Consider the following 60,948-nt stretch of genomic DNA (forward strand, 5'->3'; position numbering starts at 1 on the left):
GATATTCATTCCGGAAAGTCGGTATAATTGTTCGTGGAGTTAATCGGTTTTTTTAGGACCTACGAGCTCGATAACCTATTCAATAACGTGGTTATATTTTATTCTTCTTCATTTTTTTAAATTTATTAATTTGAAAATGGTCCTGGTATATTTAAAATGATAAGAATCGTTTAAGCGAAAAATCATTACATGAAAAAAAATTGAAATAAGAAATGAATACAAACATGTTACCCAACAGATTATTGAGAATCGAGATCATAGATCCTTACGAAGAAACGAATAATTCCCCTACTTACTCCACCGACTTTCTAGAACGAATATCAGAAAACGTCATAATAATAACATTATAAATGATACAAATTGGACGACTACGATAATTGAATGTTCAACAATTTCTCTCAAACTAGATAGTCTACCATAAATAACTGGGATGGTAATTCAAATATTTATTCATGTCATATTATCCGCATTGATCTAAGTTTCACAACAACTATTCAAAGATAGAGGGTCACCTAGTGAATCTCAATCATAATCCACAAAAGACTTCATATATTAGTCACATTGATAATGGAAAAGTAAGTAAGTAATCGATTTCACCTTCTTATGTTATGAGACAATGACTTACCATATTTCCAAAAAAATCCCACGAGATGCCCATATAGAATCAAGAGTCTCCCAACTACACAACGGTCAATTATATAGATCCATTACAATCCACTAATTTATCTTTCAAATTTTAGTCTCACTAAAACAATATATATCACAGCCAATAGTTCTCACTTCTCAATGGTGACTTAATGACGCATCTCTTCACACCAGCATTGATTTCATAAATGTTTTAAACAATAATTTTCAATCATTGATAAAATCTAATCAGAATAACAATTTATCGGCTTTTAGACATATGTTCCCTCTTACATATATATAACTATGTGTTAGATTATTTAATTTCTTTAGTTAACAATGTTGGTAGATGTTCGATGAAGAAGAGTTTGGGTGGAAAGTATACGGAATGGGTGGGATCCCGTTCACACTGGACCACTTTAGTCTATAATTCAAGGATACTTCTCAAGGGGGAGTTGTTTTCATTCAACGTCATATTATGTGTCGAGAATTCCTTTAAGACACCCTCATTGACATTATAATCTAGCTCAGAATTCACGAACTTTCCACATTGGACACATCGTGAATGAAAACTAGTGATTCATTATTTTAATTTCAAGATGAAGGATTTAATAGGGGTGGTTTGGATTATGTCTTACAATGTGACCAACATCCCTTTTCTACCTGATCAATCGCTTCTTGTTCGAACAACAAATCTGAAATAGGATGGGGTTGATGCCCTCAACTTTTGATACTCTGCCACCTTCTCGCACTCTCCTTTTTCGACATTCGGGGTGGCATCGCAATCCGAGGGTTATAAAGACTGATACTCGATCTCAATCTCATAAAAATATGTTGGTTCATTTAATCCCTCTTTAATCTGCATGACATCCCTCATACCCTATCAAATTTCTTTGAATTTGTCATCTCAATAAGTAGCCTTTTAACATCCGCAAGGCTAGCCATATGGATCCGATCAACGTAAAATGGGATTATCACCAACTCTCTCGTTTTCCTAAGCAAAGATGATGAATCCAACACATGTGGATTTGATGTGTGTGTTCCTGATGAAGGAGATACGATAATAGGACGTTTTTTGGCCATACCATCACCTTATACACATGTGTTACGTTATCAACACATATGAATTCATGGTAACAAATATATGAATTAGAGTGATGCACCCTCATTCTAACTCAATCGGTCTATTACAATAATTGGGTGTTCTCATCGAGCTCAATAAATCCTCTAAGATCATTACCGGTCCGATTAAAAAGAGCACGATTCCACATATTAGTTGGCATTCCAAATAGTTGAATCAATGTACATTCTCTATCTACGTGGGGTGTTATGATGTGTTCGGGCGCAACAACTTGTGGCTTCTCACTATTAACTGACCATTATCAAGTCGTCGGATTCTTTCATCGATTAATGGTCTAATACACTTATCGATTGTCATGATAAATATTATTTTAAATTCGTTACACAGAGTAACATATCTTCCTCGAGAATTATAGAATACCAAAAGACATCCTAATTAGGTTTGGGCTTAAGACGTCATCGATTTCAAACCAACGTCTGAAGAGCCCAACATAATAATTGACGCCATCAATTTCAAACCAACGTCTAAAGAGCCAAGCATAATAATTGGATCATGTATATATCAATCGCTCTTCTTTTTCCGTTATTTGTTTCATAGATATCTAGAATTCTAGGGAACTTCTACAACATTTGAAATTCAAAATATTTTGGTCTGATATGAACCTTCTTCATCCCGTCTACCCAAACAATCTATCTCCCGACACCTATCCCTTCTGCAAAGGTCTGAGCTTAAGTCGCACGAGCAGGGGCGAAGCCAGGATGAAAAATTACTTGGGGCTGACTCCAACTTGCATCTCAAATTTAACTTTCTATGCTCCATTTTTTTTCAATAAAATTTTCACGATTAATAGAAGATGGAGACTCGTCATGCCCTCTCAATGCATACGTTTGCAAAGTGAGTCATCGAGTGCTTTCAATAGCTGTTGTAAGCCGTAATCTGTTATTTTGTTTTTTATCTGAAGACTGTGCATTCAGTAATTTGTCAATATGACAAGGATATTCATTAAATTATCAAGATATTCAACTGCCCTATTATGTGGTGAAATATTACATCTTATATGCATAACAAAAGAGCATTTATCCCAATCATTAACTCGCTTTCAATATTTGAATCCATCTACTGTAAATGTAGGTTTTTTGGGTTGCTTATGTTCAAACAAGAAACATGGGAAACAAAAAGTAGCATCTTTCAAAAGAGAGTATTCTAACCAAGTAAATTTCTTAAACCAATGACTTTGGAACCGTCGATTTTGATTTCCAAATTTGGTCGGTGGGTACTAATCCTTAATAGGTTGATATGACCCCATCTTGATATAAGCTCGTTTAATTTCATCCATTTGATTAAAATGATATTTCCATATCGAAATACGTAAATCAAGTTTAAGAGAACTTACATCAACATCAATTCTAGAAGATTTGTTAGGTTCTTGAGCAGGGATATCAAATTCTTTATTTAAATACCAAACCAAATCAATGTAACTATTTTAACTTGTTTATTAATATTAATTTATATTTTCTTATAAATTTTTGAAATAGTTTAAAATTAAGAAATATAAAACACTATTATTATTTTAATTAAAATTGAGGCCAAGGTTTGATCACCTAACCTCAAGATCAAAGTTTAATTACATAACCAACTAGGCTATTATGAGTCATATGTCAAACATATATATAAAATATTTTATTTTAAGTTTTTAATTTAGGTGGGGCTGGAGCCCAACCTAGCCCATGCGTGGCTCCGCCCCTACGCACGAGGTTCTAGTTGCACCACTTCGGGTCAAGTTTATTTCCTAAGTTGTGTGCCAACCGGAGACATCTCCCTCTTTGGATGTGGAAATGAAGTCTAGTCGAGAACTGATTCCTTTTTGGAGCCCTCCATCTACCACCAATAATATTCATGGTACAATACATATCCTTCCCGAACCCGGACACATAAGGAGCCCTTAGGGGAAGTTGAGAAAGTCGACTTAAGATCGATGATCGGTGTGACCCTTTGACTCTCCCATCTCTCTCACGATGTTTTGCGTTGATTTACCCCAAAACTCACATGAGGTTATCTGTCCATTAATCGGACAACGACCCGCCTATTCACCAAAACCAGTCTTCCTCGGAAATAGTAGCCGCAGTAAAGATAGATCTCCAATAATTATTTATGTATAATTTTTTAATTTTAAAGTAAATCCTTCTTTAAAATCTATTTCTACTTAGAATATATATCAAAGGAGAGTTTTTTTACAGTGAAAAGTTATGGTTAGATTATATCTTAAATAATTTTTATCATTATAAATATATATGAACTATTTTTTAAATATATATATAACATTTTAATAATTTTAAAAAATTATATATATATTAATTTAGTTATATATAATTAAATTATTAAGATATTTGAATAATAAAAAATAATAATAATTTAGAATTTGCATTTTTTAATTAAAATATCAAATAATTTAATTTAAAAAAAGAAACAAAAAATGGCTTGACATTGACATGTAGAAAAATAAAGGAAGATAATTTTTTTTCTCCCTATTATTACTTTTATTACAAAAATAAATAATATTTTAGTATTTTAATTAAAAAAATTTAACAAATTTTAAAATTTCTATTACTATTTATTTTTATAAAAATGATAAACTCAACGAAATGTTAGCGAAAGCAAAACCACGAATCTTACGTGGCCTTGCTACGTAGGTAGGAGAGAGAGACAAAAAATAAAATAAATTGAAACGTTTCATTTCTCCCCAAAACCAAAATCCTCATTCTCTCTCTTTCTCTTTCGTTTCATTTCCTCTAAACCCACCGACGATTCTCTTCTTTCATTTTTATCGACTTTTCTTTCGATCGATCGAAATGGTAAGTCTTCTTCCGTTTATCTATCGTTCGTTATCTTTTGTTTATCTTTTGTTTCATACTTCTTCTCGTCTTCAGGCTGGTGCAGGTGCAGGTTCATCATCCAGTAAAACAACACCAACTCCAAGGTAAAAACACCATGTATTCATCTTTTTATAATCGAATATGTTTAACATTAATGGTTTAGTGCATGAGATTAGGGTTAAGATGATTAGGGTTTAAATGATTGGTTTAGGGTTTAGGATTTAGTGATTAGGGTTTAACTGCATTTTGGGTTTAACTGCAGAAACAATTTCGATTAGGGTTGTAAAAAAGAGCTATTTCTAGTCCCGAAACCAACATTTCTGGTCCCAAAACCAGCATTTTTGATCCCAAAACCATCATTTCTGGTTCCAAAACCATTGTTTTTTGTCCCAAAACCAGCATTTCTAGTCCCAAAACCAGAATTTTTGGTCCCAAAACTAGAAATTTTGGTCCCGAAACTAGAATTTCTGGTCTTGAAACAGAATATCTGGTTCTGAAACCATAATTTATGGTCCCAAACCAGCATTTCTAGTCCCGAAACCACCTTTTTTGGTCCTGAAACTAGCATTTCTAGTCCCGAAACTAGCATTTCTAGTCCCGAAGCCAGTATTTCTAGTTCCGAAACCAGCATTTCTAGTTTCGAAACCATTTTTTCTAGTCCCGAAACTAGCACTTCTGGTCCCAAAACCAGCATTTCTAGTCCCAAAACCAACATTTCTGGTCCCAAATCCAGCTTTTCTGGTCCTGAAACCAGCATTTCTCGTTCCGAATCCAGCTTTTCTGGTCCCAAAATCAGCATTTCTAGTCCCAAAACCAGCATTTCTAGTCCTGAATCCAGTATTTCTGGTCCCGAATTCAGCTTTTCTGGTTCCAAAACCAGCATTTCTAGTTTTAAAACCACCTTTTCTGGTCCCGAAACCACCATTTTTTGTCCTGAAACCAACATTTCGGGGTCATTTCTGGTCCTAAAATTACCATTTTAGAGTAATTTCGGGCCCCAAAATGGTTATTTCGGACCCCAAAATGGTTATTTCAGACTCTGAAATTGGTTCTATACGATCTTTTATAGCTATTTTATTTCTTTTTTAAGCCAATAATCTTATTGTAATGTTAATTTAATTTGTAGGTCATGTATGAAAATCCAGAACTTCTTATTGATCAAGTTAATGAAGAAATGAGATTATTTGAGATCTCTCGAAATGTATAATATGTTATATTTTAAATGTGCTATAAAGGACAAATTATAACATTGTAAATAAAGTTTTTAATTATATAAATTTCTAGTATAACAACATTGTTTTCAATTATTTTTGATTTTCTAGTCTTCATTATAATGTTTCAGATTAAAAAATGTTCAAAAAAGTGTTTTTACATAGAATAAATCAAACAAATATATTTTTTAAAACAATTCTAAATAATCTTACATCAAACAAGTCTTTATAAAAAAAAACTGATGAGTTTTCAATTAATGTGTATTGAAGCTAAACTAACGTGTTTTTTAGGGAAGTATGCGTTGACGCTTCTTCATATCACCCTTCTTTTCCATAAAGATCATTTTTTTTTACTCTCCATTAATGGACTCCTTATGATCTCTATAACCAATGATGATATTTTTGTCCATATGATTCATTATTCATTCATTTGTATTAGAGATTTTGTATAGAAAAAGAGCAATGAGAAAACAATCAAGTTTACTGAAATTCTTTGAGCAAAAATTATATATATATGCCTGTTCTTTACAATAAACCAACAACAAAACTCAAATATAATTTATTCTCCAGACCTCTCCAATAAATCATTGTTATTCTTCATTGTTTACGCCGGAGAAATGACAGTTAACTGCAAAGAAATGAAACAGCCACAAAAGTTCTTATAGAAACCATTTCAGGGCCTGAAATCACCCCCACAAAATTTGGGACCAGAAATCACCCCGAAATACTGGTTTCGGGATTAAAAATAGTGGTTTCGGGAACAGAAGTGCTAGTTTTGGGACCAGAAATAGTAGTTTCAGGATTAAATATAGTAGTTTCAGGACCAGAAATGCTAGTTTCGGGACCAGAAATAGTAGTTTTGGGATTAAAAATAGTAGTTTCAGGACCAGAAATGCTGGTTTCGAGACCAGAAATGGTGGTTTCAGGAACAAAAAAATGTGGTTTCGGGACCAGAAACGCTAGTTTCGGAACAAGAAATGCTGGTTTCGGGACCAAAAATGGTGGTTTCAGGAAAAAAAATGTGGTTTCGGAACTAGAAATGCTAGTTTTGGGACCAAAAATGTTGATTTCGGGACCAAAAATGTTGGTTTCGGGACCAGAAATGCTGGTTTCGGGACAAGAAATGCTGGTTTCGGGACCAGAAATGCTGGTTTCTGGATTAGAAAATGTGGTTTTGGAATTAGAAATGCTGGTTTCGGGACCAGAAATGCTGGTTTCAGGACCAGAAATAGTGGTTTTGGGACTCTTTTTTACAACCTTAATTCAAATCGATTCAGCCGCTAAACAAAAAATGTAGCTAAAATAGAATATTAATATCCAAATTTTTTATAACCTTAATCTAAATCGATTCAGCAGTTAAACCATAAACGTTAAACATAAATATTGATATGACAATCATTTCGAATAGAAGATAAACGGAGGAAAGAAAAAAGACTTACCATTTCGATCGATCTGAAGAGAAGAAGTCGATGAAACGTTTTAGTAAGATCGTCAGTGGGTTGGGTTTTGGGAAAATGAAACGAAAGATAAAGAGAGAGATTGTCGTGGGAGGTTTTGGTTTTTGGGAAAAATGAAACGTTTCATAAACGAAAGAAGTCTTACCATTTCAATTGATCGGAAGAGAAGTCGATGAAAATGAAAGAAGAGAATCGCCGGTGGATTTAGGGAAAATAAAACAAAATAGAAAGAGAGAGAATGAAATAAAAGAGAGAGAAAGAAGAGGGTTTTGATTTGGAGGAAAAATGAAAAATTTCAACTTAATTATTTTTTTTACTCTCTCTTACCCACGTGGCCCACATGAGATTCGTGGCCCACATGAGATTCGTGGCATAGCTTTCGTTGAGAATATCATCTCTCTTATTTTTATAAACATTTTTAAAATAAAATTACTTTTTTGTATATTATTTTTTATTATCTAATTTTTATCTAGTATTTAATTTATTTATTATAAATATTTATAAATTTTAATTTGTTAACACCTTAGGTCTTCCATTCAAAGGTTAGAGTGTGAATTTTTTTTCTATGTTGATTTTTTTCACTGGCACCTTTTGGGGGTAAGGTTTTAAAATTTTTAAAAGCTTATATTTCACTTAATTTTTAATATTTTGATTATTTTTCGTTATTTAAAAAAAATATAATTATAAATTTATAAAAATAAAATAAAATTATGTTATTTTAAATAATAATTTATTATAAATATTTATAAAATTTAATCTGTTAACATTCTTAGGTCTTCCATTCAAAAGCTAGAGTGTGATTTTTTTTCTATTTTATGTTGATTTTTTTCACTGGTACCGTGTGAGGTAAGGTTTTGAAATTTCTAAAAACTTATATTTCACTTGAGTTTTAATATTTTTGATTATTTTGCGTTATTTAAAAAAAACATATAATTATAAATTTATAAAAATAAAATAAAATTATGTTATTTTAAATAATAATTATAAATAAAGTGAATGATATATAAGTTTAAATGTCTTTTTGTAAGTATGAAACATATTCCAATGAAAAAGTAGTGTTCTTGATAGAGCTTGCCTTAGAAATCGTTGAACCGGAGAAGCAGTGAAGGGAGGAGACGGAGAGTATCCGATTGGAGGTTGAGCCGTAGGAGGACCATTAGGACCTGAATTCTTACCGAACCCTGAGAACGACATCGATCTGGTTCAAATTGAATTCAAGCACCAAAAATTATTTGAAAATTTCTACTTCTCCCCTTAAAGCCCCCTTATGCTTTTCTACTTCCAAAAGTTCCATCGGAAACCTGGAAATTAATCAAATCTTATGATTTCTTCTTTACGACGTTGTATGCCCCCCAAAAGTATTTGAAAATATTTTGTTTAAGATAAGTAATATATATTTATTATTTTTAGAATTGAGTGTTTCCATCTTTTTATTTTATTAATTATTTTTCTGTTTCTCTTAAAGAATAATAAATAAAAAAATATTATGTTATTTGATTATGTAAGAAATTGACAACATTTAAATGTATATTTAAAAGATTTTTTTATTTTTTAATAATATTTTATAATTTATTAATTTAACATTATAAATTATGAAATTGAATTTTTTTATATATATATATATATTTTTTTTTTACTTTATAATAAATATGAAAATAAGTTAGTGGGAAAGTGAGAGAGAAACAATTAATATTTTTATATTTTTTTTCACTTTTTTTATATAATATATATATATAATTAATAAAAAAAAGTGAAAAAATAATATATAATTATATAAAAAATAATATATAATTAATAAAATTATATATATATATATATATATTATATAATATTTTTTCACTTTTTTTATTAATTATAACACAATTAATCACTCGGTTATAATTTTATTTTTTTCATCGTATAATAAATATGAAAATAATTTAGTGGGAAAAGTGAAAGAAAAATAATTAATAATTTTTATATTTATTTATTTTTTACTTTTTATAATATATATATATATATATTATATAAAACAGTAAAAAAATAATATATGATAATATATATTAAATAATATATAATAATATATATTATATATTATTTTTTTTCATTTTTTTTTATTAAGTATAACACAATTAATCACTTTTGGTTATAATTTTTTTTTTCATCTTTTAATAAATATGAAAATAAGTTAGTGGAGAAAGTGAAAGAAAAACGATTAATCATTTTTATATTTATTTTTTTCACATTTTTTATATAATATATATATCATTTATAAAATTATAAAAAAAAAACTTATATATAAATATAAAGAAAGGGAGAAAATGTTAGATATAAAATCATTTTATCAATAATATATATATATATATATATATATATATATATATAATTTAAAAATCATATTAATATATATATTTTATATTTTGAAATTATTTTTAAAATAACAAATTTATATATATTAATATATATATATATATATATATAATTTTAAAATAAATTTAAGTTTGTTATATATATAACATTTTAAATTTTTTTTTTTAATAAAGTTCTCTATGGTAATTTACAATTAAGCTTAATAGTGTTTTGACATCGATAATCGGAAGATTAGTCTAGTTAGTTCACCAAAATGTCTAATTATTCAGCGAAGTGTAATATTTGGAGGGTAATTTATTTTATGTATAAAACTTTTCGTGAGCAGTCCAGATTCATTATGGGGATGGATCTCCAATCATTTTACGATGATATTTAGTGTAGTGTCAAAAGTCTAGTTATGATGTATAATGAGTTTGCTTCCATTGTTATATGTATAAATGATACGTTAATAACTTAATCATCGGTGGTTTCACTAACCAGATTAAATATAGAAGGAGATTAAATGTTATAGAGAGTTCTTCCCATAATAGAGTTACTTTTGGTATGATACAAATAAGTGTTCCCGTCTAAAAAGATGTTATGCTTTTGCAAAACATGGATAATTTTCATGTGAGGCATTGTTACAATTTGTTCGCTAAAATAATTCTATATTATTTCCTTGGAAGAAACTTCGGGAGTAAATTTTTTTATCAAGATCTCGTTCTTTAGATTGAGCTCTATTAAATGTGGAATTCTTACGAAAGATATGTGCATTAAAAAGTTGTATTATTGTCGGTGTCGTATCTGTCACGAGAATGTTGAACATTATCATAGTCATTTGATGCGTATCATTAATAATTATATTATTAAAACGTTTTCTAATATTCATTCCGGAAAGTTGGTAGAATCGTTCGTGGAGTTAATCGTTTTTTAGGACTTACGAGCTCGATAATCTATTGAGTAACGTGGTTATATTTTATTCTTCTTCATTTTTTTAAATTTATTAATTTGAAAATGGTCCAGGTATATTTAAAATGATAAGAATCGTTTAAGCGAAAAATCATTACATGAAAAAAAATTGAAAATAAGAAATGAATACAAACATGTTACCCAACAGATTATCGAGAATCGAGATCATAGTTTCTTAAGAAGAAACGAATAACTCCCCGACTTACTCCACCGACTTTCCATAACGAATATCAGAAAACGTCATAATAATAACATTATAAATTATACAAATTGGACGACTATGATTATTGAATGTTCGACGATTTCTCTCAAACTAGATAGTCTATCATAAAATAATTGGGATGGTAATTCAAATATTTATTCATGTCATATTAGCCGCATTGTTCTAAGTTTCACAACAACTACTCAAAGATAGAGCGTCACCTAGTGAATCTCAATCATAATCCACAAAAGACTTCATATATTAGTCACATTGATAATGCAAAAGTAAATGAGTAATCGATTTCACCTTCTTATGTTATAAGACAATGACTTGCCATATTTCCACAAAAATCCCACGAGATGCCCTTAGAGAATCAAAAGTCTCCCAACTACACAACGGTCAATTATATAGATCCATTACAATCCACTAATTTATTTTTCAAATTTTAGTCTCACTAAAACAATATATATCACGACCAATAGTTCTCAATGGTGACTTAATGATGTATCTCTTCACACAAGCATTAATTCCATAAATGTTTTAAACAATAATTTTTTCAATCATTGATAAAATCTAATTAGAATAACCATTTATCGGTTTTTAGACATATGTTCCCTCTTACATATATATAACTATGTGTTAGATCATTTAATTTATTTAGTTAACAATGTTAGTAGATGTTTGATGAAGAAGAGTTTGGGTGGAAAGTATACGAAATGGGTGGGATCTCGTGCACACTGGGCCACTTTAGTCTATAATTCAAGGATATTTCTCAAGGCGAGTTGTTTTCATTCAACGTCATATTAGGTGTCGAGAAGTCCAGTCATTCTCATTGACATCATAATTTAGCTTAGAATTCACGAATTTTCCACATTGAACACATTGTGAATGAAAACTAGTGATTCATTATTTTAATTTCAGAATGAAGGATTTAATAAGGGTGGTACCAACATCCCTTTTCTACTTGATCAATCGCTTCTTGTTCGGACAACAAATTTGAAATATGATGGGGTTGATGACCTCAACTTTTGATACTCTGCCACCTGCTCGCACTCTCCTTTTTAGACATTCGGGGTGGCATCGCAATCCGAGGGTTATAAAGACGGATACTCGATCTTAATCTCATGAAAATATGTTGGTTCATTTAATACCTCTTTAGTTTGCAGGACATCCCTCATACCCTATCAAATTTCTTTGAATTTGTCATCTCAATAACTAGCCTTTTAACATCCGCAAGGCTAGCCATATGGATCCGATCAACGTAAAATAGGATTATCACTGACTCTCTTGTTTTCCTAAGCAAAGTTGATGACTCCAACACATGTGAATTCGATGTGTGTGTTCCTGATGAAGGAGATACGATAATAGGACGTTTTGGCAATACCAACACCTTATACACATGTGTTCCGTTATCAACACATATGAATTCATGGGAGTGATGCACCCTCATTCTAACTCAATTGATCTATTATAATAATTGGGTGTTCTCATCGAGCTCAATAAATCCTCCAAGATCATTACCGGTCCGATTAAAAAGAGCATGATTCCACATATTAGTTGTCATTCCAAATAGTTGAATCAATGTACATTCCCTATCTACGTGGGGTGTTATGATGTGTTCGGGCCAACAACCTTTGGTTTCTCAATATTAACTGACCATTAACGAGTTGTCGGATTCCTTCATCGATTAATGGTCTAATACACTTATCGATTGTTATGATAACTATTATTTTAAATTCGTTACATAGAGCAACATATCTTCCTCGAGAATTATAGAATACCAAAAGACATCCTAATTAGGTCTAGGCTTAAGACACCATCGATTTCAAACCAACGTCTGAAGAGCCCATCATAATAATTGGATCATGTATATATCAATTGCTCTTCTTTTTCCGTTATTTAGTTCTTAGATATCTAGAATTTTAGGACACTTCTACGGCATTTGAAATTCAAAATATTTTGGTCCGATATGAACCTTCTTCATCCCGTCTACCCAAACAATTGGTCTTCCGACACCTACCATTTCTGCAAAGGTCTGAGCTTAGGTCGCACAAGGTTCTAGTTGCACCACTTTGGGTCAAGTTTGTTCCTAATTTGTGTGCCAACTGGAGACATTTCCCTCTTTGGATGTGGAAACGAAGTTTAGTCGAGAATTGATCCCTTTTTGGAGCCCTCCATCTACCACCAATAACATTCATGGTACAACGCATATCATTCATGAACCCGAACACATAAGGAGCCCTTAGGGGATGTTGAGAAAGTCGACTTAAGATCGATGACCGGTGTGACCCTTCGACTCTCTCATCTCTCTCACGATATTTTGCGTTGCTTTACCCCAAAGCTCACATGAGGTTATCCGTCCACTAATCGGACCACGACCCGTCTATTCACCAAAACCAGTCTTTCTCGGAAATAGTAAGCTTAGTAAAGATAGACCTCCAATAATTATTTTTTTTGTTTAATTTTATAATTTTAAAAGCAAATCCTTCTTTAAAATCTAGTTCTACTCAAAATATATAAGAACTATATAGAAGGAGGGTTTTTTACATTGAAAAGTTATGATTAGATTATATCTTAAATAATTTTTATGTATGAACTATTTTTAATATATATATATATATAACATTTTAATAATTTTAAAAAATTATATATATTAATTTAGTTATATATAATTAAATTATTAAGATATTTGAATAATAAAAAAATTATAATAATTTAAATTTTGTATTTTTTAATTAAAATATCAAATAATTAAATTTTAAAAAAGAAACAAAAAAATGGCTTGACATGTAGAAAAATAAAGGGAGATAAATCTTTTTTTTCTTCCTATTATTATTTTTATTATAAAATATAAATAATATTTTAGTATTTTAATTAAAAATTTTGAAAATAATTTTTAAATTTCTATTCCGATTTATTTTTATATACATTTTTAAAATGAACTTATTTTTTTTGTATATTAATTTTTATTATCTAATTTTTATCTAGTATTTAATTTATTTATTATAAATATTTATAAAATTTAATTTGTTAACACCTTAGGTCTTCCATTGAAAGGTGAGAATTTGAATTTTTTTTTCTGTTTATGTTGATTTTTTTTCCACACTCCACCTTGTGGGGTAAGGTTTTGAAATTTTTAAAAATTTATATTTCACTTAATTTTTAATATTTTGATTATTTTGTGTTATTTTAAAAAAATATATATAATTATAAATTTATAAAAAGAAAATAAAATTATTTTATTTTATTTTAAATAATAATTATAAATAAAGTGAATGGTATACAAGTTTAAAGTTGTCTTTTTATAAATAATTTATAATTATATTTTTTTAAATAACACAAAATATAAAAAAAAGCAAAAATAGAAAGAAAAAAAAGATATGTTTATATATATAAATTTATATTTTATTATTATAATTTTATATAAATAATTAATTTAATATATATATATATATATGATTATTAAATAAAATTATAGAGAACAAAATAAAAAAATAAAAAATAAAAAAAGGAGAGAGAATAAATAAAAATGAAAATAAAATGTGATGAAATAGAAAATAAAATGTCGAGATTAGAAGAATAATAAGGTAGTGATAAAATTTCATTTATTTAGTTAATTTATTGATGTAATTTATTAGTTAAAATTAGTATAGAATTTAAATATTAATGGACTTATTTTTATTTAAATCATTTCATGCTAATAGTATAAGTTTTTTTTTTAATTTATAAATTAAAAAACTCTCTTTATTTAAGTTTTAGTTATTTAAAAAATAATTATTGGCAATGATTTTGAGTAGGTGTATATTTTATTTTATTTTATTTTTGTAAAAAGACTTGATCAAATTAAATTGAGGTTAAAGATTTTGATAAACTAATAAAAAGAATGGGATGATTATTTTGTGAAAAATAATCTAAATAACTTATGCCTTTAATTTAAATAACTTATGTTCTTCAAATATTAATGTTGCTAATGTGTAAATATTAATGCTGGCTAATGAATATAATTTTTTAACATTAAATTGTCTTTCAATTTTTAATATAGTATATTTCATAACAAAGTCAACCAGTGGCATAAATACTATAACAAAGAGGAATAGTGGTCACAAAAAATAAGCATAATTTATTGGTATAAAAGATAGGCACCATTATTTATCTTCAAATATCCAACAATTGAATGCAGATATTTTTCATATCTCAATCTACAGTACTAGGATATTTCTTTTGAAAGGTTAATATATATGATTAAAAATGAGTTGTTTGAGTACAAAATACATAAGAAGAAATAAAGAGATTTATAAATTTTGAAATAAGAATAAAAAGAAACAATGAGAAAACTATTGAACTTAAAAATCTTTAAAAGGGGAGTTGATATTTCTGAAGGAGATAAGCATAAAAAATAATAAAATAAAAAATCAACACGAAAGATAAAATAAAATTCAAATAGAAAGATATTTCAAAAGTTATTGAAGTCCAAACAAAAATAACCAAAACACAAATAAATTCAAAGTGATTATTACATATATATATATATATATAAGGAGGTGTAATAACTTTAAGCTAAAAATTATCGGCAAAGTAATAAAACAATACTCTCTAAAGTTTATAATTGAATAAACAAGTGATTGGAATTTTATATTGAATTCATTATTGACATTTCTTGTCAAAATAATTGCTAGTTTCATAACTAAAAAATTATTGTAGTTGTTAGCATTCGATAATTGTGATTTTCTTGCATAATTTAATGTTTATCTCCTTAAAATATATATATAATCAATAATAATTTTTTTTTCTCCATTATATAATGAAAAGTAGTCTAAAATGAAATAATTATATTAAAAGGTCCATTTCCAAATCATTATTGGACAGAAGGTCCTCGGAAGAAAGGAAGGTGAGCAAGCCAGATACAATTTGTATTACTTTTATTTATTTATTTATTTATTATTATGTACGGTAGAAAATTAGTATTATTTTAATTTTTTTTTTTAATTTAACTTAAAATGTTTTAAATAAAAATTATTGAACTTTTAATTTTTTAGACACCGTTCTTATACTTGAACTATGTTAAAGTGGAGTTTTTTTTATTAATGATAATGATGTTAATAATGTCAATTGTTAATTTTGAATAGACTTATAAAAACTGAATAATTATCTCAAAATAGGGGCAGTAAATTATGGAGACCACATGTATTTAATTATTTATGAATTTCTTTTAGCTAAAAGGGTGGCTGAATGATCAACATCAATTAAGTCATGACAAGATGTTGACACACAAAGCTGGAAGACAAAAATAGGAAATGGACAATATGACTATGGACATCCCCTTAAAACATCTTCTATCATATCAGATGAGGTTATAATTGCTTATTAATAATTAAAGAAGATGAATTAGACATATAAAGAGTCCTCTCTAGAAGGCATAGAGGGCACCAACAAATCCAGCTAAGATCCTACGTGAGGTCAAAAATATCTACCACAAAGTTGAAGGGTAGTTCTGACATTGAAGAAAGTCATGAAATTTGAGTTAAAGATTAAATGTGTATGTTTGGCCTTATTACAAAAATAGATTATTATAGTTCTCTCAAATAAAATATTGTTCACGATGAAGTTATTGACATTTATTTATTCTCTAACGAGAGGTTCTTACGACAGCTGATCTTACTTTCGAGAACTCTTATCCTTAGATGAAATCAAAGACATGTGTTACGTGAATACTAAAAATGAAGTGAACAAAGTTAATGGCAACAGAAAAGAAAAAAAAAATACAAAATAGTTGTGCTTTTATTAAAATGTTTTTATTTTAATTTTTATAATGAAAAAAAAAAATCAAACTCATCAAATAGCATATATATTTGTCTCAATTGACATAATCATACACTTTCTTTATATTTAGCTTCACAAGTCTACTTCAAATAAAATAAAGCCATACAAAATTATTTGATTCTAAAAACTAACAAACAAAAGAACTAGAGTAATGGCTAAACCCTACCACTAATTGTAACACTTTGAAACCCAATATCGTTATGTTATCTGCGAGAGAAAAAATAGATTAGGCATACTTCAAGCAAATTACTAACTATGCCGCCACAACCTAAGCTCAAAAAGTAGAAGAAAAACTTTGAATTAATCGGGGTACCATGAACGTGTCTATAATCTATTAATCTCACTTTTATAAGAACACATTTTTATTCACATTATGCACATTATGAGTCTCACCAGGTTGAGACTCTATAAATGACCAATGTGTCACTTTGTTGACATTTTGTTTTAAAACTATAAATAACCCGTGAATAAAACAGACTACAAATATCACGAGTAAACCTCGTTCACCACACTCGACGGGAAGCCATCCACTGAAGCACCACTACCGTCTAAGTTTAAAAAATATACATAAAAATATGTATACAAATTGTCAAAGTGTGGTTGCTCCTTTGGGTCACTTAAAATTTCGGACATATTCTTTTTAAACCTTACCATTTTGGTTCCTTATCGTTAAAGCTATATAGAATCGATTTTTTAGACTATAGATAATTGCAATGAAAAAGGGTATTATAGGTAAGTGAGAGAATTCAAAAGTATAGTTAGGTAGAGAATTGGATACAACTTAGCGCCATAATCGCAATTTGGTCCACTCATTTTCTACACTCCAAAATGACGGGAAAAAGATGTGGAAGAAGAAATCTCAGATAACTGGAGACGACGAAACCACCACTTACTGTCTCAGATACCTCAAGAACAAACTGCCAATTTAGTTTCCATATCTCTCTCTCTCTCTCTCTCTCTCTCGACTTCCAAAGTTGCAGGTAATTAAGATCGATCGATCGATCCATTGATCACTTCTAGTTCGCTTTCTTCTGCATGATCGTTCATGTCAATCCTTCGTGCTTCCTTTTTTCTATAAACACTTATAGTTCACTTTCTTGCAAGTATAGTACTCACGTTCTGTAATCTGTAATCTGTTCCTGTTCGAATAACCAACACACAGTTGAGCAACCTACCTAAAATTCTTTATTATTCCAGAGTTTGGAGTTCGCCGTCTGTTTGTTGAATTGCTTGATCTAGGTTTTGTGTCTCTTTGTATATATGTGCTAACATCTATTTTATGATTTATGTGGAAAAGACTGTCTAGTTTCTTATTAATTGTTACTTAGTCTGATTTCACTTATGTGCAGAAGTGAAAACATGTCTGCAAGTGTAAAGGGAGTGCTGGTAAAGTCTACCGATGACATATATGTTAAACGGCTCTTGAAGAATAATGTGGATCACAATCAGATTGAATACTCTAGGTTGAGTCATCATCATCATCATCGTTCACTCTCTGTCAGCCGGTGGTCTGGTCATGTCAGGCTTGCTCGATGCCACGACTTACAGAGCAGTGCAAATGGGGTTCTAAACCTGAAGCCTAAGAAAAACTTACCACGCCCTGATCTGATTCGATCCAAAGCTATTCTCACTCCAGTATCAGATACCCCACCTGCTACAAAGAAGGTACGTATAAGACCTTATAGGTCATATATTCAATATGAAAAAAAATAAAAGGTAATGCCTAGACTAGGGTATTAATATTTCTCCTTTCTGGCAGCGAGTTTTTACATTTGGGAAAGGAATGAGCGAGGGCAACAAAGGCATGAAGTCCCTGGTAAGCCATTCAATTTGCATATTTACAATTCAACTCATTTTTGTTTTCGAAGAAAAGGGTTTATGTAGCCTGCTTTGTCAAACTTGCTTATGCGTGTCTTGGGTGATTAAAAGGTTTTGACAAGATAATTGAGATTTTGATCAAGTTACTTTTTTTGTTCATTTAAATTCAAGTTGGGAGGGAAAGGAGCAAACTTGGCAGAGATGGCTAGCATTGGTTTATCTGTTCCACCTGGGCTCACCATATCGACAGAAGCATGTCAAGAGTATCAGCAGATTGGGAAAAAAGTACCAAAAGAATTATGGCAGGAAGTGATAGAGGGTTTGGAGAATGTTGAAAAAGACATGGGAGCCTACCTTGGTGATCCTTCAAGACCACTTCTCCTTTCTGTTCGTTCAGGAGCCGCTGTAAGTGGTTCTTTTATTCATCCAAATATATGCCTAGAGTCCTTGTGAGCCAATTACAATATGCAATAGTATCACCATGAAGCTGAAAGATGTTAATCTAGTTGGTAGATAACGAAATAGTATAAGTTATATATTTTTTTGAAAAGGTTGAATCAATAATATAAAAAGTTGTTTAGGGAAATAACGACAGAGCCGAGAAACAGTGTGCAAGTGAACAAAAATGTCACCAACACCGCAAAAGTATAAGTTAAGAGAGTAAATAACTAATCAAATGTTTTTGTTTTAGAATTGTGACTGATTATTAGTTGACAATCAATTTGTCATATTCATGAATTGAATTTTCTGTTTCCTTGATCTATCCAGATATCTATGCCGGGAATGATGGACACTGTTCTCAATCTTGGGATGAATGATGATGTGGTTGCTAGTTTGGCAGCAAAAGGTGGAGAGCGGTTCGCTTATGATTCATATAGACGCTTTCTTGACATGTTTGGAGGCGTAGTATGTTTTCTTCCTAAAGTTTCAATCAATTCCTACTTTATCTATTTTCCTTTGTTTCCTGAATACACTGGACCTGAAACACTCCTAATTTGTTTATATCACATATAACTTCTACATCATGTATTTGTTAGTTCTAATCTTTCCCATATACCCCTGAAGGTAATGGGAATTCCACACTCATCCTTTGAGGAGAAGTTAGAGCAATTAAAGCATGCAAAAAGTGTTTTGCTTGACACAGAGCTCACAGCTTCTGATCTTAAGGAGCTGGTGGAACAATACAAGAATGTCTATACTGAAGCAAATGAGAAATTTCCTTCAGGTAATGTGCTTCTTTTTTCGAATCTTATATCCGTTCATCTCATTCCTTTTATTTTCTATTCATAGTTCACTTTACTGAACCTATGGCCATTATCTTTGTACTCATTAGTTTTTTTTTGCTTATCTGGCTATACATACCTTATCTCCAGATCCAAAAGATCAATTACAGCTTGCGGTTAAAGCTGTCTTTGATTCATGGGACAGCCCACGAGCAAATAAATACAGGAGTATAAACCAGATAACTGGTTTAAAAGGCACAGCAGTCAACATTCAATGCATGGTATTTGGAAACATGGGTAACACTTCAGGAACTGGGGTCCTTTTCACCAGAAACCCAAGCACTGGTGAGAAGAAGCTCTATGGAGAGTTTCTCCTCAATGCTCAGGTCTTATCAGAGGAACATTTCCATTCGTTTTTATTATTAACCTTCATTTGAAAAAAATGAAGCATGACCATTTCGTTTCAATAGGGAGAAGATGTCGTTGCAGGGATCAGAACACCAGAAGACTTGGACACCATGAAATGTTGCATGCCTGAAGCATACAAAGAACTTGTGGAGAACTGTGAAATTTTAGAGAGACATTACAAGGACATGATGGTAACATAAAAACTCATAATGAAGGAATTGGAAATAGAAATGTCACACCTGATTTTCTGTTTAACTTATAAAAATTCTTTCAGGATATTGAATTCACAGTTCAAGAAAATAGGCTGTGGATGTTGCAATGTCGATCAGGCAAGCGAACAGGTAAAGGTGCTGTAAAGATTGCAGTAGACATGGTTTCTGAAGGCCTTGTTGACAAGAGGACAGCCATTAAGATGGTGGAGCCACAGCACCTCGATCAACTCCTCCATCCACAGGTATATATGTCAATTTTCGAAACTAGGGTTTAAGCTTAATATGCTTTATTTTATCTAATGGTACTCCACTGTTGTTGAAGTAGTTTCAAGATGAATCTGCTTACAAAGACAAGGTGGTTGCAACGGGTTTGCCTGCTTCTCCTGGAGCAGCTGTAGGCCAAGTTGTTTTCTGTGCTGATGCTGCTGAAGAATGGCATGCACAAGGAAAAAGTGTCATCTTGGTAAAGATTTTTTAAATTTTTTTTGCATTTAGTTTCCATCGTAACAATCCATATAATATTTATCCCGTCCCCAGATGCAGTTTCAAAATTTAATTTCTGTTTCAACTAAGTGAATTACCAATGCAATATTTTTTAAAATTCTATTTCCATTCTTTGTTGGTATTCTTTAGGACAGTAAAGGTTCTTGATATACCTTTATTAACCTATAAAATAGAGGTCAATTTTTTTTTTTGCTACACTAGTTATGTTATTTCTTCATACACATGTTTATAAAGGTGAGGACAGAAACTAGTCCAGAGGATGTTGGGGGAATGCATGCTGCAACAGGAATCTTGACAGCTAGAGGTGGCATGACATCACACGCGGCTGTTGTAGCCCGTGGGTGGGGAAAGTGTTGTGTTTCTGGGTGTGGAGATATCCGTGTGAATGATTTAGAGAAGGTAGAGGCCTTTTTTGGCAGAAAACAATAAAAAAAAATTAAAGAAAAGATTCATAAACCTTTACCATAGTGCAGGTGGTGGTGATTGGAGACAAGGTAATTGAGGAGGGCGGGTGGATTTCACTTAACGGGTCAACTGGTGAAGTCATCTTGGGTAAACAACCACTATCTCCTCCAGCTTTAAGTGGTGATTTAGAGGCCTTCATGTCTTGGGCAGATGAATTCAGGAAAATCAAGGTGCTTTTTTCTTTATGGTTCTTATTGTTGTAAATTGTAATTGTGCATTTGATATGAAAGGGTGATCTTTTATAGGTTATGGCCAATGCTGACACACCTGATGATGCTCTAACTGCAAGGAAAAATGGTGCTGAAGGAATTGGATTATGCAGGACAGAGCATATGGTAAAAATCTCTAATTAGAATGATATGTCCCTGAACTGGATATTTTTGTGACCACATTCTCTCAAATTTGCCTCAGTTCTTTGCTTCTGACAAGAGGATAAAGGCAGTTAGAAGAATGATAATGGCAGTCAGTCTTGAGCAGAGGAAGGAAGCACTTGACCAATTGCTACCTTATCAGAGATCAGACTTTGAGGGCATTTTTCGTGCAATGGATGGTACATTTGGCTCTCTAATTCATCAGTGGTCTTGTTTATGTTTCTGCTTTGTGAGACATGTAAGTGGTTGTTTAGGTCTCCCTGTGACTATTCGACTGCTGGATCCTCCACTTCATGAATTTCTACCAGAAGGCGATCTAGAACAGATTGTTGGGGAATTAACCACAGAAACTGGCATGACAGAAGATGAAGTATATTCAAGGATTGAAAATTTATCAGAAGTAAATCCCATGCTTGGTTTCCGTGGTTGCAGGTTTGACTGTCATCTAGTTTTATCAGCAGAAAATCAATTTTCCTTAACTTGGCCTTTATGTAGAATTTACATGATAATGGTCCATGAATAACTCAAAAATAAAAAAGTAAAAAAAGGGGTTTTCTAACTAGATACTGTTTCTCTCAACAGGCTAGGAATATCGTACCCAGAGTTGACTGAGATGCAGGTGCGGGCAATCTTTCAAGCTGCCATTTCCATGAGCAATAGTGGAATTAAAGTCCTTCCAGAGATAATGGTTCCCCTTGTTGGCACCCCTCAGGCATGTATTTATGATTTCTATTCATTCCTGATTTACGAGCCTATTTGAAATCTGTTATCTTGTCACCATCACGATTCTATTGAAAAATCGTCAAAGTTAAAATTGAATTTATTTGTAGCTTTATTTGGTATAAAGAATATTTTATGGATCATAATCCATATATTATCAGAATATTTTCCAGATCTTTGTGATTTATTTGACAAACATAGCAAATGTAAAACTTTTCGGATCATAATCCCGAATAGTCTTGCTATGAGAGTTTCCTAAATAGATGCAATTTATGAGTTAATGAAGGAACTTCGGCATCAAGTGAATTCCATTCACAGCATTGCTAAGAAGGTATTCTCGGAGGCTGGTGTCTCTCTGATATATAAAGTAGGGACCATGATTGAGATCCCCCGAGCTGCTTTAGTTGCAGATGAGGTAATAATCCTAATGTTCTGATAAACAATTTGTAGGAAAAAGAGGGGTTGATAATTAATAAATAAATACATTGAACATGGTGGCAGATAGCAATGGAAGCAGAATTCTTCTCCTTTGGCACAAATGATCTGACACAGATGACCTTCGGGTACAGTAGAGACGATGTAGGGAAGTTTCTCCCAATATATCTCTCCAAAGGCATTCTCCAGAATGATCCATTTGAGGTTCGAGTTTAATACAAATATTCCCACCCAGTTCCATAAAAAAAAAAACAGTCTGATTCTCTTGAAACCAAAATTGGTGCATCTTTTTTCAGGTTCTTGACCAGAAAGGTGTGGGTCAGCTCATCAAGATGGCAACAGAAAAGGGTCGTGCTGCCAGGCCAAGCTTGAAGGTGTGAGCCGCAGGCCATAAATTCTGTTTTATATAATTTTATCCATTTTGGGGCCTGATCTGATGAGTAAATGATTAGGTGGGTATATGCGGGGAGCACGGTGGAGAACCTTCATCTGTTGCGTTTTTTGCACAAATTGGACTGGATTATGTTTCATGTTCTCCATTCAGGTATTGATGTTTTGTTTTAATAAATCAAACCAAACCAAACCGAGCATTGCATTGCATGTAAATTGCATTCAATTTTCTCTGGACAGAGTTCCAATTGCTAGGCTAGCCGCTGCTCAAGTTGCTGCATCATGAGCACGACACGACAAATACAAAAGAAAAATAATATAAAAAATGAATACTCAAACTGTGCAGTTGTACATTATTACTATATGAAACTACTAAGTACTACTCCAGTTGAAGAAGCAGGGAAAATATAACAGTTTTTCCCTTAACTGGAAGTATAAAATATATTATATATATGTATATTCAGATACTTAGTTCTTACATCGATCTTTCAATCGGACCTAAATTTCTGTTCTTGTAATAAGAAATGTATGCATGCATACATTCAATAATTCAGATTGCTGGATATTTCATTTTGGTTAGCCTTCCTATGTGTATATATATATTTCTGATAATATGTTGTCTAATTCTAACTGCTATTTCAAAAAAAACTCCAGAATTCCTTTTATTATTTTACACTTTCTGAATGCCATTTGTCATTATAAATGAAATATTTTAACATTAGCGAAGACAAAAAGCAGAAGATTTTTAGTGGCGCATAAAAGCGCCGCAAAGAATTAGCGAACCTATCGGCAATTAGCCTTTATCGACGCTAATTTAGCACCGCATAAATACGTCGCATAAGTTTAAGTCTGAAACAGCTCACCTTCCTGTCCCATAGCTTAATTATTAATCATTACATACCAAACAAATAAGCACAGTCCATTTCATAGCATCATTGTTTTTTGGAAAAAAAACTTTTTCGGTCTTTAGTCATTCAAACCTGGTATTTGGTATTTGTTTCCATCAAAGTACCTCGGTTTCTAGATGTCAACGCTACTAAGCACCTAAAAGCATCATAGACTTACTATTTGGTAGAGCAAATATGCTTTCAAAATTTAGAGTCAATAGCTACCATTCTAACTTTTGATGTCCTTATTTCCATTTCCATAGTTAGTGGTGAATAAATTAGAATCACTCATGAGTAACTCCTTTGATACAAAAAAAACTTTTTTTCGCCAATTGTCTCGTCTTGTTAAATGGATTATCACAAAGAATATCCAAGTCAAACAGACATAAGTTCATTGAGATATTTCATTTTTCTCGAGCTTTGTTCATCTCTTTTTCATTCGAGGTGACAATGTCTAAGTTCCTTAAAAGGAATTTCGGAATGTTCTAAAGTTTGTGTTCTTTGTTTGAGAGTTCATTCATTTCTTTTATCCAGATTTATTCTTGAAGTTGAGGTGGCTAACATAATTACTACAATTATAACCTCTTTTTAATTTAAATTGTTCTTAACTAGAACCAAATCTAAAACTTTAATCTTTTAAATTCCTTTACACTTTATTATGCTCTTCATTCTAATCTTACAAAGTTTGGATAATGATTGTAATTCTTTTGATAATGATCTGTCATTATTGCTTAAAGATACTTTTATAAATAAAACAAAAAAAGATTCTTTTTAGAAAAAATGCACTCACTTGATGTGATGTTCAAGAACATTTTTTTAAAAGTTGACAAAAATTACTTGACATGACTTGTTTTGCGTGCCCAACAAAAACTCATCGATGACTGCAAGGATCCAAATGAAGTAATGGACTGCCATGCCATGACATATGCTTGGACAAACTTCAAACAAATTTAATAAAATTTAGATGCTCTAAATTCTAAAAATTTATTTTTCTTCTCATTTTGTTATGGGAAGTTTTTAACAATTAAAAATAAATTGGGTATATTTGTTTCCAGAGTGGTGATATATGACTTTTTTTCCTATGAAAAATGATTTTATTTTATTTTAATAAAAAATGATTTTTATTTTTTTCTAATAGAAAATGATCTAGTTAAGTAATAAGTCACTTTTGTGGAAAAAAAAATTGAACATTGTTTTGTCTCTCTCCTATTTAATTATTCTTGGAAGATGATATTTGATATTATTAATGGCTAGGCACAACTCCCAAGTCACCAACTATATTTTCTCTTCATTATATCTTTATTTTTTTTTCAAACTTAGATTTTGGGTTCTTTAGGAATTTTAAGAGGATTTTGAAAAATAAATCTTAGTTAATAAAAAATTATATTATTTAAAATCTATTGAATGAATGATCAATTTTTTTTTTTAATAAAAATAAATATATTTTAATTGATTAAAATTAAATAATCACATTGGTAGTATAGATTAATATTTTGTAAAAAACTTTAAAAATCCAATATCAAACTAGCTCTAATAGTTGTCATCTATGAATTTTTTTTACTTTTTTCATCATTATTTATTATTTTTTTTTTTTTTTTACATTTTCATCCATCATTGTCAAATGATCAATAATTAAGAATTCTTTTGAGAGAGATCATTAAAACATTGTTTTTTTGTTTTTTTATTTATTATAAAACTAATAAAAAACTAAAATTAATTTAAGATCTAATAAAAATTTAAAAATAATTCAAATATAATATATCTTTTTATTTATTGTTTCATAATTTTTATTAATTAAATCACTTAATTCATTACTTAAAATACTAAAATAATTTTTAATTTTTTAAAATATTTATTATATTATTATATGGTAAGTTATTTTGAAATGGTGAAGATCCCTCTTTAAGTCATTATACTAAAAAAATGTATTTTTCAAATCAACACTAATAATTTTTTTTAATAATTCAAGATATATTTAAATAAACATATACCAAACATACCTAGCCTCCGTTTGGTTGGAGATATAACACTGTTTATATAACATAATAATATGTATAGTACATTTAATTAGTTGTTTGGTTAAAAATTATATATTTACGGTATTTATAACCATTATAAATTATACCTCGTATAGGTATAAATTAGTAACTGATAGCATTAGGTATAAGATTTACTAATTTTATTCTTCCATATTTAGCTTACATATAAATTTCCATTTATAATTATATATTCAACATTTTTTATTTTTAGTCCTATCTTTCATTCTCTCTTAATTCCTTATCAAGTTCTTCTTTTTAACTGCAAATCCTCTTTAGTCTTTATCAAATTTTTCTCCTTCAACCTAAATTACAAATCTTCTTTAATCCTTATAAGTTCTTCTTCTCCTTCAACCTAAACTGCAAATCCTCTTTAATCCTTATCATGTTCTTCTTCTCATTCAACTTAAGCGACAAATCCCGGTGAAAAATGAGATTTCTACTTGACAATTCAGAAAAGTCTCTGGTGATTTTGGCTTTTGTATATACAGATCAAGATTGAAGGATTTCCGTGGTTTCCTTATTCAGTAAAGATGGGTTTTTTTAGCTTCTGGCCACACATTGTGGTCCGAGAAGAAGAGAAAATCATATATAAATTATTTTAAAATATTTATACGATAATCAAATATAATTGATAATAAAAATTAAAATAAGATAAATATTAAATTAATAATTAAAATAGTTTATATAAATATAACGGTAAAATAGTCTTTTATTCCTTTTCTTATTCCACCAATCAAACACAAAATTATAAAATATAAACAATTTATACCTATATTGAATTTTCTACCAAACACATATAAATTATATAAATTATATATCTTAGTACTCCATATAACTTATACCCTTATAACTTGTACCAATATAATTAATACTTCCTACCAAAAGATGCCCTAAATTATTAAAATTAAATAGTAACACAAAAAAACAAATTAATCCTTCAAAATCCTCAAATTCAAAATTTCTCAATAAGATAAACTTGAAATTTTCTTAGCATACAAATTAAAGTCTTAGATAAGCTCCAACATTAAGGTCTTGTTTGATATTTGGGTTTTTGGTTTTTTTAAGAGATTTTTTTTTTATCCACGATCACTTCATCTATTTAATCACTATTTTTATATTTTAAAATATCAAAATTATATTTTATTTAATTATTTAAAATTAATTTATCATTATATGTTGAGAGAAAAAAAAATAGAAAATTATCGTCAATAAACACCTAAGGCCTTGTTCGTTATAGCTTATTAGAAAAACCAATTCAAAATCAAATATCACTTTCCTCCTATTTTATCAATCACATCACTCAAATCATTAACCAAAATACTAAAATACCCTCTATTTTAAATTATTGTTTTTTATTTTATTTATATATATCAATATCCTTTAAGTCTTTTTACCAAAAATAATTATTATCTCCTTAAAATCATCACCCATCATTTTTTTTTCTCTCTTGGTTTTTAAAAAAACCCATAACCGAACAACCTCTAAGAACTTTTTTTAATTATCAAACATGATTTTTATTTTGAGAAAAATACAATCAAAAATCAAACAAGCTCTAGATCACTTTCTATCTTATCAATATATAGTTTATCCATACAATCAATATATGTGACTCTCATCCATTAAGTTTTCTCCTCTTCAACAATATCTATTAAACAAGTTTTTCTCAACTATTGAACTAACTTGGATTTACGATAGGGTTGTTGTGGGGTCAAGCCCACAAACCTAATTTTTTCAAAAAATTAGTTCATTTTCAGATTAAATATTTAATTTAATTTATTTATTTTTTAAAATCACCCTAACTCTAAATCCTGAATGTGATAAGCCTTCTCTTCGTACAATTCTCCACCACTTCATTTTAAATGTTGGGACCATGAAAACCTTTGAAAACCCTATCTCTTTCTTACTCTTGTTAGGTCAATAATAAAGCAATAAATGCTATTTCCCTCTCTTAAAAGCTCCTCCTTTTCTTCTTCCAAACAAGTTTTTAACACAAAATTGAAGAAGACAATGAATTCGACTGTGAATTCATTAATTTCTTGATACTCAGTAAAAAAACAACATCTGTGATTCTATTCACTATACGTGTCTACAAGCTAGCTAGCTCCCACCACAATCATTATACCCTTCTTCTTATATAATACCTATCCATGCAATACAATATTTCCTCATCCCTTGTAATTTTACTATTCAACTCTCAATTCAACAATCTCCATGAAGGTAAATTGTTTTTCCTTTCGATTGTTTAGAGTCTTGTTTAAGAGATCAAATGTTAATTGCGTTTTTTGGTTTGGATAGAGGGTTTTTGCATTTGGGAAAGGAAGGAGCGAAGGAAACAAGGACATGAAGGCCTTGGTGATTACCATCTTCTTAAATGTTAAAATTACTTTGATTTTGATATTAATATTTTATAATTAAGCAAATCTTTTGTATGGTTTATGGGTTTTTCTTTTCTAGTTGGGTGGAAAAGGTGCAAACTTGGCCGAGATGGCTAGCATCGGTTTGTCGGTTCCTCCAGGATTCACAATATCAACTGAAGCATGTCAAGAATATCAACAGCTAGGAAAAAACCTGTCGGATCAGTTATGGGGAGAAGTTATGATGGGTTTGAAAATAGTCGAGAAAGATATGGGTGCTTCACTAGGAGATCCTTTCAATCCCCTTCTTGTTTCCGTTCGATCTGGAGCTGCAGTAAGTTCTCTCCATGTCTTATTAATTTTGTGTTTTTGTTTTTATTTTCATATTTTTGTGGCTTTTTTCTTTTCTTTTTAATGTCGTTTTCGTTTTCGTATGATATGGACCATTTATTTTAATTGATCTCTAAGGTATCGATGCCTGGCATGATGGACACTGTTCTTAACCTCGGATTAAACGATCAAGTTGTGCGTGGACTGGCTGCTAAAAGTGGAGAGCGGTTCGCATATGATTCGTACAGGCGTTTTCTCGACATGTTTGGTGATGTAGTAAGTAAACAATCTTTTACCGACGCTAGTAGAAATAAACGTCGCCAATTTAATGTCGATAAAACTTTTACCGATGTTAATAAAATAACCGTCGCTAATTAAATGATAAAAACGATAGGTCATGGGAATTTCACACTCATTGTTCGAGGAAAAGTTAGAGAAACTGAAACACTTGAGAGGAGTTAAACTTGACACTGAACTCACAGCTTCGGATTTGAAGGAGTTAGTTGAGAGTTATAAATCAGTATATGTCGAAGCAAATGGAGAGAAATTTCCTTCAGGTATTGAAAGATATAGCGGCGGTTTATACTTGCGATCGTATAGAGAAATTTTGATTGAATGTAAATAACATGCATGCATGCAGATCCAAAGAAACAGTTGGAGTTGGCAATTAAAGCTGTGTTTGATTCATGGGATTGTCCTAGAGCAATCAAATACAGAACGATAAATCATATAACCGGATTAATGGGTACTGCTGTAAATATCCAAACAATGGTATTTGGAAACATGGGAGATACTTCAGGTACTGGAGTTCTTTTCACCAGGAACCCTAGTACTGGAGAAAACAAACTTTATGGAGAGTTTCTAATTAATGCCCAGGTCTTTTAATTTCTTGATTTCTCTTTAATCCTTATATAATTATTTCATATCATCTAAATTAAATTAACCATATTCATAACAGGGTGAGGATGTTGTTGCTGGCATAAGAACACCACTAGACATTGTTGCCATGAAAAATTCAATGCCTGGAGCTTATCAAGAACTTGTAGAAAATTGTCATATTTTAGAGCGCCATTACAAGGATATGATGGTAATAACTAATTATAAGTTATAACCCATATGAAACAAGGCCTAAATATGATTTGGTTTTGAATTTTGATTGCAGGACATAGAATTCACTGTTCAAGATAAGAGACTTTGGATGCTGCAATGTAGAATAGGCAAGAGAACAGGTAAAAGTGCAGTTAAGATTGCTGTGGATATGGTTAATGAAGATTTAGTGGATAAAGTAACTGTAATTAAGATGGTTGAACCAAGACATCTTGATCAACTTCTGCACCCTCAGGTACAAAAGAAATTAAAGACTCGATAATTTGAATTAATCATCTTACTGATCAATGTAACTCATGTAGTTTGAAGATCCATCTGCTTATAAAGAGAAAGTACTCACGAAGGGTTTACCAGCATCTCCTGGAGCTGCGGTTGGTCAGATTGTTTTCAAGGCTGAAGATGCTGAATCATGGAATGCTCAAGGAAAGACTGTCATTCTTGTTAGAACAGAAACCAGTCCAGAGGATGTTGGTGGCATGCATGCAGCTACTGGAATCTTGACAGCCAGAGGTGGAATGACATCTCATGCAGCTGTTGTTGCCCGTGGTTGGGGTAAATGTTGTGTTGCTGGTTGTTTTGACATTCGTGTAAACGATGTAGACAAGGTAATTATGTAAACAAAAAGATTCTGAAAATATAAAAAGAAAAAAGATTATCTTGTCAGCTCATATGATGATTATTGATCTGGATTTTAGGTGTTAGTTATTGGGAAAACGACTATGCATGAAGGAGAATGGATTTCGCTAAACGGGACAACAGGGGAAGTGATTTTCGGTAAACAAGCGCTGGCTCCTCCATCTTTGAGTGATGATTTGGAGACATTTATGTCTTGGGCTGATAAGAAGAGAAAAATCAAGGTTATGGCTAATGCTGATTCACCAGCAGATGCAATTGCGGCAAGAAACAATGGAGCAGAGGGAATTGGTCTTTGCAGGACAGAACACATGGTAAGAAACAAACTTTAAACAATGATTGATTCATGTTTTTTAATAAATAAAAAAATCAACTTTTTCTGATATGGGGCGTGATTTTCAGTTCTTTGCATCGGATGAGAGGATTAAAACTATGAGAAAGATGATTATGTCTGTCACACAAGAACAGAGACAGGCTGCACTAAATCAGTTATTGCCTTTTCAAAAATCAGACTTTGAAGGAATTTTCCAAGCAATGGATGGTCTGCCTGTTACTATTCGACTTCTAGATCCTCCCCTCCATGAATTTTTACCCGAAGGCGACATTGATCAAATTGTCAAAGATCTAACAGCAGAAACCGGTTTAACTAGTGATGAAGTATACTCCAAGATCGAGAATTTATCTGAAGTCAATCCTATGATGGGATTTCGCGGCTGCAGGCTCGGGATATCATATCCAGAACTAACTGAAATGCAGGCACGAGCCATACTTCAGGCTGCGATATCAACTAGGAATCGTGGTTTTACAGTTCTACCTGAAATAATGGTTCCTCTTATTGGCACACCCCAGGCATGCATGAATGAATCTGCAGATTTTCTTTCTAAATCTCTTATACATGATAGAATATTTGATTTATGTTTATGTTCATGATCATCATCTTCACAGGAACTAGAAAATCAGGTGAGTTTGATTCGCAGTGTTGCCAAGAGAGTGTTTACTGAAATGGGCTCATCAGTGAACTATAAGGTGGGCACCATGATAGAGACTCCTCGAGCTGCCCTGGTTGCAGATAAGGTACAACAATTTGTAAACTAATACTTTGTCATTGATCATGATTATGTGTTGTCTTTTTTTGTGTCTAATTTGTTGTTGAGATTTGCAGATAGCTAAGTTATCTGACTTCTTCTCGTATGGAACAAATGATCTTACACAAATGACATTTGGGTATAGCCGAGATGATGTTGGAAAATTCATTCCAACTTACTTATCTAAAGGAATCCTCCAGAATGATCCATTTGAGGTTGGTTGGTTGATTGTTTTTTTTAGAGAATGCTGTTTAAAAGCTAAAACCATTATTATCGAGTGGATTTCAGGTACTTGATCAGGAAGGTGTAGGTCAATTGGTGAAGATGGCTACTGAAAGAGGCCGCAAATCTAAGCCAGGATTGAAAATAGGAATATGTGGAGAACATGGTGGGGAGCCTTCTTCAGTTGCTTTCTTTGCTCAAATTGGTCTTGACTATGTTTCATGTTCTCCTTTCAGGTATTTATTTTATAAACTATAGTATTCTGTTTTCATTTTTTTGACAAATTTGTTACAAAATTCTCTGTTTTCATTGTTGTTAGGGTCCCTATTGCTAGACTTGCAGCTGCTCAAGCTGCTCTTTGAGAAAGGAGGACTCGATGTTTTCGCAATTTTTATTTTTTTTATAAATAAAATCTTACCTTGTTCATGTAATAATAACACTAATCATAATAATATGCGAGAGCTCTGATGAGCTTGTAAATCCTCTGTCTGAGACTAGGCTTGAGGGTCTTGTTTTCTTTACTATTTAGGTTTCTATGTTTTGATCCATAAATTCAATGCAATTTTTCTTGATTCATTGAAGGTTCTTGTTTTCTTTATTATAGGTATTATATGTTCTTAGAGAAATGATAGGGAGCACGACTTTGGGGGAGCGACTTGTACAGCGAAAGTGACTTCGCTGTTATACTAAAGTGATATCGTTGTTATACAAAAGAGAACTCGTATAACAGCGAAGTCATTTTCGTATAACAGTGAGGTCACTTTCGTTGTACGAGTCACTCCCCAAAATCGAAAATCGTGCTCCCAATCATTTTTCATGTTCTTATTCATTGAATCATTGTTATAACATGAGTGAAGACTCGCAACTAAGTGGTAAAATACGACAAGATCAGGCCAAGAATTTAAATCATCAAATTATAAGAGTTAATGTCAACATGAATCTATTTTAACCCGAAGAAGCAACTGAGTTATTATTATATTCCAGCAATTTTCTCATCATATATTTTATTTTGGATTAATTTTGACCAATTAAAATGGAAGTTAATTATTACTGAACTATCATAAAATAAATAAATAAAATTATATCATAATAATATTAATATACCCCAATTGTTTCTAGCTTGACCATTTCCCATTTAGTACTAATTTATTTAATTAAGTAATTCAAAAATAAAATTAATCAAACTCAATTTTTGACCTAAATATTGTTGGGTATTATAATTTGGATTTTTTCAATTTTTTTAAAACCCTAAAACAACTCACTCAATCTATTAATAATTTTTTTTATTGTTAGTCAATGATTAAAAATCATATTTTATATGAATATTCTAATTTTAATTTAAAAGGTCATGTTAATTGCGTTAGAAAATAAACTGCATCACAAAAAAAAAAATTCTTAAAGTTTCATTTTCGCACTTTCTTTCAATTGGTAGAGAATTTAGTAGACATTCTTAATAAGAATTTTGGTAAAAGTCAACATTTGGAATAGCTAGTAACATACGTTATAAGAACATTAAATAAATTAGTTAATCATGTGATTAGATCATAAACTAAATCATGTAGATCATTCCCTTTTTACCAAATCCTATAGAATCTAATTTATAATTGAATTTTATATATTATATACAAAATCCAAAGTCTTTAACCTATCTTCAAATTATATCAATCTATCATCCAACATTATATATATATTTTCATCAACGTGGATACGAGGGTACCCGACTAACCGATATTTTCATTAAATAGTTTTATTTTTGGTGACGGGTCAACCTATGAAGTGGAATAATAACAACCATCTACTATATCAAAGACGAGGCAGATAACAACCTTGAGATCTCGACTCTGAATGAGGATGTTTAAGTTTGTATTGTCATTGACCATTTTTTTCGGTACCCAAGGTTTATACTTGAACGAATAATAGTTTCGGAGGATTGGATAAATAGTATGTATGAGGACGAAATGATCGTTACGATCTATCTAATAACGACTTATCATAATATCGAACATGAAATTAAAATAAATAATATTTATTATGTTTATTTATCTCGAAACCTTTTTCACTACGTGTGATTAAATGAATTATGTTACATTTAAAAAGAAAATGACAAGTATGGATGACAATAATTACCCTGCTTGCTTGATACTATTAGACCTAATAGTATCCTATTTTCATAACTAATAGTATTAATACTTTATATTCAATCCTCGTCCTTATAACTCTGATATTTTCACTATGTTACCTCCAAATACTTGATATTATGTTCTTTCTCTACTCAATCTTGTGAACATGGAAATAAAACTAAAAAAGAGAAAAAAATAAATAAAAAAAATGTTAAACTTAAGATTAGAGAGAAGATATGTGAAAATAGAAATGTTCAAAATATTGCCTTGGGTCATTTTAATATATATATAAGAGTTATTTTAATTATGGATAGAGTATGGATTTTGGTCTATTCATCCCGAACTCGGGTATTTCAATTTTACTCTCTATTTTCGACCCTGAATCTGAATTGAATTATCCATCTCCTATCCATCCAAAAAATATTTGTATGTATAAGTTTTTGAGTACCTATTGCCATTCTTAATCAAAGAATATATATCAGAGTTTAATGTTGAAATTTTTTATTATGATTATGTGACCTTGAAGTTATCATAATAAAAAAATACCAACATCCTATATATTATCCTCTTCCTTCATTTCTATTTTCTTCCTTATATATACCACACACAAAAAAGTTGTACTCATATCATATGAGAAACAAAACCGATACCAAAAGATCATGGCAAATGATAGCAACAAAGGCACCATGGTTACCACAATGAATGGACTCGGTAACCTCGTGAAGCTCCTCCCAACCGGCACAGTCTTCACCTTCGAGTTCCTAAACCCGGTTCTCTCCAACAATGGTCATTGTCGCCCCTTCGAAAAATATGTCACCTCCTTCCTCATCCTCGTTTGTGGCCTCTCGTGTTTTTTCACCACCTTTAGCGACTCCTACACAAGCAACGACGGTAAAACGCGCTACGGTTTTGCTACCTTCAAAGGCATTTGGCCTTCGCCATCCTCAGAAGATTCGATCAATATGAACAAGTATAAGATCAAACTTGGTGACTTCGCACACGCCACGTTGGCGTTGATGGTGTTTGCGGTTTTGGCTCTATTGGATTCAAACACCTTGGGGTGCTTCTATCCCGGGTTTGAGTCCGATGGGAAGAAGCTCCTCATGTTGCTACCTCCGGTCATTGGAGCATTTTCAGGGTTAGTTTTCGCATTTTTTCCTAGTGAACGTCATTGCGTAGGGTACCCCTTTATCATGGTGTCTTTGGATGATAACAATAATAATAACAACCCCTAAATTAATATGTAGATGTTCTTCATCCATGAATAAGAAGCGATTGTGCTCTTGAATCCTTTTTTTTTGTCAATGGTTTGGATTTGAATTTTTTTTATTTACTTAATTTATATGCCATGTTTTTTTCATTTTCCCAAGATAGAACATAACACAATTGTTGTGACAATAGTCTCTATCAAAACAAAATTAGAATTAGGTTATATTAGAATTGGTGGCTTTCTTAGTGTAATTTGTTGATTTATGGCAAAGATTGTTAAAAAGATGACAACATTGAGAGTGAATGAAGGATTAAGGAATTACTCATTCCCTTTATGGGGATTAAATTGGGGAGGAATATAACAAGATGGGTTAACAACTAATTATATCCCAAATTAAAATATAACTACACTTAATTCATATTTTCTTTTCTTTTAAACAAAAAGGGGTTGTTAGTTGTTTTAATTCTCTAAAATTTAAGTTGTGCATTTGAAAATAAAACCAGGTGGTCTTGTAAGCTGGTTTATATAATGCTACAAGATTTAGATTAACGTAAAAAAAAATTAGATTAAAATGTTACGAGAACTCGTACTCATTATCCACAATTTTGATTTATTAATATACTAGGAAAAATTTTATAATGCACACGAAAAAAAATTAATAAAAAAAATTATAATAATATGTATTAAATATTTAAAATTATTAATAAATCACGAATAATATATTAAAATAAAATATAGAACACTCTCATTTCACATTTTATTCATTTCGTTAAAACAACTCATCTTCTCAATATCTCATCACATATATTTATTCCAATTAACCTCTCATCTCGTGACCTTACACTTTCACTTTGGCCTATCAAATATTTGATTCATATTTTTTTTTAATATTTAGCATCATGACCTCACACTTTGGTCAATCAAATATTTGATTTATATTTTTTTTAACCATTTTCAATTGTTACTGACCTATTCTCTTTCGACAAACCACATCTCAATCACACTTGGTTAAAGGGTTGTACTTGTTTTTTTAGGTTGCAAGTTCGAAACATACATAACATTTTTAATTTTATTTTTAACCGTTTTAAGTTTATGGGCGGGTGAACCTTTAATTCGATCCAAGTATTCATTTATTCTCACATATATATCCAAATTAACCACAGCTCTCGACCCGATAATCTGACCACTTTGAAAATTAAGTATCATTATATATATATATATATATATATATATATATATATATATATATATATATATATATATATATATATATATATATTTTTGGTATCTTAAGTAAGATTTTTGTTTTTAAGAATTATAAAATTTTTTGTTTTTAAGAATTATAAAATTTATGTTAAACTCTCGTTCAAAATATTAGTTAAAAATATTAATGTTAACACTGTAATGAGTTACAATATTAAAATTTTATGCCATTAAAAATATTTTAATTTAAAGATATTGTCGACTAAGTCTTTTAAAATTTCGAGTTAACTCTTAAAATCTTACAATTTTACGATTTTAAGAAGGTTAACTCTTACGATTTTAAATTTACGATAATAAAATTTTATGATTTTACACTATTTTATATTAAAATAAATAAATTTATATTTATAAATTAAAAAAAACTTATTATTTATTCAAATAAATAAATTAATTTTGTAAATATAATTATTTATAATGTTATTTACTTATTATAATTTTTTAATTAATTTTATATTTAAATATATAAAATTTTAAATTTGACTAGTTATAAAATACTTAATTATGTATATAAATAATAATAATATAAGTAATAGTTTTTCAAATTAAATTCTTACGATTTCAAGTAAATACTAGATTTACGAGTTTACAATTAACCTCGACGATTTCGACGATTTTATATGAACTTTCGATTTTGGTGGTCTTTGGTCATCACATGAATTTGTCTATTATCTTGAAAAAAATAAAAAAAAAATAGAAAAAAAAAATCTTGTGCTATTATTTTATTAAAAATTTTAATATGCTCACATAAAAAGAATTGGTCACTCCTCCATTTTCATTAGTAGTTTAATGCACACATCCAAGGAAGTACATTTCTTTGCTAAGCAGTGCAATGGAAATTACATAAATACCCTTAGGAGCCGTTGCTATAGTCTATAATGGGTTGGTAATTGGATGAGTCATAACTCGAATCCTCAAATGAATTTGATCTACAAATTGATTTATTTGAAGGAAAAAAACTAAAATATTATTAAAAATAATAAAATTAATAAAGTGATTATAATTTACTTAGACATGCTAGTTACTTCAAGGGACAATAATCGAGATCAACAAAAAAAATTATTTATTTAGACAAAATCTTAAATAATTCATTTGTCTTTAGACTATTAGTGACATATTATTAAATATATACAATATTTCATTTTTAATTGGTTTAAAATATTTATTATAAATGACCTCATTATGTTAATGGTTAATTATGATTAGGTTGATAAATCATGACTATCTGATTATTGAGATCTCCATTAACAATTAAAAATTGTAACTATTTAGTCTTTAATATTATTTTCTCATTGTGATCATAAACAAAAAATATGTATGGATTATTAATCACTATTTGGCTACATACAATGGACAAAATTGTTATTTTATCTTATATTAGCTAGGATATTAATTTTGAAACTGAATGAGATTGATATGATTTATTATAAAAAAAATGTTTAGAATCGAAAGTACGAGGAAGTAAGGTTTGTATTAAAGTAGATAAATGAGTGATGATTAATGTTTTCACAATAAATAACATATTCAATCTTAATCATATTCAAATAAGAAAAAACAATTAACCTAAAATTTGAAATTAAGTCATTTTATACATTATTAGCAGATTTTTATTCAGCACAACTGTTAATTTTTATATAGAAAAAATAAATTTAACAGTTCAGACCCAAAAAAAAAAAATACTCCTTGATTTATGCACAAGTACATAAAAAATACAAATAAAAAGAAATATAACATACAAAAAAAAGTCAGCAAATTATTCCCCCCATATGTTAGACTTTTGACCAATTGAATTATAAAAAATTAAAATGATCTCACTTAAAATTAACTATTCATTTATTAAACATTGAAAATTGACTTAGGCTTTTATCATTTCAAGTTTGAACATTAAAATACAAATCCAACTGATATACTAACTAAATCACTTCATTAAGAACATGGGTGTATAAGATTGTCCTAACTTCCTAAATAAATAGAATTAAAAAAAAAAAATCACTTAAGCTTGTTGTCTAGACTTTAGAGGTATTAATTTTGATTGAATCATAACATAAAATGTAAACTAAAGCAAAATCATAATAATGAATGAACCAAGATAACCAAATCAACTAAGAATTCATGGAAATAATAAATTTCTGTCAACCAAATAACTTAAATCATAATTCAAGATGGAAAACAACAATTTAAACAAATCCAGAAAATCTATTGTACAATCTTCAATAATTTTGTATAACAATATGAACCTGTCTAACAAAACTTTAAATCTTCTTGAAACTTATCATTATAAATGTTGTTGAATGAAATCTTACTTTTCAGAAGCCTTTCTTTCTTGCTTTAGCATTGCTAGACAACTTGTTTGTCGAGGGTAGCTGAAATTGCTGAGACTTCATCTTTAGTGACTTCACCAAGGAAGATAGTTCAAGCTTGTCTTTCTTCTTGGATGACTCTTCCGACTTCAAATTATCGTTTTCAACTGTTGGCATTGCTGCTATCGGTTCAGGCACTTCTTCTTTGTTCTGTTTTTGTTTAGCCCCTTTCTCTTCCCTACCGGATTTTCCTTGATTTTGTGCTAATTGTCGAGCATAGACAGCACTCCTGCAATAATAATAATAATAATCATATTTACTTGAGAAGATTATCCTAGGCATTGTTTGATGAAGGGTTTTATATGGTTGTACCAATCATCATTCATATATATATATATATAGAAATAACAGTTAGCATACCTCTTAAACTGAGGATCGGTAGGATCCAACGCAAACAGAGGCGAAGTGAACAGTGAGGAAAACCGAGGATCCTCGTAGTCAACATTTGGTAGTTTTCCATCTTCTTGAATTTCTTCTAAGCTGTTCTTATTACCCTTTTTACCCTTGGACTTCTTCTTAGGTTTCATATTGTACCCCTTCAAACCGGTATTAATTTCACCATCATCATTAGCAAGTAATAGCTCAAGCTCAGCTCTTCCTGCTTCTGCTTCATCAACTGCTCCCTTTTGTTTCTTTTCTTTCTTATCAACTTTGTCTACAGTAGGTTCTTCAATAAAGAAATCATCAGCATGGTCTTGTCTAGGCTCATCATCATAACCGCTACTCTCATCATCCGATGAATTCTTCGATCTAATTTTCTTCGACTTCTTCTTCTCTTTCTTCTTTCTGAGATATGCTTCCCAGACTGTTTCCGATTCTTTGTCCTTCTTCTCCAAATGTCTTTTGCTCAGTTCCTCGAGGCCAGTATTGAAAGTGACTTCCATATCCCCCTTGTTGTTATCATCATCATCTTCGTCAGAACCTTCGCCAGATTGCAAAAGGGCACGGTACAGTTCTTGTTTCTTTCGTTTCTTTTCAGGTTTATGTTCCACGATATCATCTTTGTCGTCATCGTCGCCATCGTCAGAATCGGATTCACTGTCGTCAGAAGCCAAGAACTCTTTCAATTCCATATCAGCTAACTGATCAGCATTAAATTTCCTTTTCAGACTCTTTGATCGCTGAGGTTCATCTTCATCCCATGTGAGCTCTATCTTACTAAGCTGCAGAGCTTTACTATGAAAATCCATACCTTCATACTTGGATGGGGCCTGAAAACAACAGCAAATATAACAATGTCAAATCCATAGGACAAGTCTGGGCCTTGTTTGATGAAGGGTTAATCAAAGTAACTCGTAATCCCATCATCACATCAATTCATTAATCAAATAATTTAAATAATTTAAATCAATAACCAAATTACGTTACTTTAACTTTTAGAACATTTATAAAAAAAATTACTTCAAACAAGCTTCTAGAATTTTTAGTATACATGGGAGTGCAAGAATTACCTCAGTTGCAACATCACGAGGAGGATGTTTAAATTCCATGGAATCTGGAATAAACCTTAAATCCATCTTGTTTGATGATCTTTCAAACTCAAGTCCGTCGCATGTCTTGTAGAGGTAGTCTGCTGTAGCAACAGAATCGCATTCCACCACAGCATAATAGTACCTAAAGAATGAAGATTGTAGTGAAAACAATGACAATGATTTATGTAATGGATTTAACCCAATTATCACAAGCAACAACTATCTGGATCCATTTCTAGATACAAAAATGTTTCGAAATTCAATTTAGCCAGAGGCAGATTCAAAATTTTATTTATGTTTTGTATCTAAGAACAGATCCGGATACAGAAACATAAACAATAAGTGTTTTCAAATGGGCCTTTTTGGGAATAAACAAATCATTAATTCATTTGAAATTAAGAACCTTAGCCGGCTTAATTCATATGCACGCAATTTGTCGTCATCAATCTCATCATTATCATCATCGTCGTCGTCATCGTCAATGTCATCTTTCTTTGCATCATCATCATCGAATAGACCAACTGGACCACGCACTGCTTCCTCCTCCATACGCTTAAGCCCGAATTCAGAAGGATATATAGACACAGATAACATCTTGCCTCCTTTAGGAAGAAAGGAGGTGAATAACATAAATATATCAACTGCCTGCAGTGAAAGGAAAAAGTTGCTGAAATGGTAAAATAACTAAATCCAAAGAAAAAAAACTTTAAAGCATTACAACAATTCTTCAACTCACCCTAACATGATTCCAATCCAAATTGACAACAGCAAGTCTGTGTGTCTCTTTATCGATTTCTGGCACATTCTCCACCTGATTCATATTTCAACAGTCAATGGATATCCTTTTACCGGTTTCATGACCTTAGACCACTGAAAATATACAAACAAACAAGCAGACAAACCTGTTCAACATTATCATGCTCCATTGAGTAAATCTCTTCTTCATCATCTGAGTCCGTTGTATCAGTTGTGTCTGCAGAAGACCTGTCACTCTCTACATCTTCGTCTACACTTTCATCTTCATCATCATCCTCTTCATCCTCGGATCCGGTTTCTTGAACTTTCCCTTTTAATCTCTTCAGCTCATTGTCGTCACTCTCTACATCTTCGTCTACACCTTCGTCTTCATCATCATCCTCTTCATCCTCGGATCCGGTTTCTTGAACCTTCCCTTTTAATCTCTTCAGCTCATTGTCGTCACTCTCACTTTCGCTCTCATCATTGGCCTCATCGTTGTCGCTCTCACTTTTGCTCTCTTTGCTTACTTCTTTGATTCTACCTTCATCATCTTCGAGGCTGTAATAATGCTTGAGAGGATTCTCACCATCTTTCTTCTTAGGTTTAGGTTTGCCTCTCTTATCGACTTGAGCCGATGATGAAGAGAAGTTTTTGTCAGTAAACATACGATTGAACCTAGAATCAATGGCTACTTTCGTCTTTTGCTTGCGTGCCCTGGCAAACCTTGGGTCGTAATGTACATGAGAGAACCGAGGATCGGTCACAACATCTTTCTTGCCGGAATCACCACGCCTGTTGCCGATATCCTCACGAACTTGGCTCGAGTCATTTACCTCTTTCTTATCGCGCTTGGAAGTCTTGTTCTTCGAACCCATGGTAGTCGTTCAGCTACAGCCTAGGTTAAGATTAGATATCGCTTGTGTGAGAAATATGATATGTTCTATAAAAGAAAATCATGCTGATCAACATAAACAAATAAGTTTGTCAAAATTCACAATGATCTAAAAATAATCTTATCATGATGCAAAAATAACCTAAAATTAAGCAAGAAATAACAATATAAATTGGATCATAATCTAGAAAATAATCTGTACAAACGAAACAACAAAATCACACAACAATCTGAATCATGAACAAATAATAATATAATCATCATCCAAAAAAATCACTTCCAATTTTAACATTGACGATTTTTAAATGAGATATTGATTGTAACAAAGATCATGCAAAACACTAGTTTTCAAATAGGCTCATTGAGAGAGAGGAAGTTAGCTCTATTCACAAACCCTAGAGGAGACCAAATCATGGACATCCTACTAATCCAAACCCTTCAACCATAGTGATAAAGTTCTTCTCTTTGTATTGATACAATTGATTTGGTTACTTACTCACCTTTCATCTATACTAGCATACTTTGGTTTTTGTATGGACATGCTCCATTCTACAATCAAATGAGCATCTAGGCTTTTAACTTGTTTGAATTCATTCATACCTTGATAATAGCCTAACACTTCAGATTCCCATGATTAGTATGCTTAGCTAGTTTAATGAATCCTAAAACCAGTATTTTTCATCATTACAGATATATATGCATTGTTCAACCATTACTGCCTTTGATTCCAGATACCCATTAGAAAGTCAGAGGATGAGAGTACTAATGAATAAACATCCAGTTTTTCCTCTTTTTCTTTTCAACTAATATCCTTTGAATCCCAGAATATGTAAGAGAATCCATCCAGTAAAACTAATACAAAACATGTTTTTTTCAGAAAACCCAATAAAACTAACCTTAAAGTAGAAGGATTCGGTGGTCGGTCGACGCAGAGAATGAGGCTCAAGAGACGATGCTACCTTGGTCGTTCGGCCGTCGGCGTTCGTGAGAGAGAGAAAAGGATAGCCTTGCCGCAGAACAGAATCAAAACAGAGAACTGGGTATATGTATGTATGTGTAGGGTTTTAATATCTGTAATAAAAATAATAATAATAAATATTTTCGTGTTTTCCTTTTTTTTCTAATTTTTTTTACTTTAATGCATTTTTATTTTTATTTTTATTTTAAGAAGGACTTTGTTTGACTTTTGATTTTTTATAATTTGTTTAAATTGTTTGATAAAAAAAAAATTAATTTGAGATTTGTCTCAGATATATTATTAAAATGTTTTTTATATTTAAAATTTAAATTGAATAAAAGTAAAGTGAATATATATTGATATTTTTATTAATAAATTAAATAATTTAATAGTTAAAATGAGAATAATATAATAAAAAATTTGTTTTAAAACAAAATTGAAAGAAGTCAAATTAATTATTAACCTATGAATTTTAACTAATTTCAAATAAATTTTAGTGGGATTACTTGCATCCTAACTTTTAAATTATGAATTGTAAATACTGTTGCTTTTTTTTTTTTTTTTAGAAAATAGTATAATTTTTAATGTTATTTGTTTATATAATGATTGAATCATAATAATTTTATAATTAATATTTTTTTTATTTGAATGGAGTATGTATAAAATCAAACAGAACATTTTTAATAATTTTTTTTAAAAGTTAGCATTATTCTACTAGTCACACAGGGTTAAAAAATTGATAATTGAACCGATAACTTACTTATTTTATTTTACCGTTTATTGATTAACCGGTTCTAACGATTCCACTTATTTGATTTTTTTTATCAGTTAAAATGTTCAGTTTTCGGTTGAACTATTTTTGTAATGTTTGAAGGTAAATTGATAATAATTTAATTATATATTTATATTAGTTATTTTTATTTTTTTATTTATAAATATTAGATATATTACAAATAATATTTAATAATTTATATATATATATATATTAGTTTTTATAAAAATTTAAATTATAATTTGTATAAAATTATTTTTAAAACAAAAATCTAATTTATATAATTATTACTTTAAAAATAAAAACTTTTAAATATATTATATTATTACAATAATATATATTATAACATATTTCTAAATATATTTATCAAATATTATTATAATATATTATAATAATAATATAATATATTATAACATAGAAAGAAAATAAATAATAGAATATCAGATTTAAAAAATATATATTTAATAAATTTAATATTTAATTTAACCATATTAAATATTAATAATTAAAACATTTTAAATAAAAATCTCAAACACAAACATTAATGATGGCAGATTTCCACATCATCAAACTTCATGAAAAAATTGCAGAAAAAAAAAGAAAAAAAGATTGGATAGTCAAAAATGCAAGAAGACACTATATTACTTTGCAATACATTTTCATCACTATAAATGTAATTTCATACAATACTTAATCATCAACTCTCGAAAACCCTGTAAAAAACAAAACTCTACAAACAAGTCTGATCTTCATCTTTGTACTATAAAAAGAAGAAGAAAAAATGAATAAAATATGATAAGATACAAAATTGAATTGGCCATGTCAAACCTTCTTTGATGACCAACCTCCACACCAAACAAGCAAAACCAAAATACCTCAAAAAAAACCTATGTGCCAAACCCCATCATCAGCATGTGTATCATTGCAAGAGATGCACGCTTTGATCAGGTGGGGATCCAGGAACAAAGGGTACAAATCCACGGCCACCAAACACAGGTCTCATGAAAGCATTGTCAAATTTCCTCCAATAATGATGTACAGTATGAGATGGTGTGGATAAAAGCATTCTAAGGCTAGTTGGTCGAGTTATGCCATTACGCATTTGTCCATTCTCCGCATCACCCTGTTTAGGTTCATCCATAAACGGATCACCCAGGTCTGTATCTGAGTCATTTCCATTCTCGAGAAGTGGAACCGATAGGAATTTTGGAGATGTTGGCACTGATGAGAGAATTCCTTTTATATGTTTTGTTGATGGCAACAATAGTCTCACCAAAGGCTTAGTCATCAATCCAAATACCTAATGCAAGTATATGTTAGACTAGTCTTTATAACTTCATACAATAATTCACACAAAATGCTGTCAACAAGCCCCTAGTTAATCTCACCACTGTGCTGAAAAGAACAACTGTGATTGTAGAAGTGATCATTATTGCATTTGCTTTTAGTTGGGTATGGCCGGCCCTTGTAAACTGCAAAATGTGAACAAATTAAGTAATAATGTTTCCAATGCTATTCTTCCGCAATAGTAGTGGATTTTTGGGTCAAATATCTGTGAATCCATCCATATGAGATCACATTTAAAAACAAAACTTAGTGATACACAAATTTATAATTTTTTTTGGTAGTTTCTCATTTTAATCCGGATACAGAAGCAAAAAAAATCATCCATTACCTTGTTGTATGCAAGAGCCATGGAAACTGCGCCTCTCATGAGACCGGCCCACCAAATTGTAACCTGAGAAAATTGCATGGGAGTTAATGATGATTTTTTTTATTTGAAGTTGATTTAAGGACTTCAACCAGAATGATAAGATTGTCATTACTTGCTGTTTCAGTGCAATTTTCTCAGGAGATTTCTTGGTCAGATTCGACAGAAATGATAATGGAAAAACAAAGGCTGCTCTTCCCAATAGAATCAGTCCCAACAAAATTGAGCTCACTTTCACTGATGTTTCAGGGCTGCAATCAAAAGAATCGACATAGTTCGATTATATTTTCATCAAAGGAGTAGGTTATAACTTTACTACAGAGAGTTTTGGCAGGATCATACCTGTTGCTTACAAATTTCCATTTCTCCATGTCCAAGGCATCCATGCCCACATATAGAAAAATGAATATCTCGCAAACAAATGATAGTGTTGCAAAAGCATGCCTGTGGTTTGAGGATGGAAGAAACATTATATTCTTAAAATCAGAAACACAGGAATTTGTAACAAATGGCTCAGGCAAAATTTGGACATACTTTGTAGTTACTCTTGAACTTTCGGTTACATTATGCCATGTATAGTGGGACATTACAATCCCGCAAAAGAAAACAGTGAGAATGGCACTTAAGTAGAATAACTGCAAACAAATTATACAACAAGTTTCAGTGTCTTCATTGAGAAAAACACAATAACTCAGATTGTCAATGCAAAGAGTTGGAAATCTTACTTCAGACACCATATATGAAAGGTAAGCCATGAGCATCATAAGAGCAACCTCCCTGTCAGTGGAATGCCTGAATTTCAAAATGAAAAATATTAATGGACATGTTCTACAATTGGGCTGTTTTTGTATACCACTTATTCTTTCATGTTGATCATATTCAGGATCCAGAAAAATCTACATTTGTTATGAACATATGATCGCCACAAATCAAAATGATCTGTTACACGATCTAAAGAATCATAATCATGACAAAGTAGCACAAGTTAGATTAATTACAAACCTTCCAAAATAGAGCTTCTTTATGATGTATGCACTAAGTAATCCAGTCTACACAAACAGAGAATAATACGTAAATGAATTTACATATCCATAAAGGAATGTGTAATCTGCTGTGTGAGCGAAAGAGAGCGAGAAAAAGTGCTTACGACAACCCCTAGTGCAGTGCTTGCGAGAAACAAGTATAAGAAGTTGGATGCAAATTGCAAAAGGATACTCGAGTCAATGTGCGTTAGATCAAAGTTCTGAATCGCATTGAAAAGTACGACAGATGTGGCATCATTCACAACCCCTTCTCCAAACACAAGACTGTACAAGAATGGAGTCTCGTCCTGATTAAGAACCTACTCAAAGAAATTGAACATTTTCAGAGACATTCTTGTGCTTTGACAATGGTCAAAGAAATATTACTTACCTGCAACGTGCAAACTGAATCAGTAGCTGAAAAAATTGCCCCAATTGCTGCAAAATGAATCAAGAAGAATGACACCCCTTTAAATACTTTCTAACAACAGGGACGAAAAAGAGGTAAATGAGACAAAGAAAAGAATGTACCAAGATAATCTCCTATGTCCAAAGGACCTATGTTCATTTTCTTCAAGAACTTCATAGCCCCTGGACCACATATGCATAATATTATTTTTCATTCAGGAAAGACAAAACTAATAACTAAATGGGGTTGGCTTACCAAAGGAAATGATAGCAAAGGAAATCAAAGTACCAACAGCACCAAAGAGTACAATGGTTACAAAATTCCGAAAGAATTGCTTCTTCTTCACCTGGAATCTGATGAATTTGGGAATTCATTACATAAGAATTCTAAAAACAAAATACAGATACTCCTTACTATAACACATTACCCCGCATTGAAAATAATCGGTGGAAGAAGGTAAATGAAGAAAAGATCTTCACTGAAAACCAATAGATGTGAATTCTTTCCACCACTAGTCAAAAGGATAACAATCCCAGTTCCTAAACCCTGTGTAATTTAACAAAATATCAGCCTTTATCCCTTATCACTCAATAAGACTACATAAACAACATGAAGATTAACTCACAATTACTAAAGCAGTAATAGACTCATTCATCCAACGATTTTCTTCCAACAAATGCCCAATAACAATGCATGCACAGAGAAGTGCCACGAACAAATTCATAGACGCCACAGAAGTATGATCAGAAGCTAAAATACCCTTCTTCACTAATAACGAAACGATGGGTAATCCACCCATCTTGACCTATATACAAAAAGCTTACAAATCCCAATTTTCAAGATGCTCTTTTAAGTTCATCAACAACAACAGTTTGATTTAACAAAGAACAAGTTGGCCATAAGACATTATGAAAACACGAATTTGAAGGAGATCTCGATCCAGATTCCAGCGAAAGAAGATAAGCATATGATCGGATATATTATTCTTAAACGATTCTGATTCTAGAATTCAAAGTGCAGCGTAAGTCTTACGAAATGATTTGAAATATCATCCGCACACAAAGCAGAAAATGTAGGAGAGGAAGTTGCTGGCACAAGACAAAGAGTTAAAGATAGAGATAGATATTTCTAGAGAGAGAAAGTGGGAATGAAAAAGGAAAGAGACAGAGTAGGACAGGAGTGAGAAGTAACTGAGAAAGGAGAAACTTCATTAAATACTCACTGAATTATAGTGATAATTTCAATTTTCAAATAATCTTACAATAATTTTAAATAAATTATGACGATTAAACATAACAAAAACACTATATTATAAAACATAAGAAATATAACAAAATATTTAGCGGATCTAATCTATATATCAAGTTGTTCTGAATTTTCTTCTTCAACCCATATAAGAACTGTTCATTTATTACAAATTATATTTGAAAATTAAGGGCGGGTTCGGATTTTGGTTAAAATTATAAATTAGGTTATTTGAAAATAATGATGGGTGATTTTGAGAATGTATTGAATATTTTTGGTAAAAAGTAGGGATGATAATAGGGCGGTTCTGGTCGGGGATTATCATCCCTGTCCCATTTTATTCAGAATTTTTTTTACTATCATTCCCGTCTCGTTCAATTTCAGAAAATCTCCGCGAGACACCGTTTATATTATATTCTCTAATAAATAAATATATTGTTGATTTTATATATTTACTTGTGTTTATAATGTTCCGGAGTAGAACTTTGGTGAGATCGGGGAGGGGTATACAAATAGCATCCCCACCCCATTCTTGGTCAACTATCAATTAAACCGGGAAAAAAATGCTCTAAGCGGGGCAATTTCAAATTGTCATCTTAAAAAAAAAAAAAAAAGATTTAAAAGGTATTAATACATAAAGATAAAATAATAAATAATAATTTAAAATAAACAGTGTTTTAGGATTTTAATTAATTTTGTGATTTTTGTTTACATGTTTGTTATTAGACGTGATTGAATTTTTATTTAATAAAAAATATGTAAAATGTGTTGATTTTCTAACATACTTATAAAAAATAAATATTTTAATTTTCATATTCAATAATATATGACCTTAAAAATTACTAAATTAGACAAATTAAGTATTTCAAAATAATGGTTAGAGGCTAAATATTTAATTTTATAAAGATATTAAATGTTTTTAACCATCATTATTTTATGAATTGGAATGAAATAATATACGATAAATCTTAATTAATTTGAATTATATCAATTTAGGTGCAGGTTCGTTAACTTTAGTAATTTGATTTTGGATAATCTGATATATAAATGTTATTTTTTAAGTAAATGATTTTATAATTTATAACTTTTGTGACATTTTTATTTATTAATCTAGAATTAATATTCCTCTTATAATGCCTTAAATTAAAATGGATAATATATCAGTTGTAAATATGCCTTATTATTATTACGTAATTAATATAACTAGCATTTGTACGATTAACGAAATTGAAAAAAATATTCCGGTCAAAATGTGATAACATTTTTAATTTACTCTCACATATATATCCAAATTAATCACAGCTCTCGACCCGGTAATCCGGACACTTTGAAAAATTAAGTATCATTATATATAGATTAGTGAGTTGAAAAGTTGAACTTATATTATTAAAACATTCCGCGTTCATCAAATTTGATGTTAAATTTAAAATATAAAGTTTTATTAGCCTAGTTGGTTAAAGAGTTGTATTTATTTTTGTTAGGTTGCAAGTTTGAAACATACTTATATCATTTTTAATTTTATTTTTAACCGTTTTAAATTTATGAGCGGGTCAACCCACAATCCAACCCAAATATCCATTTACTCTCACATATATCTTCAAATTAACCACAACTCTCGGCCCAACAATTCGGAAACTTTGAAAATTAAGCATCATTATATATATATATATTTTATTAAATTCTAACTTACTAATAATTATTTTTAAAATTTTTCTTTACACTAATTTAAAAATATGTACAAGAGAATCATCTAAATATAATTTCATTATTATAACCAAACAAAAAATTATTATTATTATTATTAGTAACCAGAGTGCTAATATTTTAATTTAAATGCTTTCAATAAACATCACAGGATTTACTTAAAAGTCCCTATAATTGAAGTGGACTAATCAAAATAAACATAACTAACAAATTATAAGCTATTTATATTTTCAAAATATATGGTGTTGTATCTAAATTTTATAAAAAAAATAATAGTTGAATTTGTGTAATGTTTTTTTTTAATGTAATTTGGTAAGGTAGTAACTTTAATTATATGAATACTTTTAGAAAAATAAAATTAAGAGTATATTTAAAAATATTATATTATTTTTAGAAAAATTAAAATCACGGAGCATATTTAAAAAGAGTAAGGAAATAGATAATTTTTTTTAAGCCAAATAGATTGTGTGACGCCACATCATTTACTCTTTATTCCATCCTCAATCATTTCTCCTTACGATTATGCTCCATTTTAATTTAAGAATATTTTTAAAAGAGAATTGAACTATTTAATTTTTTAGGCATGATTTTTGTGACATCATTTATAATAGTGGATTATATTATAACTTGTTTACTTAATTAGACAATGAATTGATTAAATTAAGTTAAGGCAAAGTGATAATGTCGTTAATGAAGGACTCAAGGTTCTTTGGTAATGATTGTGTCTTCCACGTTTGTTTGTTGTTTATGCTTAACTTTAACTTTCTTTTTAGGCAGTATAATTGTATAACTAAGTAAGCTTTCTTTCTCTAATTAATCTTTTTCTTCATTTCAATCCAAACACTTTTTTCACTGTACCTTTTATAACATTTATTATATACATTCGTTGAAAAGTAGAGTAGTTTTAATTATAATATAGAAAATAATTTAAATTAGGATAAAATGTATATATTTATCTTAAAATAAAGTAAAAAAAATACACGAAATATAATTCAAAAAGTATTTTTTATATTAAATAAATTAAACACAAAATTATATAAATTATCTAAATCATAATTCTTCAAATAATCTTATACAAAAATAAAAATAAAAAATCACATATTTCCACTTTCATATTACATATTTTTATGTAACAATATTTTAACGTACCCTCCTCTAATTTAGGAAAGTTTTTCAATATATATATAATCTTTTTTTATTGTAAATATGAAGTTACTTTAAAAAAATATATATTTCACAATAAACCGATATATAAAAATTAATTTCTTATTTATTTGTAATCATCTCTTGCAGAACTTCTCTTCAGATGATGGAAAATTTGACAAGACGACACTGACACCTTGTTTTCTTTGGGTTTTAAAAAAACCTATTTAAAATCAATTTTTCAATTAATTACTTCTAAACCATCACATCCCTCGTTTCATTAACTAAAATACTAAAATATTCTCTATTTTAAATTATTAATTTTTATTTTATTCATATATATCAATACCCTTTAAGTCTTTTTATCAAAAATAATCACCATTTCCTCAAAATCATCACCAATCATTACTTTTTTCCCTCTCTAAGTTTTTTCAAAAATCTCAATCCGAACAAGGCCTAAAATTCCCTTAAATGGGCGGGTGAACATCATATAAATTTAATTGCGCAAATGACTATTTCAGAATATTTTAACAAAATTATCCCGTCGCGTAACGCGAAAGGCATGATCGTCTCGCGAAGGAAAAATATGTGAAAAGTCCAGAATGATTATGCCATTCGCGTGACGATTGTGCCCTTCGCGCTACGCGAACTTTCCTTCAAGTGACGATCCTTCCCTTCGTGTTAAGCGGCGGGAGTAAATTCGTTAAAATCATTTAAGTGGTCACGGCTCCTTTAGGTCATTTTGTCAAATTTCCCCTTCAGATTTTATCAAACGAGGAGCTATAGAGATATCTTCTGCATCTCTTTCTCATCCACACAACTCATTACCTCTACACGTGGGTATTTCCGTATTAATGTCAAGAGTATGCTTTTATTGTAAAAAAATTCTCTTGTCCTATTCGAATAGTAACAATCCAACAATATCATAGATAGTTGAGATTACCAACAAAAAAAAAAAAAAAAACTAATTATAAAGTAAACATGATAAAATAAAAATAAAATTTATTATAATGACCAACAAAAAGAAATATAAGTTACTAACAAATTTTAATTCATATGATCATATCCGCAAAGATGAGACCGTAATTACAAAGCGGCCGCGACTTAGAAGATTACGAGAATGTTGTAAAAAACGAGAAAAATCATAGAAGTAACCGTTTTCAAAGAGAAATCTCCTAAACTCTAAAATAACATCAAACATGAAACCACTCAGCATATGTGTGTGAACTTCTTGCATCATATGAGTGGTCCAAGTGGACATCAGCTCATTTGAAGTGAAGTTAATTCATTATACTTTGTTTTTGTTATAAATTAATTATGTGTATTTTGTTCGATTTATTCTTCAAAATCTGATAATAATAAGAAAATGTATCAATAAGAGAAAAAAATAGTTCATTCTAAATTTTATAAGAATATCTAATATAGTCCGGAACATCTCTTCTTCCTGATTGCGAAGAACAATAAAGTTAGTTTATGTAGTAGCAGTCATCTCAGTGAATAATAAGATTAAGTCATAATTAATTTTTATTTTTAAAAAGAAAGATAAATAAGTGATATAAAAAACCTATTATTTTTGGAGGTGCTTATATAAGATAAGAGGTAGCACATGTTATTTAATGCAACATATTAAGAAGATGTCTCCATCAATAATCTTTGTGGATCTGCACATGGGTGGGGTGACAGCTCCACCACCTTCCTCCTCCATTTCTAAACAAACAGGACACTTTGTCTTCTTCGATTTTTCTAAATGCTCTTGTCTATTTTTAATTTAATTATAAATATACTTTTTTCAATATATAAATTTAAATTGAAATTCGAGATTTTTAATTTCTTAAATAAAATATTTACCAATCCGGTGGGTTAAACATTTTTTTTCTATTCAATAAAATAGGTGCTAATTTGTAGTAAAAGAAATTAATTAAGTACACCTAAAAATAACTGAGTCACATAAATTATTTTAATTTGTTTTGTTGTTACATGGTATGTAAAAATCTAAATATATATATATATATATATATTTAAGAATTATAATCATTATTAAAGTTATTATATAAATTGAAAAAAGTTTGTCTTTATTACCAATAAATGAATCTAAACTAATGTTAAGCAATGAATGAAAATAAAATGAGAGGTGATCAGATACGTACGTAACATTAAATAAAATATTTTAAATTAAACCGAATATCATTGCATGATAATAACTAATAAGGTCTTTAAATTATAATATTTGATAATTACACGTAACAAGAAATCAATTTGTAACCTCCAGAATGTGTCGTGAACGTGTGACAATACGGGAGAATATTGCGGGAAGACTCGAAATTGGATACGTTTCAACCTTGGTTTGTGTGTTAGACTTCTTTTAAAAGAAAACATTATTTTAAAAGTTTTTTAAAATAATGTCCGAGAACTTTGGAATTAATTATATAAAAATAATTAATTTTGTTCAAATTTTAATAATGTGATGGTCAAATAATAATTTGGTTGAACCGATTTAAATTAATTAAACATAACTTAATTTAAAAGATTATTTATTTAAAATTATAGAACTCAAGTGATTTTATAAAAATTAATAAAATGATACGTATATAAACATATTTATATTAGAATTTCTGTAAGGGTTCGTGTCTTGGTTACGTTCGAAAAAGGGTTTTCGCGTTATGTCCTTTGCGCTCGTCAAATGACCGTGTTATTTAAAAAAAGTAGTCTGACTATTAAACTATTATTTATAATATTTATTTTTTTCAATTAGTAGTACATGGTCCATAACAAAGATAGGTTTAAATTGCGTAAATAATTATACAAAATTATTTTAAAAGGCGTACATACGATTTCGTCGATATAATAAAAACCCTGAAAAATATCAGAAAAGTGTTCGAATTTAAAAATAAATTCCAAACAGGGCCTTAGCCAAAATATTTGTTTAGGAAATATCTCAAAAATATTAATCATTTTCTGACCTTTCGGGATTATTTGAAAATGGATTCGGGTTCCAAAATTATGAAAATAATTTTGGATTTTGAAAAGTGAAACCAAATAGGCCTTATGACCCGAGTCTTAGGGTTTGGGTCTGGGTCCGGTTTTAGGGATCTGGTCTCGGATGGGCTTGGTCTAGACCGGGGTGGTCTGGACTAGGGCTTAGGCGCATGAGTCCTTGAATTTAGAGGGCTCGGTCCTAGGTTCGGGAGGCTCGGTCCCGAACTCGAACTGCTCGGTCCTAGGCTTGGGAGGCTCGGTCCCAAGTCAAGTTCATCGATCTAGGTCATCATTCCTAGGGTTAGGTGGTTCTCGATTCTAGGGTTAAAGATAATCGGTCATAGGTTATAAAATTTGGTCTAAGGCTAAAGGGAGTGCTCGGTCCTAGGTTAGAAAACTCGGTCAGGTTTCTCGGTCCTAAGTCATGGGTATCGATTTTAGGACTCGGTCCTTCCTCAAAAACACCGGTAGACATCCTCGGTCCTAGGTCAAGTTCATCGGTATAGGGTTAGGTGGTTCTCGGTCCTAAGGTTAGAGATACTCGATCCTATGTTAGAAAAATCGGTCCTAGACTAAAGGGCTCGGTCCTAGGCTATAAAACTTGGTTGAATTTCCCGATCCTAGGTCTTGGGTATTGATCCTGGGGTTCGGTCCTTCATTAATAACATCGGTCGTCATCCTCGGTCCCATGTCAAGTTCATCGGTCTAGGTCCTAAGGTTAGAGATACTCGGTCCTAGGTTAGAAAAATTGGTCCAATGCAAAAGGGAGTGCTCAGTCATATGCTAGAAAACTCAGTCAGGTTTCTCGGTCCTAGGTCTTGGGTATCGATTATAGGGCTCGATCCTTCCTCAAGAACATCGGTCGTCATCCTCGGTCCTAGCTTAAGAACATCAGTCCTCGGTCTCGGTCCGGATAGAAGATCCTCAATCCTGTTTCTCGGTCCTGATCATATAGGACTCGGTTCTAGGACCAGGTGTTCTTCATTTGGTATGAAGAAATTGCACGTCTCATAACTTTTGATACATATCATGGAGTCATGATCTGTAAGTTACAACTACTTCATATAATTATGAAGAACAAAAGCCCTAATATAAATCACGATCATTAGATCTTTACAAAGATCAATTTCTAAAAATAATTCTTAAGTCAAATTTTGGGATCTTTCAATTTAGGTAATTTCAAAGCCTGATTTTTGTTCTATTAGCTTTACAATGATGAATATAATTGAACACAACAAAAATAAGAACATCATTAAAACGATTGATAGGGGGAGGGAATTTGCGAGAGGAAATGACGTGTCACTACATAACTGGTTGGAAAAGAAATAAAGGTTGAGGAGAGAGAGAAGAGAGATAAAATTTGTTAATTTTTTAATGAATGAGATTGCGTCACGTAATTCCCTCTCCCAAATTATCTTTCTCAATCATTTCTCTTTGAAGATATAATCAAAATCCTATTTTTTTCAAAACACAGTTTGATCAAACATGATCAAAACGATGTTACAGTTATTGGGGTTTCATCACAACATGTTTACAAACATGTTTAACAGCTATTTGAATAAAAAAATCAAGAATAAAACTTAAGAACATTAATTTTTTTAAACTCAGTTTTTCAAATTGATTTTTTGAAATTTTTGATTCAGGTTGATTTGATCTGATTTCTTTCAACAAAAAGTTCATACATGATATAGGGAATGATCTAAACAAATAAATCACATAATTAAACCCTAGAACATATCAAACTGATCAAACTTGAAAATTTTGAAAAAAATCAAATTTTCAATCACAAATTAAAATACAAAGCTTCTAGATTCATACCAATAGCTAGAGAATAGTCCTTAGATGGGTTGGAGGCTTTCTAGAAGCCTGGATCGGAGTTATGGTGTCCGCAACAAGTTTTCACAAAAAATATTCTTGGCCAGAATCATCAAACTTCGATTTGTGGTGTATTAGGATGTGATTGTTTGATGATTTGGTAGAGAAACCCTAAGGGAGTATTTATACTATCCTAAGGTTGGTTGAGGTAGTCGAATTCCACTTCAATTTGGCCATCTTTATTTTTATCCCTAAGTTTATTCTCAACTGTGGCAGCCTAGTTTTGGGGCAATGTGACATTAATAGGCTTGGGGCTATTGTAGACAGTGACGAGGCGAGGATAAGGGCGAAAGAATCATCAGATAAGGTGGAGAAATGACTGCGCTAGTCCTTCTAGAAGAATCACGCACGGCGAGTCGCGATTCCGACGAGTGTCCTGCATTGGCAAAGAAAACGAATTGAAACAACGTCGTTTCGTGGCACCGTTAGGCGTTCCGTCCGGTCCATCAGCGATTAGGCTAACGGGGTTAGCCTATCCTGTTAGTTGATCCGGTGGAGCAGGCGCGCGCAGGCTCCACTGCAGCGGGTTGTGTGGCGCATTCCTGGACGTTGGATGTTGCTTGGGTGCTCATCTAATGGTCACGAACGCTGCTGCAAAAATTAAACATAATTCTTGCTACACTAGATTATCAGATTTATTTTTTATAAAAGGATTATTTAAAATCGATTTTTAATCCTTTTTTTCGTTTTTATTCACCAAAAATTCCACAAAAAAATATTTTTAGAATCATAATAAAAATTATGTTCATAATTTTATTTACTTTTTGTATTTTTGAAAATTTTGGGGTATTTATTTAATTTTTTAAGTTATAAATTAAACATAATTTATGTTTAAAATTCTAATTAAATAATTTCAACCCATTCTTAGGTTTAATTTGAGTAAAATAAATACAATACTTTAACTTCAAATTATTTTTAAATTTTTATTTATTATTCTTAATTAAAATTTAATTATCACACTAATTAACCCTTAATTTGGTTTTAATTTCTCCTTTAAGTTTATTTTGAATTAAAAAAATTCAAAATATTATTTTAATATTATTAAAAATAATAATATTATTTACAAAATAGGATAGTCTTTGCTTACACAATTATTAAAAAAATAATAATAGTAATAATGTAATCAGAATTTTTTTTCTTAACAATAAAAAAAAATTACAGATTTTTTATTATTGAAAAGTTTATTCATCATGTCAAATAAGAGACTTACAAATGTATTGATTGTATTTTTGTTGATGTTATATATATATATATATATATATATATATATAATAAACTACTTACTAGCAATAATTTTTATCTTATTCTACTTTTTCTAAATCTGTTTAAGAGAGTAAAACAGTTTTTATTATTTCACATTCGATTAGAATAGTGACTAAAGTTGTGGTTAAATATTCTATGTTGATAAAAGTTAATTTGCATTATTGTTATGTATAGTAAGTTAATCAAGTTAAATAGAAAGTAAAAAAAAAATTTATACAGCTAAAAAAGTCCAAATTTCATGTATATATATATTTAGGCAAAAGGATATGGTAAAAATTGTACACTTGAAGTTTAAATCCAAAATTGATAAAAAATTATGTTTAGCAAGCTATGTGTACTTTAATTAATCACTAGTTTCATTCGAATTCAAAAATAAAAACAATCCATCTTGACTAATTAATAAAATTTAAAGGATTAAAGCTTTTTATTTGGGAAAGCTGGAGTTGTTAAACGTTTCTATTTTATTACATAAAAATAAAAAAAGAAGGACCCTTTTCTTGTGGTAAACAAATATCGGCATATGTTAATCTGTCAATCTACAAATGAGATCATATGTTACGGGATCTCCTGTGTGGTTTACATGAAGGGGCAAATGAGATCATATGTTTTTTTTTTTTTTTACTATTTTGCTTCAGGTGAAACCGGGATCTTGTAACAGAGGATCTCATGTAGTCTATCTATCATGTTATAATTTGATTACTCTAAAAATAAAATTAGGTTTATTTTAAAAAATATTAACCATGGTTGATTTTGAAGAAGTTAAACATTTTTTTTTAGTAAAAGAATTTAAACTATATTAATATGTTATGATAAAATATTTATAAAAATAAAAATATTTAATATTTGATTAATGAATTAAGTGCAGTGATTAATGATAAAGTGGATGGAGTGATATTTAATTATGGTTGAATTAAAAAAAATCTTAATTTGATTATTGATAGTTTATTCATTTTATTTCCGAAAATAAGTGGATACTGAAATAAATTGGTAACTTTATTTTTATTTCTTATATTCTTTACTGTAATATTTTGATTTTATAAATTTTGTATACACATTAATAGTTAATTGCAGTTATCTATATATATCTAATGACGCTTAATTTTGAAATGTTGGAGGTGTACATCACGCTCTTTCCAAAATGATCTACATCATCATAGATATTTTTATGTGTTAGATATATATATTTCTTTCTCTTTATTTATTTTTATTAATTAATTTTTTTATTTCCTTAACATATATATATTTTCTCACTAATAATATAAAATATATATTTTTTCATCAATTCTATTAACTCAGTTTCATAATTATCTATGTCCGTTACTCTTATATATATATATATTAATATTTTTTTATTAATTAAATTTAATATTAATATTAATTATAAAAAATTGTAAAAATAATAAGAGTTTCAGTTATTATATTATATTCATTATAAAATTATTTTATTTATATTAATTCAGTTTAGCATTAAATATTAAATATGAAAATATATAATAAATAAAAAATTTCAGTTATTATATTATAATTAATGAAAATATGTAAAAATAAAAATTTAAGTTATCATATTATAATTAATGAAAGTATGTAAAAATAAAAAATTTCATTTATCATACTATAATTATCTATTAATTGAATTTAGCAATAAATATTGATTATATAGACTAGCAATAAATATTGATTATATCAACGTATATAATTACAATTAAACCAATATATTACTCCATCCAAATATTTTATTCTTATAAATAATATTAGATCAACAAAGTTCAACTGAAGAGAGAAGAGTGATATCTTAATATACAGAGCATTTTATTTCGTCGATCTCCTTTTGTCGTGTGCTATCTCTATTCATAAGTTTCTCAATTCCTCTATCAATATCATGCTTTCAATAATTAAATTTGCATTATGTTATGTTTCAACAATCCGTTTTCACTAATTTGTATTTTTTTCCAGAAATTTGATCATTTCAGGCAGCTGCAAAAACCTCCTCGGTCTCCTTTTGTAGCTTCTAACTCTACAATCATTCACAAAATTCAGGTAATTTCTCTTTCCTAATTTATTTATCTTACTTATTTTCTCTCTCATAATAAAAGATCATCTCCAACCCACCAGCAAACAACTCCATTATAGGTCACTCAACTGCATTTTAAGTTTTCCTACAAAATCTTTCTTCTCCAAACCCAAATATGCAGTGACACTGTTCACATACTCAAAAGTTTTTAAAACTTTCATTTCAGTCATTTTAGTTTTTTTTAATTAATTTATATAACTTATTTATATTTTAATTTGTTTACATATTTTATTTATTTATATAATTTATTTATATGTTTAATTCATGATAATTTTAATAAGGTTTGTTTTGTTGTATTTTTTTTGTTTGTGAGATGTAATTTGTGTTTATGTAATAATATTTAATTTATTTTATGCAGTTGTATAAATAATTGAACGAGAATTTTAAAAGAATTAATAAGTTGTTGTAAAGTTATGGGTTCAATTTGTAATTTTAGATAAATATATAATATTGAAAATATTAAAATTTATTATAAAAATGAATATTCTTTTGAGTTTGAGCTTTTGGGTTGGAGATAAATTACTGAGATATTTACTGCATTTTAAGTATGAGAATAGGTATTTGGGTTAGAGATGTATAAATTTTTTCATAATATATATATTTCTCTTTCTTAATCTAATTATTAATTTTTATATATTTCACACTAATAATATAAAATATTTTTTTTATTAATAATTTTACATAAAGATATATAATATTACATAACATATTTATTTATATATATATATATATATATATATATATATATATATATATATATATATATATATATATATATATATATATAATAACAATATATATAATAATATTTAATAGATGAATATGAAAGTTTATACACAAATTATTAACTCTATAAATTACTTTACTTTCTAAATTAATTTCTTTATATATTTTACTCTTTTTCTTAATCTAATTATTAAGTATTTTTTTTCTTACTTTCACTATATAAATATTTATATTTTTTCATACTAATAATATAAAATATTTTTTATATTAAAATATATAATATTACCTAACAAATTTATTTTTATATATAATAACAATATATATAATAATGAATGAATATGAAAGTTTATACACAAATTCATTAGGATTTCTATCTCATTTCATAATTTCTCTCTATTAATTAACTCTATGTAATTACTTTACTTTCTAAATTAGTTTCTTTATTTTATATTCAAGATTTTTTTCATTTCATAATTTCTTTCTAATTAATTCCTAATATTACTCTTTTTTCTATTTCTTTTTTCACTTTCATAATATATAAAAATTTAAAATTATATATATATATATATATATATATATATATTATAGGTAAGTTATGACTATTTATTTTAAATAGGTGGTTATATATAAATAAATATTTTAAATAACAATATTAAATATTTCTCTCAACTAAAATCTATATATATATTAATTTCGTACATATTTTTTTTTTTATCTCTAATCTTTATATTTATATATATATATAATAATTTTAATTTTGTTGTATTTTTTTTTGTTTGTGAGATGTAATTTGTGTTTATGTAATAATGTTTAATTTATTTTATGCAGTTGTATAAATAATTGAATGAGAATTTAAAAGTAATTAATAAGTTGTTATAAAGTTAAGAGTTCAATTTGTAATTTTAGATAAATATATAGATAATATTGAAAAAATTAAAATTTATTATAAAAATGAATATTCTGAAAATATTCTTTTGAGTTTGAGTTTTTGGTTGGGATAAATTACTAAGATGTTTACTACATTTTAAGTATGAGAATAAATATCTTTCATAATATATATATTTCTCTTTCCTAATCTAATTATTAAGAATTTTTTTCTACTTACTATATAAATTTTTATATTTTTTCACATTAATAATATAAAATATTTTTTTATTAATATTTTTTACATAAAGATATATAATATTACCTAACATATTTATTTATATATAATAACAATATATATAATAATGTTTAATAGATGAATATGAAAG

The 60,948-nt window shown here is 29.6% G+C and overlaps 5 protein-coding genes across 5 annotated transcripts; 3 read left to right on the forward strand and 2 right to left on the reverse strand.

Annotated features, from left to right (window-relative positions):
* Positions 1 to 17,387: 17,387 nt before the first annotated feature.
* Positions 17,388 to 23,684, forward strand: LOC124922678 (pyruvate, phosphate dikinase, chloroplastic-like). The gene is made up of 21 exons (XM_047463395.1): positions 17,388 to 17,545; positions 17,915 to 18,230; positions 18,325 to 18,381; positions 18,555 to 18,788; positions 19,152 to 19,289; positions 19,449 to 19,608; positions 19,757 to 19,992; positions 20,077 to 20,205; positions 20,289 to 20,468; positions 20,552 to 20,689; positions 20,965 to 21,129; positions 21,204 to 21,365; positions 21,441 to 21,530; positions 21,607 to 21,745; positions 21,821 to 21,998; positions 22,149 to 22,278; positions 22,573 to 22,701; positions 22,788 to 22,925; positions 23,018 to 23,095; positions 23,174 to 23,265; positions 23,352 to 23,684. The coding sequence occupies exons 2-21, from the start codon at positions 17,925 to 17,927 to the stop codon at positions 23,395 to 23,397; spliced, it is 2,925 nt and encodes a 974-aa protein (XP_047319351.1). The 5' UTR covers positions 17,388 to 17,545; positions 17,915 to 17,924; the 3' UTR covers positions 23,398 to 23,684.
* A 4,293-nt stretch (positions 23,685 to 27,977) lies between these two features.
* Positions 27,978 to 32,344, forward strand: LOC124922679 (pyruvate, phosphate dikinase, chloroplastic-like). Its single transcript, XM_047463397.1, has 15 exons — positions 27,978 to 28,254; positions 28,333 to 28,389; positions 28,492 to 28,725; positions 28,860 to 28,997; positions 29,116 to 29,278; positions 29,362 to 29,597; positions 29,680 to 29,808; positions 29,884 to 30,063; positions 30,131 to 30,433; positions 30,524 to 30,775; positions 30,864 to 31,310; positions 31,407 to 31,535; positions 31,624 to 31,761; positions 31,835 to 32,004; positions 32,088 to 32,344. Exons 1-15 carry the CDS (start codon positions 28,249 to 28,251, stop codon positions 32,128 to 32,130), a joined length of 2,625 nt encoding a protein of 874 aa, XP_047319353.1. The 5' UTR covers positions 27,978 to 28,248; the 3' UTR covers positions 32,131 to 32,344.
* Positions 32,345 to 34,547: 2,203 nt separating this feature from the next.
* On the forward strand, positions 34,548 to 35,123 carry LOC124926128 (protein DMP2-like). Its single transcript, XM_047466305.1, has one exon. The coding sequence runs from the start codon at positions 34,548 to 34,550 to the stop codon at positions 35,121 to 35,123; it is 576 nt and encodes a 191-aa protein (XP_047322261.1).
* Positions 35,124 to 38,438: 3,315 nt separating this feature from the next.
* LOC124922681 (pre-rRNA-processing protein esf1) lies at positions 38,439 to 41,843 on the reverse strand. Its single transcript, XM_047463399.1, has 6 exons — positions 41,093 to 41,843; positions 40,927 to 41,001; positions 40,594 to 40,835; positions 40,170 to 40,332; positions 39,079 to 39,929; positions 38,439 to 38,947 (listed from the first exon to the last, which is right to left on the reverse strand). The coding sequence occupies exons 1-6, from the start codon at positions 41,801 to 41,803 to the stop codon at positions 38,665 to 38,667; spliced, it is 2,325 nt and encodes a 774-aa protein (XP_047319355.1). The 5' UTR covers positions 41,804 to 41,843; the 3' UTR covers positions 38,439 to 38,664.
* Positions 41,844 to 44,174: 2,331 nt separating this feature from the next.
* Positions 44,175 to 47,855, reverse strand: LOC124922682 (sodium/hydrogen exchanger 2-like). Its single transcript, XM_047463400.1, has 14 exons — positions 47,318 to 47,855; positions 47,120 to 47,238; positions 46,948 to 47,045; positions 46,815 to 46,874; positions 46,675 to 46,721; positions 46,409 to 46,603; positions 46,264 to 46,310; positions 45,987 to 46,053; positions 45,796 to 45,896; positions 45,604 to 45,705; positions 45,377 to 45,512; positions 45,226 to 45,288; positions 44,939 to 45,022; positions 44,175 to 44,850 (listed from the first exon to the last, which is right to left on the reverse strand). The coding sequence occupies exons 1-14, from the start codon at positions 47,489 to 47,491 to the stop codon at positions 44,470 to 44,472; spliced, it is 1,674 nt and encodes a 557-aa protein (XP_047319356.1). The 5' UTR covers positions 47,492 to 47,855; the 3' UTR covers positions 44,175 to 44,469.
* Between the last annotated feature and the right edge of the window lie 13,093 nt (positions 47,856 to 60,948).

Source organism: Impatiens glandulifera, chromosome 1 (genome assembly GCF_907164915.1).
Source record: "Impatiens glandulifera chromosome 1, dImpGla2.1, whole genome shotgun sequence".
In the NCBI taxonomy this organism is placed as follows: Eukaryota; Viridiplantae; Streptophyta; class Magnoliopsida; order Ericales; family Balsaminaceae; genus Impatiens; species Impatiens glandulifera.

Coding starts and splice junctions, on each gene's coding strand:
- LOC124922682 (XM_047463400.1), bottom strand. CDS start 47,491: ATGGGTGGATTACCCATCGTTTCGTTATTAGTGAAGAAGGGTATTTTA. Junction 46,722..46,814: donor GGACATAGGAGATTATCTTG/GTACATTCTTTT, acceptor TTCATTTTGCAG/CAATTGGGGCAATTTTTTCA. Junction 46,054..46,263: donor AAGAAGCTCTATTTTGGAAG/GTTTGTAATTAA, acceptor TTTGAAATTCAG/GCATTCCACTGACAGGGAGG.
- LOC124926128 (XM_047466305.1), top strand. CDS start 34,548: ATGGCAAATGATAGCAACAAAGGCACCATGGTTACCACAATGAATGGA.
- LOC124922678 (XM_047463395.1), top strand. CDS start 17,925: ATGTCTGCAAGTGTAAAGGGAGTGCTGGTAAAGTCTACCGATGACATA. Junction 21,366..21,440: donor ATGAATTCAGGAAAATCAAG/GTGCTTTTTTCT, acceptor GATCTTTTATAG/GTTATGGCCAATGCTGACAC. Junction 22,702..22,787: donor CTGCTTTAGTTGCAGATGAG/GTAATAATCCTA, acceptor ACATGGTGGCAG/ATAGCAATGGAAGCAGAATT.
- LOC124922681 (XM_047463399.1), bottom strand. CDS start 41,803: ATGGGTTCGAAGAACAAGACTTCCAAGCGCGATAAGAAAGAGGTAAAT. Junction 41,002..41,092: donor AGCATGATAATGTTGAACAG/GTTTGTCTGCTT, acceptor AATATGAATCAG/GTGGAGAATGTGCCAGAAAT. Junction 38,948..39,078: donor ACCGATCCTCAGTTTAAGAG/GTATGCTAACTG, acceptor TTATTATTGCAG/GAGTGCTGTCTATGCTCGAC.
- LOC124922679 (XM_047463397.1), top strand. Junction 30,064..30,130: donor ATCAACTTCTGCACCCTCAG/GTACAAAAGAAA, acceptor TAACTCATGTAG/TTTGAAGATCCATCTGCTTA. Junction 31,762..31,834: donor TCCAGAATGATCCATTTGAG/GTTGGTTGGTTG, acceptor AGTGGATTTCAG/GTACTTGATCAGGAAGGTGT.